The 69,711-nt window shown below is 51.6% G+C and overlaps 3 protein-coding genes across 3 annotated transcripts; 2 read left to right on the top strand and 1 right to left on the bottom strand.

The window, feature by feature from the left end:
- Positions 1-13,657: 13,657 nt before the first annotated feature.
- LOC114213149 (phospholipase A2 group V) lies at positions 13,658-19,037 on the top strand. The gene is made up of 5 exons (XM_028108175.2): positions 13,658-13,679; positions 14,510-14,559; positions 15,772-15,916; positions 18,094-18,200; positions 18,916-19,037. Exons 2-5 carry the CDS (start codon positions 14,520-14,522, stop codon positions 19,035-19,037), a joined length of 414 nt encoding a protein of 137 aa, XP_027963976.1. The 5' UTR covers positions 13,658-13,679; positions 14,510-14,519.
- An 18,509-nt stretch (positions 19,038-37,546) lies between these two features.
- Positions 37,547-42,775, bottom strand: LOC114213395 (group IID secretory phospholipase A2-like). The gene is made up of 4 exons (XM_028108608.2): positions 42,688-42,775; positions 40,303-40,447; positions 39,532-39,638; positions 37,547-37,932 (listed from the first exon to the last, which is right to left on the bottom strand). Exons 1-4 carry the CDS (start codon positions 42,773-42,775, stop codon positions 37,787-37,789), a joined length of 486 nt encoding a protein of 161 aa, XP_027964409.2. The 3' UTR covers positions 37,547-37,786.
- Positions 42,776-52,373: 9,598 nt separating this feature from the next.
- PLA2G2F (phospholipase A2 group IIF) lies at positions 52,374-61,368 on the top strand. The gene is made up of 4 exons (XM_088022584.1): positions 52,374-52,666; positions 55,843-55,987; positions 56,928-57,037; positions 59,123-61,368. The coding sequence occupies exons 1-4, from the start codon at positions 52,630-52,632 to the stop codon at positions 59,332-59,334; spliced, it is 504 nt and encodes a 167-aa protein (XP_087878710.1). The 5' UTR covers positions 52,374-52,629; the 3' UTR covers positions 59,335-61,368.
- The last annotated feature ends 8,343 nt before the right edge of the window (positions 61,369-69,711 follow it).

Below are 69,711 nucleotides of genomic sequence, written 5' to 3'. Positions count from 1 at the left end.
TTCTTACTAGTGAAGACTATTCTTGGGTGAATATGGGGAAGTTTCATTTCACATTTCTCGATCTTTTTTAATGATTTTTTTCCCTCCTCTCTGATCATGAAAAAAAATAAGATTTAATATCTGTATTGTGTCAAGGATTATAGCAGTCAAACTAGGAGTTGCCAGTCTAGACAAACAGAATCCCTCTAAGGTCACGGGAGCCTCTGGTTAGCTGTGTGACCTTGGCCACTTTCCTGGACCCCCTGTCCAAACAGCACGTTTCCCCCTGGAGTTAATGTCTGTATTCAATGGGGTAAATCGTGTGTTGCGCTTAGCATAGTGCCTGGCACACAGTAAGCACTAATACTGCCACTATTATTGCGGTGGTGGCTGTATTATTATTCCCTAGCCCTCAATGGCCAAGGCAAAGGGTCCCTCTCTAGGCTGCTGCTCTGGGCTTATCCATCTCTGCACTTCTGCACTGTTTTGGGTGGCATGCTCATTCTTGTGCTGTCTCTACTTTCAAACTCCAAGCAAGGAGTCTCCTGCTCCCATTCATCTCTGTATCCAGCGGCTGGCACGCAGTAGGTACTCAGGACATTATTTTTGAGTGAGTATTGACACCACCACATTTCTGGCCACTGGTCCCCACTCTCAGAGCTCACTTCTAGTACATTCACTTTCCCAATGGCTCCAGCACCTTCCACCCGACCCTGCTCCTCCCCATGTGTGTTCCTGGGCATCCCATCCCTGGGCTCTCTGCTCATGCTCCTGTCTCAGCTGAGACTGAGGACCCCAGATGCTCCAATAGCCAGGTTGCTTAGCAGATTGTCAGATCCTTAAGAGAGTTCTGAGCTCTGGGCCAAGGCTGGGGGGATTAGCAAAGGCCTTATCAAGCCGGATAAGGCTGTGACCTGGATCATTCTGAACTCAAAGCCACCCCCACTGGAATTCTCTGGGTCCCTGTCTAGGCCCCTCTGGTAATACCCTCAGCCCCAGGCTCTGGGTTTCTGTTGGACATCCTGCATCTGTGAAGGCAGCTGGGGGCTGAGCAGAAGAATGCCTGGCTTGGTGCAGGCAGAAGTTTCTCTCGCCACCTCGAGACCTATCTTCATCACTCGCTCCCATTTGGGCCTTTAAGATTCTGGAGGCCAAGATCTATTGGGATTCGCAGCCTGTGCACCCCAGTGTTGTGGCTGGGGGCAGGGAGTCAGCAGGGCCTGAAGCCCGATGGGGCTGCTCATGAGAGCAGGTCACAGGAGCCCAGGAGCTGAGGCCAGGCCAGAAAGGTCAGTCATGGGCATGAGGCTGCATATACTGGGAGGGGCAGACCAGCTGGAGTGGGAGAGATGGGAGAAGGTGGGGTCTGAAGAGCAAGGAGGGTCCCGGAGAGCAAGGAGTGTCCGTGGGGAGTGTGGGCAAAAGGCATAGGCCCTGCTGGAGGAGTCTCACTAGGGCCCTGGGGTCCCTTTCCCCTAAGGTGGCAAGCCCTGGGACCTGTGTGGTTCCCATGGAGGCCGGGCCCACCTGAAGGGAGCCGGAGATCACCCAGAAGGTTGTCCTTGAGACTGGGGGCAAAGCCAGGCAAGGTTAGGAAGAGGGTGAGAGTTGGAATCTGTGTTTACGTTAATCTGAGGCTTTGCCTGAATTTCTTTTTAACTCAATCCACAAGAAAATATTTGTCTTTGGGAAAAAGAATCGTCAGCAGTTCCTTAACCTTTTCTGAGCATCCACTGTATGCAGACACTTCGGGACACGTGGGCGGGAATACGGAGCTGGAGGATGCCACTCCAGCCCTGATAGGGAGGCTGCGCTGGCTTCTTCCTCCAGCCCCTGGAGCCCTCCTATCCCCGCCCCCATGCCCAGCCCCCTTTCTCTGGAAGGCAGTTTAGTTTTGGGCTGGTTTTATGTGGCCTTGCAGGTCAGACCTGTCAGGTTCAACTCACTGCTTTGCTGCTTACCAGCTGCGTGATACGGGTGAGCCATGTCTCTTCGATCCTTGCTGTCCTAATCTGCAAATAGCAGATGGTGGCAGCGCCCACCTCCTGGGATCCCTCTAAGGGTAAAAGGGGGATAAGCCACATCAAGAGCTTGGCCTGCTATCTGTGCTCGGTGAGCCTTGGCTATTTCTATTAGTCATTCCACAAACTCCACAAACATTTTATTCTCAGGCCCAGTCTGTGCCAAGGAGCTAGAGGCTGCCAAGTGTCGAGATGAAGTGAGACATCCTCACGGATTCATGGCCTAGTTTGTTCATTCATTGATAGATTCACTCAGGCAGTCAAAAAATGTATAGTAAACCTGATGCTGGGCACGAGGACAGTCCCCACCCCCAGGTTTCTCACAGTCTTGTGGGGGAGACACTAAGATAGAACACGATTGTCCTGTGATGAGGGCACTCACAGGATGCTGGGGGACAGAGAAGGGAACCCATCCAGTCTGGGGAGGGGGGCGGTGGGCTCATTAAAAGGCTTTGTTTTGGAGGGGAGCGCAAAGGAAGACCTAATTTCCTTATTGTTTCTCCAACTCACAGCCATGCTTCTACTGCAGGACCTTTGTACATGCTCTCCTCTCTGTGTGCGACGCTCCTCTCCAGGATGTCCCCGTGGCCTCCTCCCTCACCTCCTCCATCGCTTTGCTCCAGTGTCACCTCCGCAGGCAGACTTTTCCTGGCCACCCTATTTAAACTGACAAAGCCCACCATCAAGCTCCCTGTCCCAACATATGCCCACAGCACTCTGGTCTCCTTTCCCTGCTTTATTGTTCTCCGGAGTGTTGATCACCACCTGCCCAACTGTATCTTCTATGTGGTATAATTGGGGATGAGTTGGGGAACATAAAGGGTTCTTCCCAGGAATGCACTGGGGAGCAGGTGGTAGATAAGGCAAGGCTGGAAAGGGTGGTAGTGGGGCCAAATCATGAAGGGTCACATGCCTGTGGGGGGAAACAGGCACCTTTGACCTTGGCAGCAGGTGATATGTGCTGACCTGGAGGTTAAGAAGATTGATCCAGGAACAGAGGAGGAAACCAGGCGGACAGGTATCAGGAAAGGCATCTCAAGGGAGGGCACAGCTCCTGTTAGGCCCAGGGAAGGAGTCCAAATGTTATTCTAGCTTTATGGCATTCTAAAGGCCTGGTCTCATTTTCCCCATCCTAACAGACCGACGCTGGATTCTCAACGCTAGAGTGCGGAGGCTGATGGACTCAGCTTTGCCTTTGTTTCCTGCAGTGTCTAGCTGGAGCAATGCCCACAGGAATTGTTCCAGAAATGATTGCTGGGTTGGACTGGGATGGGAGACGGGTGGAAAGGCCTGGAATTGTGGTGTCAGGATCATGAGCCTAGAATCTCGGGTGCCACGTTGGATCTTGCCAGTCAGAGTCTGTTCTAGGGTTTCTCCAAAAAAAGAAGTGACATTACAGTGTGGAAAAACAAGCAGGCGTTTATAAGGCAAAAAAGACAACAAAGAACATTCTGCGGGTGCAGGGAACAACAGAAACAAAGACAGAAAGGAAGGCTAGCTCAAAGTATGTTTCTTGAGAATGAAGAGTTTTTTTAAATAATTTTTTATTGTTATGTTAATCACCATACATTACATCATTAGTGTTTGATATAGTGTTCCGTGGTTCATTGTTTGTGCATAACACCCAGTGCTCCACGCAGAACGTGCCCTCTTTAATACCCATCACCAGGCTAACCCATCCCCCCACCCCCCTCCCCTCTAGAACCCTCAGTTTGTTTCTCAGAGTCCATCGTCTCTCATGGTTCGTCTCCCCCTCCGACTTACTCCCCTTCATTCTTCCCTTCCTGTTATCTTCTTCTTCTTTTTTTTTTCTTAACACATATTGCATTATTTGTTTCAGAAGTACGGATCCGTAATTCATCAGTCTTGCACAATTCACCGCGCTCACCATAGCACATACCCTCCCCAATGTCTATCACCCAGCCACCCCATCCCTCCCACCCCCCACCACTCCAGCAACCCTCAGTTTGTTTCCTGAGATTAAGAATTCCTCATATCAGTGAGGTCATACGATACACGTCTTTCTCTGATTGACTTATTTCACTCAGCATAACACCCTCCCGTTCCATCCACGTCATTGCAAATGGCAAGATCTCATTCCTTTTGATGGCTGCATAATATTCCATTGTGTATATATACCACATCTTCTTTATCCATTCATCTGTCGATGGACATCTTGGCTCTTTCCACAGTTTGGCTATTGTGGACATTGCTGCTATAAACATTGGGGTGCACGTACCCCTTCGGATCCCTACACTTGTATCTTTGTGGTAAATACCCAGTAGTGCAATTGCTGGATCGTATGGTAGCTCTATTTTCAACTGTTTGAGGAACCTCCATACTGTTTTCCAGAGTGGTTGCACCAGCTTGCAGAGAATGAAGAGTTTAATTGGTGTCTCAAAGATAAAACAAAGCAGGTACTTGCTATCGACTAGGTGTTTGAATTTGCATTTTCAGCAAAGGTTTTGGCGGAAGTCAGACTTCAGTGTGTTATTGAAAAATAACCATTACATATGTAGGAACAGACTGAGACCCAGATAAGATTAGCTGTGTGTATCTTAATTTTATTTTTATTTAAGCAATCTCTACACCCAACTTGGGGCTCAAACTCACGACCCCGAGATCAAGAGTCACACGTTCTTCTGACTGAGCCAGGCAGGTGCCCCTGTGTGTATCTTTAGAGCAGGCTGCCAACTTATAGAATGACTGAAATCCAGTGAGGTTGGCTGCTCCCTCAGGTCTTGGCTCGTCCCCCAATTATTCTTTATTCCACAGATAAATATCAAATACCAATATGTATTAGGCTCTGTGCTAGCTGCTGAAAATATGATGAACAAGACTGATGGGTTTCCTGGCCTCTAGTGGAAGGGGCAGGAGACAGAAGTCCTAAACAAGTCCAGAAAGAGATGCATGAGAGGTAAAGATGATGGTCAGGGCTACGAAGGGGAAAAACAGTGATCTGAGCTTAACTGGAGGTTAACCTTGGGCAGGTGGTCAGGGAAGGCCTCCTGGAAGAGGGGGCATTTATGATGAGACCTGGAGCTCATACCAATGCTAAGTATTAGTATTACAGGCAGGGGGAGCAGCAAGTACCAAAGGCCTCAGTAGAAAAGCTTGGGGTGCTCAAGGTTCATGTGACAACAGGCACTGTCACTAGAAGGTCAGAGCCCGTGCGCGCCCTGGAGCTATTCAGTCTGTACCCCACTCAACTGATGTTGCTTTTTGCAACAGCCCTGAACATGACTGTGGCATGAACCAGTGTCAGGGGTGGGGAGCCCCACGAGGCGGAGAGCCCAGAATATTTGACAGCTCTCTCCATGCAACTGAAGGGATCCTGACTTTTCTGCGTGTGTGTTTTTAATTTCGCTAAATTGTCATTTTTTTTTTTTACACTTCTACAGACTAGAACTGATGCTTCGTAATTGACGTAAGCTAACGTCACGTGCTTTTGACAGGTCTCTCGCGTTCCTAAAACTTAAAGAAAGCTCCTTTTCCAGAGGAGTCAAGTGGGGGCCTGCCTCACCTCCTCAGTCCCCTCCTTTTACGCTATATTTCTTCTTCCTAAACTGCGATAAAGAAAAAGTGCCTCTGGGGACAGGAAGCTTACCACCCTCAAGACTGCTCATTCTATTCCCAGGACATCAGGGCTATTAGAAAACACTTTCTGGGCTTGACCCAAAATCAGCACCCCCGCCTGGTGCTGGCTCTGTGATCTAGAGCCACATGGGACAAACTGTGGTCCTTCTCACCCTCAACAGCCCTTTAGAAATTTGGAGACAGAGGCTGGGTACCCCGAGCCCCCTTCCAAATACCAGTCAGCCTCTGTTCCCTCCATCTGACAGGAATCCTGTGACCCAGACACCCCCCAGTTTTCCAGAAATGCTCTCAGAGCAGGGCTCGGGACCAGGCACATCCTTCCCGATGAGGTCAGTTAGGAGCCCTCACTCTGGGCATCACACTCGGGCCATGACAAGCAAAGACAGTGCTGCCTCTGTGATCTGAATGCTCCCAGGCTGGAGGTCACAGGTCTGATGACTGAGCTGTGTCATCCTGCCCTGTCCTTTCGTGGTTCAGTTTTGGGGTTCTTGGGATAGGATTTGTTCCTCTCGTTGAACTCATATCATCTTGCTCTTGATCGAGGCCATTCTGGGACACCATCAGGAGAAAAGTCCAAACTCCTTAGCCTGACGCCCAAGGTTCTTTGTGGCCTACCCCGCTGCGTCTCTTTAGCCAACCCTTCCACCATTTCTCATTTCCTACTAAACACATAGAGAAAGTTCCCTTTTCTGAGGAATCAAGCATGGGCCTGCCCCACTTTCCTAGTAAAAACAGCAGATGTTTGTTGAGCCCTTATGACGTGGCGACACAATTCTAAACACCTGCCATGCATCAGCTCGGAACACTGGGATGAGGCGGGTACAATGATTATCCCCATTACTGAGCTTAGCAAACCGAGGCACTGAGCAGTTAGGTCACAACAGCTAATGAGCGGTTGTTCCAGAACATGGGTTTTTTATCAGCAGGCAGCGTGCCTCAGCTTCCTGCACATCTTCTCTACTCTGCATCCAGTAACATTCTGTTAAGAGCGTGAGATTGCCCACAGTGTGAGTCCTTACAACACGGCAATGGGCAGATGTTAAAAATCAGGGCTTGTCTTCCCCCTGGAGAGCCAGTTATTAAGTATTCACTCGAATATCACTGCCTAATGCCCTCAGCTACCTCATCCATTTGTGGCTCCCCAAATGAACCATTGTGACGCATGCCTGTGAGTCCCACATAGGCTGCTCCTTCCACTTGGGATGCCCTTCCTTGCATCCTTGCCTGGTGAACTCTGATCCACTCTTTTTTTTCCTAATTTTTTTTTTTTATTGTGGTAAAATACACACAACCTCAAACTTACCATCTCAACCATACTAAATATAGAGTTCAGTGGTATTAAATACATTTATAATGCCGTGCAACCACCATCGCCGTCCATCTCCAGGACTCTTTTCATCTTGTAAAGCTGAGAGTCTGTTCCCATTAAGCGCTAACTTCCTATCCTTACCCCCCTTCCCTGGCACCCCCCCATTCCACTTTCTGTTTCTATGATGTTGACTACTCTAAGTGTCACCTATAAGTGGAATCGTATAGTATTTGTGTTTTTGTGACTGGCTTATTTCACTTCGTGTAATGCTCTAGGTTTAGCCATGTTGTAGCATGCTGCAGAGTTTCCTTCCTTTTTAGGGCTGAGTAACATTCCACTCTATGTATCTACCGCCTTTTGTTCATCCATTCACCTGTTGATAGACCCTTGGGTTATTTCCACATTTAAGCCATCGTGAATAATGCTGCTATCAACATGGGTGTACAGATATCCCTTTGAGACCCTGCTTTTAATTCTTTCGGGCACATACCCGCAGGTGGGGCTGCTGGGTCATATGGTGATTCTACTTTTAATTTTTTAAGGACTCACCATACTGCATTCCATAGCAACTATACCATTTCACATTCCCACCAATGGTGTACAAGGGTTCCAATTTCCCCAAACTACTTTTTTAAAGATTCAGTACAGGTGCCTTTTCTTCTAGAAAAGCCCTCTGTGATCTCCTCATCCTGGGATAGGTGCCTCTAATGTACATTTACTGAGCAACTACTGTGTGCTAGGCTCTGAGCTCAGCACTTGAAACACAAGTTTGCACAGGAGATGACCTCTGCTCTCAAGGCACTCCCTGTCCCATTCCTGGGGTACAGGCGGAGAGGGTAGGACTCAAGCCTGAGTTCTATGACAGGCCACTAGAGGGCCCTCCAGGCAGGGAGCAACCCTGAAGCTGGTGGGGATGAGACAGTAAGGAACGGTGGAGGCCAGGGTAAAGCTAAACACATTTCCAGCAGATGGGTGCATCTCCTTCTCTGCTCTGGCCAGCTGTCGTCATGTAGGAACCGAGCTGGGAATCGCTAGGTCTTTTATTTTATTTTAATTTTTTTAAAGATTTTATTTATTTGAGAGAGAGACAGAGGGAGCATGAGTGGGGAGAGGGTCAGAGGGAGAGGGAGAAGCAAGCCCGCGCCAAGCATGGAGCCCGATGTGGGGCTCGATCCCAGAACCCTGGGATCATGACCTGAGCCGAAGGAGGACGTTTCACTGACTGAGCAACCCAGGCGCCCCTCGCCAGGTCTTTTAAAGAGAAGCTGGCAATCTGGATTTCTGTCTGAGATCTCTTAAAGCTCACACGTTAGCAACTAATTCCAACATTTTGAAAAGCACCGTGTAGGACAAGCTCAGCACCAGCTCAGGGCTGCAGGTTTATAACCAAAGACCCAGTTCCACTCATTAAGCAATTATCAGGAATTATGAGCTCCGACTATGGCTCAGCTTTCACTTCTCCATGTAGAGTATGAGGAAATCACATGACACTTTGGTCAGGGGTCTTGTGAAAATCACGATCATTAGGTCTTTATTGGATGTCAATCCCTTTGTGGAGTGGCAAGAACAGGGACCAGGGTGACAGGCCAGGCTATAGCCTCTGGCTCTGCCTTTTATAAGCTACCTCACATCTGCCCCTCAGTTTGGGGTCTTAATGCCCCACAAGATTTTGTGAAGGTTCAAGATCCCAAATGGTGACCTCACCTTGTGCTGGCCGCACAGGGGATACTCACCGAGTATGGAGTTCCTCTCTCCTTCCTTCCTGATTGATCAGCCTCGAAACTCCCTCCAGATGGAGGTGCTAGAGTAGGCAGTATGCGTGATGAGTTCTACAACATTCCAGAGACAGGCACGCTTCCTGCGGAAGGAGAAATCAGGTAGAACTTCCTGGAGGAGGAGGACTCAATGTGCACCATCTGCCAGTGAGCCCTGGGCAAGCCTGCTTTATGTGCCAGCCTCTGGGGAGAGGGGAGCAGCAGACCCTCTGATCAGGCTGAGGGTACTTCGGCAGCTCTGGTCTCGGGATGAGAGAGTGTCCAAGTATCTCTGGCTGCCCTCCATGGGGCTTCGGCCCTGGGACAAGCCTGCACAAGAGTGACTCAGCAGGTGTCAGAGAACAAGCATGTTTATGAGATGTTTAATTTATTCCACAGATATTTCTTGAGGACCTGCCATGTGTCAGATATTGTTCTAGGTGCTGGGGTCAGAAATGAATCAGAGAAGGATCCTGCCCTCCAGAGTCTTCCACTCAGTGGGGGTGGAAGTAGTTGGGGCGTTTTCATCACTGAGGTGTGAATGACTGACTGGATCCAGTACCAGGAAGAGGGGGGGTGGGAGGGGCTGGGGTGGGGGGAGACAATGAGTTTGGTCCTGGTGTTCCTGCAGGACACTGAGTTACACTCTCAAGCAGGTATTCGGATTGTAATGATTGTATATATTTAATTACTATATTTGACATGTGGGCTGGGGCGATGGGTATGAAGCTAGAGCTGGAGGGGTCATTCATTCTCTCGGCAGACCTAACTTAGCACCTACTGTGTGCCAAGCGCCAGGAGTACAGACATGAAGCAGACACAGTGCCTACCCTCGGCGGGGGGGGTGTGTGTGATGCCGTAACAGCAATAATATTTATAATAGTTACGTTCACTGAGCACCTACGAGGCACCAGGCACTGTGCCGAGCCTCTCTGCAGCGCTTCATTGAATTATCACAATTACAGAATGAAGCTGGTTCCATTATTGTCCTGTTCTACAGGTGCTGATAAGAGCAAGACCTGAGGAGGCCAGGGGACACAGGTAGTTGGAGGGGACATCCAGATTTGAATCCAGTTCCGTCTGACTGGAAGCTCAGACGGTTGGACCTGACATTGTACTTTTTCCTCATTCCCGTACTCATTTCAGGGGGTGTAAAGCTAGTGCCGGACACTGCGTGGCCGGGCTAGCCCCTGGACATTTGCATAAAACTAAGACCTAAGACCCTGACCATGGATGAGCTCACCCCGGGAGAGGCGGACAGAGAGAGGAGCAGACTCTGAGGGCAGATCCTTGAAGACACCTGCAAGTGGGGGGGGGGCGACAGAGATGGGGGTGAGCAGCGGAGAGCGGATGGCGGGGTGTGGCCTCTCAAAGCCAGAGAGAGAGAGAGAGAGTGGGTTGGGTGGGGGGTGAAGCCCAGGCTTGGGAAGCACCAGGCTTTGGGGGGGTGGGTCCCTGGGATCCAGCTCCGGGACACAGCGGAGGCTTCAGGCGGCCCCGCATTCAGAAGGAAGTGTGTGATGAGCAAGTGGAGGCTTCTCCGTCCAGAAATGTGGCTTTTAGAGGGGAAAACAAAAGCTGGAGAGACAGGTCGGCAGAGGTAGGGAGGCTTCCTTTTGCTCGCTCGTTTTGTTTGGTGTCGGATGGCGAGGCCCGTGAGTGTCCGTAGGTGGAGGAAGGGACTGGTGGGGAAAGGGAAAAGTGCGCGTGGAACAGAGAGGAGTCTTTGCCCTCCCCGCTACCCCCCGCCGGACGCCTTGCGTACGTAGTCGGTGTCTTTGCTCTCTGTTCCCTCGACCCGAGGGGAAGCGTGAGGGGCTCCGGCCTCCGTTTCGCTCACAGCGGATCCCCTGCAGCGCCTTGTGTGTGGGAGACACTCAGTAGGTACTTTCTGTATGGCACTGGGGTTCACAGGGTTCGGTGGGGTGCCCAGCAGTCAGGTCTCAGGAAGAGAAGGACCGGTGAGGGCCGCAAGGAGGGGCTTCTCTCTGAGGCTGCCGTGATTGAGCTGAGAGAGGGGAGAAGAGACGCCAAGAGGGAGAAGGAGGAGCTCACACCCACGTCTCAGAAAAGTGTGTGCACACGGGGGGGTCGGGGATGGAGCAGGGCTCAGGATTCATAGAAGTGGAGAGCAGAGCCTAATAACAGTTACCTATGCTCCTCAAGAACATTCTAGAAGGTTACATTTACTTATTTGCACTGTTTGGCCACTGCTCTGTTATAAATGCATTCATTCACTTCACCCTAACAAGGACTCTCTGAGGCAGGCCAAGGGCAGCCAGCCCGGAGGAGATGCAGCTTGTGGTGGGGAAGCCAGGACCAGACTTGAAGCTCCTCTGGAGCCTGTGATGTCAACCCCTGAGCCACACATCTCGCCACCCGGCCTTGTTTTATACAGTATGTTCCTCACCACGAGCCTCTGGGGCGGCAGGGAGTCACTATTCTCCTAGATCACAGGAACAAACAGAGAAGTGTGGTGACTTGCCCGGAGTCACACAGCACAGCTCCTGGGTGGCTGAGTGGGGACTGCGGCTTGCATGGCTCTGACTGCAAGCCTGGTGGGTTCTCCCTCGCAGAGAGAAGGAAGGCAGGAATTGGGTAAGGAGCCCGGGGCCAAAAGGGAGGTGCCAGCCGGGCTCCAGCTACAGTTTACAACATCTCTCCAGAGTGGGGCTGTCACAGGCTCCTGGGTCGCCCCAGCCCCGGGACAAGGCAGAGTCGGGGGTTAGCAGGTCGGGAACGACAGGAAGAGGGGGTGCCGCCTGGCTGCCATGGCTGTCCCTGAGTTGAGCCCCAGGGAGTTGGAATGAAATGCGAGCAGGAGCCGTGGGCTGGAGGACTCCAGAGACACAGGGCGGCGGGAGGAGGGAGGCTGCCCTGGGAGGGGGATCCCAGGTGTGCTGTCCCTGGTGGAGAACCCTGGAAAGTGGGTGGCCCAAGCCAGACTCTCCTCAGTGTCTCTCCCGAACATCGCCCAGGCACTGTGACATGCTCCAGGGAATAGCTGCTTTGGGACCCAGGGAGGCAAAAGGTCCTCAGGGGTCTCGAGAGGGAGAAACAGGGCTTCCCACATGAGCCCTCTGGAGTCCCGGAGCTGGCCCACGCAGGAGCGTGGGAGGAGGGCAGAGAGGCCTTTAAAACCCGAGGGCCCAGCCCCTGCTTCTTCCGCAGGCCTGAGGTGGACAGAAGGTCTCCCTGGTGAGGAATCTCATTCTGGGGGCTGCCTTGCTTGAGGTAGGGTGGTGGGCAGGGTACAGGGAGGGAGAGGGCCTGGGAGAGGAGGCCCCTGATGCCCCAGTGCCTCCCCCTCCCCAGATTGAGGGGAGGTCTCTCACACGCCTGCTGTGCCGTGGGCTTGCTGCTGTCCATCCTTCGTGGCCAGAGACCTAACCTGGGGGTCCTAGGGCAGGGGGGGGGCTGCTACCTCCTGTCCACCCAGGGACCCGGCCACTACCGACCCCCACGTTTTCGGGCTTCCGTTAGGCTGTCTGTCTCCACTCTCTCCACCTCTCATGACCTCAGCCACCACTTTACTCCAAAATTATCTCACGGCTGTGCTCATTTCCCTCTGTGGTCGCTCGATAAAAATAGCAGCCCCACATCCTTCTCCCGGTGACTGGCTCTGAGCTCCACTGATGGGCCACTTTCCCGGCCCCTGGGACAGCTGTGTTCATGCTTCTGTCGCCTCCTCAGTGAGGCCTCTCTGCCTCTTCCCGACCCCTTTCCATGGGGCCTCGTGCTGTTCCCTCACACCAATGGCCCTGGCCCCAGATGCTCTAAAATGTGCCTGGGAATTTGGTTCAGATTCAGGTATGGTGAAGCCAACAGATCAGAAGTCAGGTGGCATTTAGAAGACAGTCTGTTATTCACCGTTTCTGAGAGAAGGGGACCCACCCCACCGGGCAGGGCCACACGGGGAAGCACCAAGTTGAGCAGGAGGCAGAAGAAATGAGAGCAAGCTCGGTCCAGAGCCTTTCTTGTGTTTTCCACGGGAAGGGCAAGGCAGGGCAGGGCAAACAGCTTGGGATTGGCCAGCTCGAAGGATTTCAGCAAACTCTGGGCTGCAGGGGGTGGCGGGTCCCTAGCTGCCTGCTTCCTGGCCCTGGGGTGGTGATTTAGGGCAGGGGAAATATTGGCTGGGAGTGGGAGAGTTAGACAGAGGGGTTGGGGAGGGAGTTGAAGACTGGCTGGTTTGCATGTATGAAAGCCACGCTCCCCGGGGAGTCTTCTGTTACCCTGGGAATTAGCTGTTCCTGGGGGAGGCTGTGTCTTCCCAGCCCAGTAAAGCGACCACAGGACATCCAAGCATCATCAAATATGGAAAAGGAACACCATGAATAGTACACAGGGGCTGCTCAGAGGCAGTGAGCAGAGTAGATTCACAGTCCTGGGCTGAATCATTGGGCAGCTCATGTCCCCTTCTCGAGCCTCAGTTTCCCCATCTGTGAGATCAGTGACTGCTAGCCCCTTGTTCAACAAATGACTGTCGAAGGACAGACACTGTGCCAGCAGGTTTAACAATAAACACCTGCCAGGATTCTCGGCGGGCTTAAAGAGACAGGGGAGAGAACCTGGCACATTGTGGGTGCCCTGTGCGTGGTGGCTGGCACCTTCCTCCTGTTGCAGCTCCGGGAAGCAGCCGAGGAAGACGGGTGTGGAAGAGTAGGGTCTAGAGTCTTTTCCCTTGGCTGGTTAGAGCCCTCGGGGCAGAGGCCATGGGTGGACAGAATCCTCAGGAATGTTCTTGGAACTCAGAGGGGCTGCTGGACAAAGGGCGGCACGGAGAGGCCAGCCTGGTAGCCAGGAGCCCCGGGGAGCTGGAGATTGTACGTTTGGAGCCAGGCCTCCGGAGGTGCCAGGGGCTCGGGGCAGAGCCCTGCACAAGTGACCGCTGGACTCAGGGATCAGAGACAGCCGGGCACCGAAGGGGAAATCCTGTTAGACCATCAGCCAAGCGAGCAGCTATGGATAAACAAGGACTTTGGGATCCACACAGGGAAAGGAGACAGGCAGCCACCGGTAAGGAACCTTCAAGAGGCCAAGTTAGAATCAGGCATTGGCCCACGACACATGGACTCTCCTCTGCCTTCTGGGTGAGAATTTTCGGGACTCAAGGCCAGTGATTCATGTGTTCGCCGAAGGCAGGTGCTGGGGAGGGAAGCTGGGGTCTCCAGGCTCCACGGCCCACAGGGCAACTCAGCCTTCTGTGAAGGGAGGCTGTGTTGTGCAGTGAAAGGTGCTCAGGCCTGGGTTTGAGCCCTTCTTCCACTTCTTACTGGCTGCATGGCTTCTGGCAAGTTCCACGAGCTCTTTGAGCCTCCATTTCTCCACTGGAAAAATGGGAGCAGTGATAGCTGCCCTTCGGAGCCCTCATGAGTACCCAGGGTCGACTTATTCTTTCGGTAGGCACAGTGCCTGGGGCCCATGGAAATGTATGAACTTGAATTCTTTTAGAATCAGGAGGAAAATAGAATATAAGAGTCACGAATACGTCCTACTGCATCCAGCCCGGATTGTGTTGGTTTCCATACCGACACGGTTGTAAAATACTCCTTGAAAGAAATTTTTTTGGAGGAAGGGGCCCATGAAAGCAAAACTGCTCAGGACCCACAAAGCCACAAGAAGGCCCTGAAAGGTGGTCACACTGTCTGCAGAGGGGACCGTTGTGTTGGGACATCTATGGTGGGAAGTCCTCTCCTGCCACGATGGGGGACCATACCCCACAGGCGCTCTACTGCCCCCCAGGGGCCCCTGGGATCAACTCCTTGAGTTGGTGGGGACCTGGGGGTGGGGTCCGAATGCGTCTCCCGAGAGGCATGTCACGGGATGGGATGTGTTTTCTTTTCCAGAACCCCAGAGATGAACGGCCTTCTCATACTGGCTTGGTTCCTGGTTTGCAGTAAGTGCTGGCCCCATGACCTCTGAACTTGTGACCTTCCACCCCTAAGAACCATAGGGTAGATGGAAAGGAGGCTAGTCTTTGAGGTCGGGGAGACTTGAGTTTGAATCTTGGCTCTGTGCTTCCTGTGTAGACATCGACAAGAACCTTCGCCTCTCTGAGTCTCTGTCTCCTCATCTGTGACACAGGATGATACTCAGCCCACTGGTGGGGCTGTCGCACGATTCTAGGTGGTGATGGGTAAAGATTCTGCCTTGGGAACAATATGTGGCTTTCAAATATGCGAGGCGTATTTTTTACTTTGGTGCAAAACAAAACAAAACAAAATAAAGCCCAAACGAGAACAAGACCCTTCTGTAACTATTCCGTTCCTGGGTCATTCTTTGCGGAGGCCGGCCCCACCTGCTGCCACCTTCCAGCTAGAGGTAACCGCCCAGCACAGGGGAGCCCCATAACCATGTACACAGCCCCCCTCCCCGGCAGGCCCCCCCCCGGCAGGCTGTCCTCATCTTCGATGTCTTGCCAGATCCCTGGAGACTCGCGGAGGGCGGAGGGCGGAAGGCGGGAGGCTTAGTGCAGGGAGGGAACACTTGGCTCACTGTGAAACCCTGAACCTTTCCCTCCAAACTACTGTTTCTCAATCTGGAAGATGAGGGAGCTGGCTTCAGTGGTCTGGAAGGATCCCACCCTTCTATGGTCCTGGGCCTTATGTTCTAAGTGGTGTTATTTGCGGGGAGGGGGGTGCGCATCTGTCTGCCTGCTTTCCTATCGCTACTGTATTAATTATACCTCGTGTTTCTTGGTCATTCACTAGGTGTCTGCTTCTGTGCTCAAAATTCACATCCTTTCTCTCATTTTAACCCTCAAGATAACTCCACAACGTAGGCGTTCACTTTAGCCCCCCGCCGCCCCACTGCCCCTAATTTGCCGATGAGGAGGCAGAGGCTCTGAGAGATTAAGTGACTTACTCGACATCATGCTGTGAAAATGAGTGGGCAGAGGCAGGATTTGAACCCACGGTTCCCATTCTCCGAGTCCAGACTTGTAGCTCTACTGCTTGTCCTCTCCTTTCTTGCTCCCGTCCCACTAATGGGGAGAAGAAAGAGGAGACGCCTGGGTCCCCGCGAGCCCCAGGGCAGGAATGGGGGCAGGAGCAGGGGCAGGTGCATGCCGGGCAAGCATGTTCGCCAGGGGCCGGGGGCTGTCTTCCAGGTGTTCCTGCTGTGCCCGGGGGCTTGCTGGACCTCAAGTCCATGATTGAGAAGGTGACTGGGAAGAACGCCTTGACAAACTACGGCTTCTATGGCTGCTACTGTGGCTTGGGCGGTCGGGGGACCCCCAAGGACGGCACGGATTGGTGAGCTGATTATCATGATTATCTTTTATGTTCAGCCTCTGCGCCCGCAAGATCTCATGTAATTCCACGTCAGTTCCGGAAGATGAGTATTAAAGCGCCATTTTATTGGTGAGAAAACTGTGTGTCAGAGAGGTGAACTGACTTGCTCAAGATACATCTAGTAATGTCACGCATCTCAGTGACCACATGTGTCAGTTGGTCCATTGCTACATAACATATCACCCCGAGAGTAGTGACTTCAAGTGACCATGACCATTTACTTTGCTAAGAATCTACCTGTGGGGCAGGGCTTGGCAGGATGGCTTGTCCCTGCTCCACCCAGCTTCAGCTGGGGCAGCTCAAATGAGGCTGGACCATCCAGTTTCCGGAGGGCTCACTCCCATGGCTGACATGCTGTCGCCCCTGGCTGTTGGCTGGGGCCTCAGCGGAGGCTGTGGGCTGGGGGCCTCGGTTCCTCTCACTTAGGCCTCTGCAAGGCTGTTGGAACTTCCCCACAGTACAGTGACCGTTGGGTTCCAAGAGTGAGTGTCCCAACACTGCAAGACAAAAGGGTTTAGCCTCAGAAATTCTATGGTGTCAGTTGGTGGAGGTAGTCACAAAGGCTTTGAGAGGAAGGGGATCGAGATTCCATTTCTTGATTGGGAAATGTCAAAGTTCTAGAACATGCGAGAAGGAGAGACGATTCTTTGGAAAATTCTGAGACCCCTGATGTGGATGATGGGATGGGGCCATTAGGCAAATGGATGGCAGATGGTGGGAGCCAAGTTTCCACTGCTGGAGGGAGAGTTTACGCCCTATGGTGATGGATTAGAGGTGGAGATGTCAGTATGACCTCCTGTTTAGCTTAATATAGATGCCGGTGGTTACATACAGAAATAGGTACAGATGTGTGTACAAACATGGGTTAAAATAGACACATTTTTTTGCTCTGGCAGCAGAGAGGACCTAAAAGAAACAATATCCCATTAGCAATAAGCAACTCCTAATGCCCAGACCTGGTCTCTGACACTATTCTTCGAAAAACAGAACCAAGGCTCCTTGGAGACCTGGCTGATTCTAGGACCAGGGCAGAAAATACACAGGACGAACCTGGAGTCTCATGTAAGGCCAAAAGATAAGGAAGTGTTCAAAAAGAACCACCTGCCACATTGATAGAGATGTCAGGGAGCACAGGAGCTAACTGGAAGGGCTCCCAACGGCCAAAGCTGGAGTAATTAGAGGAGCAAAATAAGCCCATAGCCTCAGTCTTATCATGAGAAAAACATCAGCCAAACCCCATAGAGGGGCATCCTACAAAATACCTACCCAGCACGCCTCAAAACTGTCAAGGTCATCAAAACCAAGGAAAATGTGAGAAATTGTCACACTCAAGAGGAGCCTAGCAAGGCATGACAACTAAATGTAATGAGGTATCCTGGATGGGATCCTCACATAGAAAAAGGATATTAGATAAAAACTAAGGAAATCTAAATAAACTATGGTCTTTTTATAATTAATCAATAATGATATATTATGATTTAGCTGATTAGTTATTTAGTCAATGACATCAATATTGGTTTGTTAATTGTAACAAGTGTATTGTACTAATTAATGATGGGAAAAACTGGATGTGGGGTAAAAGGGAACACTCTGTACTACCCTCTCTATTTTTCTATAAATCAATTTAAAAAAAATGCAATCTGCCACACCTAACATACTGGAAGTTTGTTTTTTGCTCACCTAAACAGTTCCATGTGGATCACATGTTAATTCCAGGACCCAGGTTCCTTCCCTCTTATGGCTCTGCCATCCCCTGTGGTCTCAGAGTCCTCTGCTGGGTCATCACCATCCAGCTGAGAGATGGAGAAAGAGAGAAAGGGGAGGACAGTGTGGGAGGGTTTCATGGGTAGGTCTGAAAGTGGTGAGCATCCCTTCTGCCCATGATGCCCTGGCAGGAACCTAGTCGTGTGGCCACACCCACTTGCAAGGGAGGCTGAGAAATGTAGGCTCACCGTGAGCCCTGGAGGAGAAAGCAGGTCAGCGAGCCACTAGCCAGTGGCAGGCAGCCCCAGTGGAAGAGCAGAGAAGTACTCATCCATATCCCTAGATTTTTTCTTTGTCAGACCGCACCCACCTAGGTGGCCTCTGCTTAAAGTGACGTGCCCCTTACGTAGGATCTACGTCTCTTGCATTGACAGGTGCTGTTTGGTGCATGATCACTGCTATGCGCAGCTGGAGGAGAAAGGCTGCCACATCTGGACACAGTCATACAAATACAGATTTGCACGGGGACTGGTCACCTGTGGTAAGCCTGGGGCTTCCCATTCGGGCCACTGATAGAACCTGGGTCTCTGCTGGTTCTGAGTTCAGCTGCCCCTAGAGGTCAGCCAGCCTATATCTTAGAGGGCAGAGCTGGGGGCAAGAGGGGCAGGGTTATTGCAGCCATATCTGACCTCTGGGGAAGGGCTGAAACATCGCAGCCTGAGCATTCACTAGGTGCCAAATGCTTTGCATACTTCTGTTTACTTGCTCCCCCAAATATCTTTTGGAGTGTATTTAGTCTCCCCATTTTACAAATGAGAAAGCTGGAACTCAGAGCCTTGCCAGTGCGCACAGCTAGAGCTGGGATTCAAGCTCAGGGCCATCTGAGTTCAAAGCTAAGTCTGGGGGTGGTATCTCCTCTATGAGAACTGGAGTTCCTCCGGAGCAGGGGCTGTCTCCGCCATCAAACTGGGAACTCCCAAGGGCAGAGAATGTGTCTCCACCGTCAGACTGGCAACTCCTGGAGGGCAGGGGCTGTGTCTCCCTGGAGGGAAGCCTCCCCCTGGGGCAGCAGCTACGCCTCTTCCATCGGCTCACGCATTTCCCAGTGTGGAAGCTGTGCTTCCCTCATCAGACTGAGAGCTTCCTGGGCAGGAGGCAGGCCGGGGAGTCGGCTCCGACTAGAGGCAAGCCCGAGACGCAGAGTCGGTAGAGCCCCCCTTCGCTTCCTTACTGTGCATTTGGCGTCCTGTCTGCAGAGCTCGGGCCCCCCTGCCAAGCACAGCTCTGCGCCTGTGACCAGAAGCTCGTCTACTGCCTGAAGAGGAACCTAAGGAGCTACAACCCTCACTACCAATACTTTCCCAACTTCTGCTGCTGACCAAGACTTTTGTCCCCTTCTCCTACAACACGGAGCCCACCGATGCTGCTGGGCTCCCGAGAGAGTCTCCCGGTCTCAGACCTTCTTCTCTCTCCATGGTCCACGGGGCTTGGAGGAGCCCCATGGCCACTCTTCACGCTCCACAGAGTCCCAGGAGAGCGACTTGGGTCATAGGACCGGGTAAGGTCAGGGTCTCTGGCCCCCGCTTGTGAGGTCGGCCCCTCTGATGCTGGGAGCTCACCCCTAGCTCCAGGCCAGCTGTCCCCCCTCATCCTGAAGACAGTGCCCCTTCTCCAGCAAGATGCATTTACTGTTCAGTTTCTGCAATCGGATTCTCACTACCACCCTTTAGAGAATTTTTACTCAAGGTAGAAGCCAAGTTGACCCCATAAGTCTGTCATATAGATATTAAATAAAATTTATTCTTGGGGCGCCTGGGTGGCTCAGTCGGTTGAGCAACTGCTTTCGGCTCAGGTCATGATCCTGGAGTCCCGGGATCGAGTCCCACGTCGGGCTCCCTGCTCGGCAGGGAGTCTGCTTCTCCCTCTGACCCTCTTCCCTCTCATGCTCTCATTCTCTCTCTCTCAAATAAATAAATAAAATCTTTAAAAAAAATTTATTCTTAAGACAAATAAAACCACATGGGCATTTTCCTCTGCTCTGGGGTATTGCCCGCACCTCTCCTTCCTCTGCCACTGGGGCGCTGAACCCCGAGTTAACCACGGACTCTCAGGAACAGAAAGTGTGGATTCAAAAGTAGAAGGTTTTCTGGGACCAGATCCAAGCCTCTTTTGGGGTTCATCTCCTTACCCCTTGGGGGGGCCTCTCCGGCCAAGCACTGGGCTGCATTCTTCCTTAAGGAGATGGGGAGAAGGTGCTAGGCAATCATGCTAGCTTGAGCTTCCGGGCCAGAGAGGGTCACGTTCAAATCCTGCACTGGCTTCTCCAGCCATGTGGTCTCAGGCTTGTTACTGAACGTCTCTGACTTCCAGTTTCTTTAAAAAAGGAGCTAGAACGTTTTTTTGAAAAATGTAAAACGGGTAATCCGGAGGCCACCTGGGTGCTGACACGGGAATGCTGAGGTTCTGGAATGTCACAGAGCAGGACATTTAAAAAAAAATAGGGTTCAGCCGAGGGATTTATTTTTACCAAGCAAGGATTCTAAAAAACCACCTCATCTATCAATTCGTAAAAGAAAGGGCGTTCTAATACAGAGATTGCAGGAAGAATGCACACATTCTAAAACAGAGGAGAGTCCTTTCCAAGGAAGGAACTTTGGCTTCCTTACACAGACAAACCCCAGAATAACCACATAATAAATGGGATCTATATTTAAAAAGCTCCAACGCTGAATGTTTTCAAAATAAAATTTAATTTTTTGAGGTGACTCTGAATGTACTAGTGTCTTAGAAAAGTTTGATACAGACTCGCGTCTGTATTTGACAGTGTTACACAGAATGGGGCTCAAATGTCCCATTTGCTAATCAGATTTTTTTTTGATCGAAACCACTTCCCAAGTCCAATGTTAAATAGGAATGTAGCAGAGTCAGAAGCTTCACTCTGATGCCATCTCTCCCCAGTTGTGATATCCTGGCTGATGGAGACCCCAGTCCCGGCTTCTCCCGCCTCCCATCAGGGTCAGGAAGGTTCTGCTGCTAGGTTTGGCAGGAGGGGCTGGGTGCCGGCTGTCACCTCTGGGCATCCCAGTTCAGGGCACCAGCATTCAGACAGGCACAGGCAGGCATTTGTGGACAAAGGAAGCTGTGAGGTTATGAAAGCAACACTACAGGCTGAGCTGGGCTTGAGCTGGAGAGGCCCGTGGGGAACTTTTGTTTATCTATCAGGACACTGAGGTGCAGAGAGGTTAAGAGACTTTCCCAAAGTCACACAGCACATCAACAGCCAAAGGTGGAGTTAGACCTCAGATCCTGGTTCTAAGCCCTGGACTCTGACTGCTAATCCCACTTGTCTTCGGCTCCAGCCCACACAGAGAGAACACAGAACCTGGGGTGGTTCAGAGACTCGTCCATATTAGGGGTTCTTGGGAGGATCCCCTGCATTCCACCTGAGGGCCAGGTTCCTCTCTGCTCTAACTGCCTTGGATAACAGAGGCCGTCCCTGGGTGGTTAGTCTGGTTGGGGCTCTGGCTTCACTGGAGAGGGGGACCCCACTGAGGTCCTCCATGGTGGCTCCTCTGGACCCTCATTTGCTGCCGTGAACAGCCCTTGGGGAAATGATGATATCCAGGAATCGCCAAAACCTGGGAGGAGGCGGTCTCTCCGACTCTGTTATTTGACCAGCTCTTGGGTGACAGGAGAACCATCAGGGAGGTCATCTCTCAAAATTGCACGCCCCCCCAAGGGGCGTACCGTCCTGGATCTGTCAGATGTCCCTTGGCTACGTGGAAACTGCATTTCCCAAAAATTCCATCCTTGCAGAATTCCAGGCTGGTTTCGGTCTCCGGAGATGTTGTGCATGAGACGCTGTCCCGGCTGACACCTGCTGTCCCGTATCTGCGGGCTCACCGTGTCAGTGTCAGGAAGCTGCACCAGGTCCTGCCGGGCCACCTGCCCCAGCGCCTCTTGTTGGAGGTGATGAAATGATGAGGGCGTTCAGGGCTGTTCTCACCATTCCATTCATCCCTGTCCTTCCAGTTTGCCCTGTCACTTGGGCCACATGATTTCAGGTAGCAACACCAGCAGAATAAGAAACAGAATGTTTTTTTTTTTTGCTGGCGCCCACAATCGTGGAAGTAAATCCCGGTAAAAAGTCCCTGATTGTGTATATGGGTATCTCCTCGCCGTTCTGGGGCTCTGATCAAAGCCTGCTTGATAGAGCCGGCTTCCCAGGGCCTAGCGGCGTGCCTGGCAGGGGCTTCTCCAGTGTTTGTTGATTGAATGAGGGACTGGATGAACAGATGAATGAAGGAGACACAGCCCCCGCACTCGAGGTGTTCACAGAGCGGCGCGGAGACAGAACTGAGGAGCTGGGCCGGCAGCACAGTGGCCACGGCGTGCTGACCTCTCTGGTGGCGCAGTCCGGACGAGCGCTGGCTTGCCCTGGTCCCTTTGGCTTCCCGGTCCCTGATGCCTCCCTGATCCAGGCTTGTGCTGAGTGAGGGGAAGGGCCCTTCATCAGACGGCCACGCCGGGGCCGTCCCCTCGGGGGCCGGGGGAGATAACCCAGTGCCCTGAAGTCTAGCAGGGGGTGTGGTCTTCCTGCATATGGCTTGCCCCCGAGATGAGGTCCCAGACTGCTCTGTGTGTCCAGAACCGACTTCTGGTCACACTCGCACATCTGTTTCTGGCACTTGCTCCCGGGACCTGCGCTAGCGCGGAAGGCAACTGGGGTGCTCCCCTCTGCTGCCGCCAGAGAGACCCATCCTACCCCACTCAGGTGGCGAGAGCCTCCCTGGGGATCCTCAGAAGTCCTGCCACCTCCTGGAGGCCTCAGGATGGTGCCCATGCCCTTCCCTGCTGAATTCAGAAAGCCCACGGCGATGGCGTAAGTCAAGCCCTGGGGGAACGCCAAGCCCTGGGGGAGGTTTGCTGTTACTCGTCAAGGGTCCTCGATCCATCTTTTCTTTCACATACTACTCCAGTCGCGCCACTTCCTTCCTCTAAGGCCTTCAGTGGCTCCCTGTTGCCACGTTCTTCAGCCTGAAGTTCAAGGTCTTTCTGCGGCTGGCAGCCCTGCCTTTCTGCTTGATCTCCCAACCATTCCCCACTTCCCCAGACCTCCACTCCTCACCAGCTTGCCCTGTGTGTTCCACTCTGCCTCTGCTCTCGCCGTTTCTCCCCTTCTGGGATGTTGTCCCTCTCCTTTATCTGTGAGGTTTTTTTTTTTTTTTTTTTCTTATCGGTAATAATAATCATGAAAGCTACCACTTACAGACTGCCTGCTATGTGCCAGGGACTTTCTTATAGGTTAGGTCCCTTCATCCTCCCAACAACCCAACAGGCAGATGTCATAATCCCACTTAAGGGACGAGTCGATTGAGGCCGAGCATGGAACTTTGGCCACACAACCCGAGAGAGGCAGAGTGGGGATTTGAACCTGGGACCGTGCTGATCCAGAGCCTGAACTCCCCGGGGACGGGACCTGTGCCTCACTGCTGCTGGCTCGCCTTTCCTAGCTTGGCACAGGGTCTGGCACAGGGCGGGGGGAGGGCCCAGTGAGTGTGCTCTGGGTCAGACCCCCTGCACGCTGCTGCCTCTGTCAGCGCTGCCTTGGATCAGAGACACCTCGGCTGCGAGCAGGGCTCAGGTCTGCATCTTCTTGGGAACCACAGCCAAGATTAGGCCAATATAGAAAACCTGGTTTTGGGGGAGCCTGGCCGCCGACTCCCACTGGCTCAGTGAGAATCGACGGCCACAGGTGGGGCCCAGAGGCCCTGCAGTGCCTCCCGAGCACTCGGAGAAGCATGGAGTTAGACCCTGGCTAGCTGTAGGGTCTAACTGACTTTGCGCCCCAGACCATCCAAACACCTCCTCCACACTCAACTGGGTTAGCATTCTATTAATCGGAATTTAATTTGGGGTAACGAGAAGTATTGGGAACTAGATACCAGGTTCTAGTCCTGACTCTGCATGTGTCTTTGTGTCTTGGGTGACCCTGGGCAGCCCCTCTCCTGACCTCAGCTTTCCCATTTTAGGGGACCAATTTGACAGATAATTTTAACACTAGCCCTGGTCCGTGAGTGGGTCATGAAATCAGTTTGGAGGCTTGCATCTGGTGTGGCACGTGCGTGCGTGTGCATGTGCGTGTGTGTTAATGTATCACAAGCAGTAAAGTGCTGCTTCAGCAAATTGTGTCTCTGTGGTGGGCGTGTGTGTGTGTTGGGGGCTGACTGGATCCAGGTGTGAAATTTCTTACATTCTGTGGGTTGCCATCAAAAGGATTTGAGAAACCCTTGCTCACATGACCTCTCAGGGCCTGCCTGGGTCTGAAGCTGCTAGCATCTGAGTGGCTTCCCTGTCTGAGCCTTAATTGGTCTGGTGCCCCTGGGCCCCCTCATCCTTCTCCTCAAGCATTAGATCAGAACGGGGCTTCTGGCCATGGATCTCCAAGCCTGTGATGGAGTCAGTCCCTGAACGTTCTGGAACCACCCAACAGAGGCACTGGACATAAGCACAGGTGTTTGGCTCCTGGCTGGGACACAGAGAGCCAAGCCACGAGTTTAAGCCCTGGAGAGCCAGTTTTTAAGGGCTTTGGACCAGATGGGGGCTCATGTGGTAGCTCTGTGTATTTCCTCGCCATGTGACCCCAGGCCTGTGATTCCAATTCTCCAAGCCTCAGTTTCTCGGCTGTCAAACGGGATAATAATACCTTCCTCACTAGGCTGTTGGGAATATTTGATGATATGATGCACGTAAATTACCTGTTGCAGTGTCTGACAAAGAGGAGGCACTCAATGATGGCCCCTATTGTCAGAGAGGACCACCAAACCCAAGCCCAGGATGTGAGACTGGATGTGACTCCAACCAGTTAGCTCTAAACACAAGCCGTAGGGGCCGAGGTTGGTGTCCAGGGTGGAAGGTGGCCCCCCGCTGCCCTGTGAAGCGCTTATCACATTGGATGTGGGTGGCGGTGATGCTGTGGTTATGGCGACCCCATGGGGAGCACGGTGAGCTCTCTGGCGGGCGTAGCAACACTCACAGGTGAGGCAGCACCTGTGGGGAGCCCCAGGCTGGGCCTGGGGCAGCGGGCCCTGCATCTGGGCAGAGGCCGCGCGTTCCCGCATCTCCAGCCTCTATCTGCGGGCTACCCCATGCCACCTGTCCACTTACTCCACCGGCTACATCCCTCCCACCTGCTCAGGCCAGCTGTGCACTCCCTCTGGGTGACATCTGTCCCAGCGTCCCCAGTAGAGGCCGCCATTCCTCTCCAGGGCCCCCATGGAGTACCAGTCATTTGTCCACTTGAGCCCCCGGCCCCCATCCGGCCTTCACGGCCCGTCTGGGCGAGGTATGGGGACACAGAGAGAGCAATCACAACACAATACAAATCCCTCCCTCAAGAAGCTCAGTCCGGGAAAGGAGATGGGTACTCCCCGCCATGGCAAGAATGAGATGCTCGATGAGGGAGTTTTGAGTTGAACCAAGAGGCTACTCTCTAAGCAGGAAGGTGGTGCGTGATGCTGCCGTCAGCCTCCCTCCCCACAAATCCTCTTGGTCCGGCATGGACGGCTGTGCACCATCTCCACCAAAGCCAGCAAAGAGCAGTGTGCCCCGCACACGAAGGCCCCCGTTCACACACGCTCAGGCCTCGGTGAGGTCACTAGGCCACACCACCACTACAGGGGGACCTTGTGACTCTGGCTCTATCTCCTAGCGTCGTGCATCTTCTCTGCTGGGACAGAAAGGGTTAGGAGTTTAGTCCTAGTGGAGCTGGGAACCCCCTGGGGCACCCGATGTGTTCTGGGGCTGCCCTCTGGCCTGGCAGGTAGGAGGGCTGCTTCTGAACTCCCTGATGTTGCAAATACAAATCCCCGGGGCTGGATCCCAACTCCCGGTCGGTCGGGGACCAGAAATCTGTATTTGTAAACAAGCTCCCGGATGCACCCGGATGCACAAAGCAGTCAGGTGTGGGGGCACCGGGAGGCTGCGCAGGTCACAAAAGATGAGCAAAGCCCACTTGGTACACTCACATATACCTGTGGGGACAGCCTCTTGACATCCACAGAGACTCAGATGACCTGTGGTCCTGGCCCTAATCTTATACATTTCTAAATTCGAGACAGTACCTCCAGGGGTAAAGGTGTAGGAGGTGTGCCCTCCTAATAAATCCTGAATTATATATGACCATCCTACCTTTTGGGGGGCACCTGGGTGGCTCAGTCTGTTAAGTGTCCAAATCTTGATTTCTGCTCAGATCATGATCTCAGGGTTGTGAGATCAGACTCTGTGCTCAGCGGGAGTCTGCCCCAGATTCTTTCCCCCTCTCTCTCTGCCCCTCCCACCAATCTCTCTCTCTCTCTCCCAAATAATTGAATAAATCTTTAAAACATTTTTCATTTTTTATGATCGAATATTTTCTTAAGATGTGTCACTCCCCTCTCTACTGTTTAAACCAAGAACACTCCTGTAAGTTTGTTACTGACAAAGGCTCTCCTTCCCTAACCTTTTACCCAGGCTCCTCTAAGCCCTTGTTTGACTGGGCCTTGTCCCCGAGTCTCGTCCTGAAGGGCAAGAAGCTTAAGTCCCTTTAACCAGGATCATTAGAACAGAGCTGGGTCTTGTAAGTTGTCTATGCTCATAACAGTTTAGTAGATGATACTTTTGTAAACAGAAATGAAATATTTATCTGTTCTCCTTCCCTGCTCCCTCCAACATTCAGAAGCTCTTAGTGAGTATTCTTATTTCCATGGCCATATAATTATTTGCCTGAGTTCACTAAGAATCAGTTCTCCTTGCAACAGATCATCAATGGAAACACTGGTTATATAAACCAAGGCTCTGATAGGAATGTCCTATTTTAGAATGATGCACACAGGATCAGATATGACCAGATAGTTTTAAGGAATTAAGGTTGACTTTATGGAGCCAATACTCACAAAGCCCTCTTGAAGAAAAGTGTTCTGGGACCTGGCTTTACAGGGTTCCTAGCCTTGTAGGCGAGTAAGGAAGGTCACTTCCTAGCAGACCCAGGGAACTTAGGATATCTTGGGGACCTTGAGAGGAGAGGAAGTCACCCAAATCTATGGGTACTGAAGGCCAAGTCTGGTGAGGAGTTCCTGGCTTGGCTTCCTAACCTCTAGAGGTTTCTTAAGTGTCTAATCTGAGATTCCCTGTGAAAGGCTCTAGGGCAGCAAACTCAAAAAGGCCTATGTGGTCAATCTCTGTTTTTGCTGCCCTTATGTAAATAATCATGCCCAATCGAATGAGACCAGAATAATTTTGTAAACAAGAACAGCTGGGCTTTGATTCTCTTTGGTCAGAAAGGGGGGTGACTGCAGAGAGAAAATTTTGTGTTTTAATGGAAAACTATTGCCCACCCTTGGGGTTCTCTAGTATCTGACTATAATCCCCCAGATTAAAGTTTCCAATTATTCTCCCACTTTCCTGACTCGCATCACTGAGAACTGAAACTGCCCTTTTCGCGATGCCCTGGAAACAGAAGCTGGATGACTTGACAGGAACTCCAGAGAAGTCACAATAGATGGTGTCTGCTGTCACGTGAGCCACTCAGAAAGTTTACCGGAATGCCCGATGCCATCGCCAAAGACATTCGAACTGCAAGCCAGCAAGTCTGTTGGATCGCCATTGCGGTCCTCACTCCCCCCTGCAGATACCTCCAGCCCAACATCTAGAATTCTTCTGACTGGCTGCCTTCTGGTCTCAGAAAGTGGGCTCCCAACGACTAATCTTCATCTTTCTATTATTTTCATGGAATTACCTCATTCGATGCCCAACTGCTCACACCATCCAGCAGGCAGCCTCTAGGACCAAGTCCCAAGCAGTGGGTTAGCTGATCCTTCATGAACAAAAGGCAACGAAGCCGTAAACAGACTCCTGCTACTCAGAGGAAAGAATGTCTCTTCTTTCCTTGAACAAGAAGAGGGACTGATGAAGACTCTCCTTGACCAAATTTAGTCAGGCTCCTCTAAGACCTTTTTTGACTCAGCCTTATCCTTAAGAGCAAGAATCCTGTCAAGTAGGTTTAGCCAAACCCTCACCCTCGATATCTGATCACCTTGATATCTGATCAGGTTCCTCGCCCCTCATCGTCCTCCAGGTGATGTCTGATCACCCAGGCCTGCCTTTGGCAAGAGTCCTGTTGGGTCGGCTTGGCCAGAATCCCCCCCTTACCTCGGATGTATATCCCCTCAGCAATTTTCCACCCCTGCCTGCTCCGTGGCTGTAAATCCCCATGTGCCCATGTTGTATTCTGAACTGAGCCCGGTTGTATACGAGGGATCTTGTCTCCCATTGCAATCGTTCCTGCTTAGAATCTGCTTTTTCCCCTTTGACTACTGCCCAGCTTTGGTTTTCCTTTGATTTTATCCTTTCCTGGAAGATCCCTGGTCATTGTGTGAATTCCTCTGCACTGACGTTCCCACTCTACTTCAGCTGCCCCATCCTTTCTCCAGCAAGGAGCTGGAGAGAAAGGGAGATGGATCTTCTAGAAAGAAAAGGCACATCTCAAACTCATCAACCCATCAAGACCAAAATGATAGATTCTGGGAATTGGCAAACAACTCATTTATCAGGTTTGAGAACCCCTGAGGCAGAGAATCTGAAAATTGTTTGGTTGCCATGCCTAAAAACTCTGAGTCATCAGTTCTAAACAGCTGATTTAATAAATCTGGAATGTTGCACAATTGGTTTCCTATAAATCTAAGTGAGCCAGCTGCCGGACGCTGAGATTACTCAGGTTACAAATAAACTTGTTGATTGTAAACCTTGAACCTCTTATTATCTTCTGTAAGGATCTCTGTACCTAGAGACAGTTGTGCTATTATATGGAGCATCCAATCCAAGTTCTAATGTGTTTCAGCTTGCAGACTTCCTTTCTATGTAGAACACTCTAGACCTCTTAATATTTTATGCTTTGCAAAGTGTTGTCAAATCCATGATCCAATATAACCTCAGAACATCCCATTTTACAGTGTGGGAAACTGAGAGACAGAGAGAAAAATGTCCTGCTTGAGATCTCACCCAAGTTAGTGGTGCCAGGACTTGAACCAGCTTCTCAGAAGCTGAAGTTTGGGGGAGTCTCTCCCTCATGGGAATGGGAACCTCTTGGGGGCTGGGACTGGCACTTCTTTGAGCCCCCACTGCCTTGCCTGGTGCCTGACACAGTGGAGTAGATCCCCGTGTGGACAGTATCCTAAGTGTGCTTCACCACGATTCCACTGAATCCTCATATTAACCTGCAAAGGAAGTACTATGAACACCCCATCCTGTGTGTGAAGATACTGAGGCACAGAGAGGTCAAGGAGCTTGCCCCAGAAACCACAGCTGGTAAGCAGTGCAGAAGGGGATGAACCCCAGAGCCGGCCCTCTTCACCCAGGAAAGTTGTGCTGAATCAATATGGCTGCCCCCGTTCAAGACAATGCCCAGACAAGGTTTCAGTTCAGACCTTGCCCAGCATATCTGCTGCCCCAGGAGGGGAGAGTTACCAGTTGCTGGCATCCACAGGCTGCCCTGGTCCCCCCAAGCCACAGTGTCAGCCACTGGTGAGGTGGCTAAGGAGGGGTTGCTTCTCCTTGGCCTGCTTGCGAATGCCATAGAGCTCCAACAAGCAGGCCCGGCTGAGCATGAGCCCTGGGGAGAAGGAAAGAAACATCAATAAAATAAAGATGGGGTTGCCACCACCACCACGATGACGCACGACCACTGTTGCCAATAGTTCTTCAACAATGAGCTTGACAGCAACTGCCATGTGTTCCACAGGCTGGTCTCTACATGCCAGACAGGGTGCCAAGTGCCTTCCTGGGGTCTGTCATTCACCCCTCACAACACCTTGTGAAGACAGTATGATAATTCCCATTTTATAGGTAAAGAAACTGAGGCTCAAACTGTGGAAAGAGCCAAGATGTCCATCGACAGATGAATGGATAAAGAAGATGTGGTATACACACACACACACACACACACACACACACACACACACACACACACACACACAATGGAATATTATGCAGCCATCAAAAGGAATGAGATCTTGCCATTTGCAACGACGTGGATGGAACTGGAGGGTGTTATGCTGAGTGAAATAAGTCAATCAGAGAAAGACATGTATCATATGACCTCACTGATATGAGGAATTCTTAATCTCAGGAAACAAACTGAGGGTTGCTGGAGTGGTGGGGGGTGGGAGGGAGGGGGTGGCTGGGTGAGAGACATTGGGGAGGGTATGTGCTATGGTGAGCGCTGTGAATTGTGCAAGACTGTTGAATCACAGATCTGTACTTCTGAAACAAATAATGCAACATATGTTAAGAAAAAAGAAAAAGAAGAAGAAGATAGCAGGAGGGGAAGAATGAAGGGGAGTAAGTCGGAGGGGGAGACGAACCATGAGAGACGACTGACTCTTAAAAACAAACTGAGGGTTCTAGAGGGGAGGGGGGTGGGGGCATGGGTTAGCCTGGTGATGGGTATTAAAGAGGGCACATTCTGCGTGGAGCACTGGGTGTTATGCACAAACAATGAATCATGGAACACTACATCAAAAACTAATGATGTAATGTATGGTGATTAACATAACAATAAAAAATTAAAAAAAAAAGAAACTGAGGCTCAAAGAGGTTCAGTGACTTGTGCCCAAGATCCTACATCCAGGAGTCAGGAGACCCTAAGGGCTGGCAGACCTTGTATGCGGGACCCTGAGCCCACACTCTTGACTACTACATTAGAGCATTTTTCCTGCCAACTTCTCATGTAGTACATTTTCCCCATAGAGTCAAGATGGATGTACTGTTGTACATCTTGTTTTATTCACCTTTCCATTTAACATGAGCTTTTTCACCCTGACCATTTTGGTGTCAATGGGGAACTGCAGGCCAGTGTTGGTGAAGAAAACTTTTCCTCTACCCTCTAAGGTGCAATGCACAGGAGCCTGCAAATAAAACCAACAAAAGACAGATTAACAGGAGAAAAGCCACATGATATTTATCAATATTGACATGCACAGGCATTCACAGAAAAGAAGTGAAACTATGAGTGATGAGACTCAGGGGATTCCTTTTTAGCAAAGGAGAGAGAGTTTGGACTTCAAGGAACATAACCTGTGGGGAAATGACTAAGAGCTATATGGGGGAACTAATGGAAGAAAGGCTATTTTAGAAAAGTCTTTGTTTATGCAAACCGATCTGGATGTTGACTCCCCAGCTTTGAAGATGAGCTGCTCTCCTCTCCAAGTACAAGGGTTGGGGGCACCTTCCTCAAAGGGAAATTTGTGTGCTGCTTTGAGGCAGATAAGGGATGGGCAGAGAACTCTTCCTGCCATCTGTGGATTCTTAATTGCCTTCAGCTCAAAATAATTTGTATGCAATGTGGCATATTCTGGGATGGCATATTCTGATCCCTTTTGAGGTCTTGTTGCAAGAGAGTCACAGAAGCTGGCTTAGCGTGGGGGTCTCCTGGCTCCCAGTCCGGCACTCCGTGAGCCCCTTCTTCCCCTGCTGTGCTTGTGCTCCCCAAGAGAAGACTGTGCGTTCCTCCTTCCTTGTCTCCAGGACCTTCTACAGCATCACCCAGCTGGTGTCCCCCCACACCCCCCACCTGGCTTGGGACTCGCCAGAGAAGAGGACAAACGGTGCTGCTCACAGAGCGCCTGACCTGCTCCCTCTCTGGTTCCTTCCCAACCAGAATACATCCAGCCGAAGGTGGTCTCTGCACGGAGCCTGGGGGTCCTCAGCACCTCTCCCATGCTCGCTAGTTGACCCAACTATTGATCGTGCACTTCTCTCTCCAATAAGAGTTTCATTTCCATTGCATTTACTTTTATGGTCACCTTCTGGGGATGACAAGTGATACTGGTTTTCACTATATCAGAGTGGAATTAATTTCCTTCTTAAATAAATTTGTTTAGGTTAAGAAACATTTAAAAAAAAAAAGAAGGAAATTAAAATATTAAACCAAACACCTGGACAATGATGTGTGAAAGGCTGGATTTTGGGAAGCAGAATCCTCCCCCCTCCTACCTGGCAGAGGAAGCAGTGGGGGCTGATAGAATGGGGCTTGCGTGGAGTCTGATCTAGAAGGTGGGTCTCCAATCTTCCAGCTCACTGAGCTGTGCTGGCACAGGATGAACAAACCTTGGTACTAACGGGCTGGTCAGCCCCATGACTGGCCATGGGGACAGACTCTGCCTGCTCTGGATGCTGGCCATAAGGGAAGGGGGCAACGGGGACCCGGTGATAGAGGGGAGCCAACCTGCACCCTTTTGGAAGTGTAGTCCTGAGCCAGATGCAGCCAAATCTCCAGCAGCGCATCCTAAACGTACAGAATCAGACCTTCTGGGTATGGGTTCTGGCCCAAGAACCTACTTTTTAAACACTCTCTGCCAGGGGATTCTTGTCCACTGTGAAGTTTCAGAACTGCCCTCAACGGGAGCTCACCATCTGGGCTGGAGAGGGTGGAACCCGGAGGCAGATCTTGGCGTGGTCTGACCTCCCGTGCCCAGCCTCTGCCGCTTCTTGCTGAGTTACCTCGGGCGAGATATTTTACTTATCAGAGCCTGTTTCCTCCCCTGGAAAAGAAAGTCAAAATACCCATCCAATGGGGGCAGGTGTAATGTGATCATGTGTAGAAGATTCTGGGCACCAGAGAACCCTGAAAAATGGCATTTTCCCATCTCCTTCTTAAGAAGCCAGAAGCCACCTGGCTGAATTATTTCCTCTATTTCCTCTTCCTTCTGCTCTGTGGTTCCCAGACTTGGGGTTTGGGGACTAGGTGGGACGCGTACTGCAGCCATCCGGAGAGCCAGGCCCTGTGGCAGCCTCATCTTGGGGCTGGATCCTTGATGGGAGAGGAGAGCCTCACCCCAGGCCAGCCCGGGCCCTGGGGGACGGGGCTCCAGAATAGACAGTCCCCCTCGAGAATGGTCTCTGACCGCAGGGTCTCCTGGGAGGAGGGGCGTGTTCTTGGCAGAGGGTGGGGGCTGATTTCTGATAGTTCTGCGGGAGGGGCTGGGAGGTGATAACGCACACCCGCTTTTCAATCTAAGATAAACAAATGGTTGAATGAGTGATTAAGAAAACCAACAGAAAAGGTAAGCAGAGAATTGAAATAAGGCAGGGAGACTGAGTCAGGGTGGGAGGTGGTTGCTTCAGGTGGGAGGGCAGGGACCTTTCTCAGGGAGTGACTGGCAGCTGAGCTCTGGATGACCGAAGGGGCCGATCTTGCAAAGAGCCCAGGGAAGTCCATCCGGGAGAGGCCCCTAAGCCAGCCAGGCTTGGCCAGGAACCTAAAGCAGAGAGAGAAAGGAAGGAAACTCTCCGCCTTGCCTTTTCTGACCTGCGTTGAGTTTTCACAAACTACTTTAAAACTTCTTTAAGTGAAAAAAAGAAAAGAGGACCCCCAAGCTCTAGAGCCAGCCAGGCCCTCACTCCCTGTTGTCCAGGCTGCCCCGGTGAGGTCGGCTCCGGGGGTGACCTCAGTGGTGAGCAAGGATGCCTTGCACCCCAAGGGAACACCCCAACCCCCCTCCAGGGGGCACTGACACAAGGGAGACGGGGGGATAGGAGCCCCAGCCCCAGCGCACGTCGCAGCAACAGAGACAATGTGTGAAAGGAGTGTGGGTATTTGGGAGAGGCTCCTGCTGGGAAAACAGGCAAAGTCGTGGAGAAGGCAGCTGCCCATCGTGCCCCTGGGCTGGCACCTCCCCCTGCCGCCGGCCCCTGGAGGTGGCACCCTGGGTCCACGAGGCCTGGGGATTGGATTCACCCATGGGATTAAGGGCTCCCAATGGGAGGGCTCTATCTGAGCAGTACGGTTACTGTCAGTACAATATTACCCCCCACCCCTCTCCCCGACTGCTTCCTGCCTTGCCACATCCCCCCTGGGTGTGCCTCTTGCCCACTGAGGGGCACCCAAGGCTGATTCACCAACTGTCCCAGGAAAGAGTGTGGGAGGTAGGGTGAGACATGGCCCTGGAGCCAGAGAGAACTGGGTTCAAGTCCCAGCCCTGCCACTTATCAGCAAGTGACTCACCCTCGGGTTTCAGTCTCTGCAGCTGGAAGACACAGGTGTCAATACCATGCCCCTGGGAGGTGAGGGGAGCAGGTGAGTAGGCACCCCAGGTGTTCAGTGTCGGCTGCTCCGTGCTGGCTCCACCCCCCCGCCCGCTCCGCCCCCCCCCCCCCCGTGGTTGTCCCTTTGTGAGTCTGACCCCAGAAGCAACAGGAAGCACAGTGACTGCGTCCTTCTGTCTGCCTCCTACCTCCAGGATACTTGAGAGACGGGCGTGGAGAACAGAAGCTGCCAGTGAGTCTCTCCTTCCTTCGTGCCTTTTACCCAGTTCCAGGAATTGGAAATTGGCCCAGAATGAGAACTCACAGGGTGGGGGGTCCTATCTTACTCTGTGGACTCAGTCCTGGCTGCTCTGAGACCCCATCTGCCCATCCCACCTCTTGGTCCAAAGTCCCATGTCTTTACCAACCTGGGATTCATTCATTCATTAATCATTCATTCATTCATTCATAACAAAGAAGTATTGATCACCTACTCTGTGACCACCAGGCCCTGCACCAGGTGCTTAGCTCACAGAGGGGAGCCGCCACAGAAACGGTCCTGCTCCTGACCCAGCCCTGGACTTGCCCACCCAAGGCCATCCTATCAACAACTCCAACAGCTCTGGTTGGAGCCGCTACCTGCCACTCGGGGACATTAACCCTGTCTCCTCTCAAGGGTAAATGAAACCAGAGGAATCGAAACTGACCAGAGTAATCCCATCACCTTGAAGCACTAGGGTTTAGGGTGATCAGTCCTGCGGGGAAGGTCTGCCGGGTGGTGGCAGTAGGGCTCATTAAAAACAGACACAAAAGGGACAACATGTTCTCTGCTGGATGTTATCATGTCCAGGTTTGGGGTCTGGAGCACAGCTGCGGTTTGGAAGCTGGGATGAGCCGCCCAGGGGCCCAGCGCAGCACAGCGAGGGTGACCAAGAGTAGGAGAGACACCGGTGCTGATGACATCACCACGCCACTGAAAAGCCACCATACCCCTCACATGACACTTCTTGTCATGTGAGGTCATAAATGCCCTCATTGTTGAAGTCCATCAAGTCACAGGAAGCTTCCTGACCAGTGCAAATGGGACGGGGTGCCAGGGAACAGAGTGGGGAGAGTCTGGGGTGGAATCCTGGCTCTGCTTTTGCTGGTCGTGGGACCTTGGAAGTTGCTGTCCCCATTCTGAGCCTCAAGGTGTAAAATAGGGACAATAATGCCCCTTACCTACCAACACCGATCTTGTCACCATCACAGGGCCTGGCACACAGGAGCTCTAAAGGACAAGTGGGGGTCACCAGCTCTTGAATAAATGAACATGGTGCATCAGAATCTAACTGACATGGCTTGTACAGTCATGTGGAAGGGAGAGAGGAAATGGGTGGAAAGAAGGGGGACATTGATTAACTATTTTCTTCTGATGTATCTTGATTTCAGCTGTGGTCATTACATAACAACAAGACCAAGAGTACTACAGGTAACATTTAAAGAGGCATTACCGGGGCGCCTGGCGGCTCAGTCGGTGAAGCAACGGACTCTTGGTTTCCGCTGTCATGATCTCAGGGTCATGAGATCGAACCCCACGACGGGCTCCATGCTCAGCACAGAGTCTGCTTGGGACTCTCTCTCTCTCTCTCCCTCTGCCCCTCCCCCCTGCTCTCTTTCTAAAACAAATACATCTTTTTTAAAAAATAAAGAGGCATTACCATGTGCCGGGCACTGTTCTAACAGCTTCATACACCTAAATCTTGTTTAATCTGCTGACCTTGTCTTATTTTCTTCTAACTTTCATCTATACTTCGCATGCGAGGAAACCCAAGATTCCTTAGGTGAGGTCACATGGCTAGTCAGTGGTATGACTGGAATTTGAACCCAGTGCCATGGTTCTTAATTCCAATTACCCTGTCTCACATGAACCCCTGAGCTTCATGTAGAAGTAGGAAAGTTCTCTGTCAGCTGTTTCATTTACATATGTGACAGGCTGGAGGGGGTGAGTGGCTCCTGGTGCTCTAGCCCTGTTGCTGGAGACACAGCTAATCACATACAGATGACAGATCCTTATATGATGACGCCACCCACCCACCCATCCATCCACCCATCCATCCATCCATCTACCCACCCATCCATCCATCCACCCATCCATCCACCCATCCATCCACCCACCCATCCATCCACCCACCCATCCATCCACCCACCCATCCATCCACCCACCCACCCATCCATGCATCCTTCCATCCATCCTTCCATCCATCCATCCATCCATCCATCCATCCATCCATCCATCCATCCACCTACCCGTCCACCCATCCGTCCACCCACCCGTCCATCCATCCATCCACCCACCCATCCACCCATCCATTCATCCACCCACCCATCCATCCATCCTTCCACCCACCCATCCATCCAACCACCCATGCATCCATCCATCCATCCATCCATTCATCCATCCATCCATCCATCCATCCTTCCATCCATCCATCCATCCTTCCATCCATCCATCCATCCACCCACCCATGCATCCATCCTTCCATCCATCCATCCATCCAGCCAGCCAGCCAGCCATCCACCCACCCATCCATCCATCCTAAGTCAGTTTCCTCAGAAGCTGAGTCCAAGACAGGATTCTTGTGCAAGTGGGGTGATTTACTGAGGGCATGCTCTCAGGAGAAACCTGTAAGGTAGCAAGGGAAACAGGCCAGACCAAGGTATGAAGCTAAGCAAAGAGGTGTTCTAGACATCTGCCTAAGCCTGATCCCATGTGGAGCTCTGGGGCATGCAACGTGCTGCCTGGGTGGTCCTGCATGGAGGCTGGAGTTGGGGAATTACATCCTTCTGGTATTACACTCTCTAGTCACTCGTCAGAGGTGGGCTTCCAGCAGACAAAGAGGAGAAGGAGACAGATGTGAGCATGTAGCAGCCAACCATCTGGCTTAGCTGGGGGTTGGGAGATGGGGCCAGGAGGGGATCTGGGTGGGGTACCAGCATCTGCCACAACCTCCATCCATCCATTATGGACTCATTTGTCCATAAACACTAATCGAGCACCTGTTAGTTCAGGGAGCAGAGGAAACAAAGACGAGAGACAAAGCCCCCATCCTCCAGGAGCTCCAGTCCAGTTGGAGGGGTTTGGAAAAGGCCAGGTATTATATCCCACTCAAGATCAAACCTGGTAGATTACAGACCCATAAAGTGCTATGCGGGTTTGGAGGAGGGCGCAAGCCCTTGGAGCCGAGGAGGAGTCAGCCAGGGGAGGCTTCTGTTGCTAGTGGCCCTTGGACCCCAAGGGGCCTAGGTGGGGCTCGGCCACCTGGGACGGCAAGCAGAGCACTCTGCAGAGGTCCCAGCCTGAAAAGCATCTAGAAGCAGGAGAGGACACACTGCATTTGCGTGTGGACCTGGGCCTGGAGCTCTTGCTCCAGGCGGCTTCATCTGGTCCTTAGCTCAAGAGACATTCATGGGGTCCCTTCTTGGTCCTGGGTACTGCTTTGGATGCAGAGATGCAACTGAGTCCAAGACGGTCATGGGCCCTGCCCGAGAGGACTGCCCAGCCTGGTTTGGGAGAGTGACATAGCGCTGGACAGTGCAGGCCCCAAACTCCGTGAGAGGTCCTACCAGGGGTGGGGGCGGTGGGGGGCTTTGGGTTTTAAGAAGTAGAGCCACGTGGACAGAAAGATCAACACTGCCCTTCAAGAGAGGCCACCCTGGCTGCAGCTTGGACAGTGTGTCAGACAGGGTGAGACTTGGCCAGGGGGCCTGGCGACTGGCAGTGGCAAGGGGGACCCGCCCCACCACGGACCCCAAATCCCCACCCCCAACACCTGTGGCTTCGGCCCAAACACCATCCCTAGGGGCTTCCTGGCTTTGGCTTCTCCGCAGATCTCAAACCACGCTCAGAAGAGAGCGGTGGCCTTGGTCAGGAAGATTTGGAAGGTCCAAGAGCAAGAAGGAGGGTGGGGCGTGGTTGAGACCCTCCCGAGCCAGTTCAGGGGGTCAGACGCTGGGGCAGGGGCGGAGCGCCAGAGCCGGAGATGCTGAGGAACAGGAGGGAGCATGGGGCGGTGGGGCAGGCCCCTGCTAGCACATAGGGGTCTGGCCTTTGCAGCGGGGCCTCCAGTAGTAACGCAGGTGCTTTTGGTAGGTGTCCAGGTTCTGTTTCAGGCAGAGGACCACCTTCTTGTCACAGGTGCACAGCTGCTGCTCACACCAGCTCCCCTTGTCGGCTGCGGGTGGAGGAGAAGGGGGCTCAGTGTCCGTCCCCTGCCAACGCAGAGCCCAGGGCGGCCTTAGGGTCCCAGAGGGAGTTTCTGAAGGCAGCCCCGTCCTTGCTCAACTTTCGAATACCCTTCCCAGCTGCTTGGACTCTAGCTGCATGACCCTGGGCATGAATCGTGACCTCCCTGTTTGTCTTTGCTCCTTTATTTATTCATCCATTTAATAAACAACCGAGCACCCATCCTGTGTCAGGCCCTGGGGGGACAGGACTGACCCGAATGGATGCATGCGGTTCACACTCCCGTGGGGGCAGCAGATATTCGAGAACCACAGAAATGGGGATCACAACCTGTTCCTTGTGGAAGGAAGGGATGATGCAGGGGCTACAAGACGATAAAATAGGGGGACAGTGCTCAGCGTCAAGAGCTATTTGAGCTGAGGTGGGAAGGTTCTGCTCCCCCCGTTGGAAAGCTGGGGTGGCAGAGGGGGACTGTTCCGGGCAGATGGAACAGCATGTGCAGAGACTGAGGCCGAAGGGACCTTGGTGCATCAGTTTCATTTCCTGTACTTGGGGTGAGGGTAGATGCTGCCTTGGGGCTGTCAAGACTACTGAAGAAGCAATGCACTCAGCACACAGTAGGTGCTCAATAAATGTTGGCTATTATTGTTGCCTTATTATTATTTAAAGATTTTATTTATTTATTAGAGAGAGAGAGAGAGAGAGCGAGCATGAGCGGGAGGAGGGGCAGAGGGGGAGGGGGAAGCAGACTCCCTGCTGAGCAGGGAGCCCAATGCGGGGGCTCGATCCCGGATCTCGAGATCATGACCCGAGCCGCAGGCAGACGCTTAACCGACTGAGCCACCGAGGTGCCCCTGTTGCTATTATTAAGCCTTTAATGAACAGGGACTGACGTGATAAACCCACTTGATTCCCAGCCCCGGGAGTTGCCCGCTGTCTCCAAGCATGGACCCAGGGCCAGAGGGGACCTGAGATCTAGCCCAGGCTCTGTCACCTGCAGCTGGGTGACCCTGGGCAAACATCTCTTCACTCTGGTCTCACTTTCCTTGTCTATAAAATGGAGATCGTCAGGGTGGTGCTGCTCCTGGCTAGGCCGCTCTGAGGACCGGAGCGGAAGTAAGCTGTAACAATGTTAGGTAGTCCAAGCGTTTATCGAGCACGCACTTGGCAGCAGGTAAGTGCGAGGCTCATTCTGTCTGCTCTCATTTTAGGCGAGGCTCATTCTGTCTGCTCTCATTTTAGTTCTTGAATTAACTTTAGGGGGTAGAATACTGTTATCATCCTGAGTTTACAGATGAGAATACTGATGTTCAGAGGGTGATCAAGGTCACACAGCTGGTTGATGGTGGCTCTGGGATCCAAGCTGAGGTCTGCCAGCCTTCCAAATCCTAGAGGGGTCAAAAGCCCCATTGGACCTCTCCATACTCTCAGCCCCAAATTCCTCCACAGCCCCGCTACTGTCACCGGACACACGAGAAAAACAGGGAGGTTGAGCGGCTTGTGCCTTGTCACATAGCGCATGAGGTCAGTAAGGGCCAGAACTCCCTTCCTTCACCTCTAACTCCAAACCCGAGGCCCGGGCACTCACAGCACTGGATGTCCCCGTGGGAAAATGTGTAGTCATAATGGTCCATGTAGGCACGGCATCGGTGCTGCCTCAGGTGATCATAGCAGCAGTCATGGTTCCGACAGCACCTGGAGGGAGAGAACAGGAGGAGGGACGGGCAGGGAGCACAGCTGCCCAAGGGTGGAAACCGAGTGCCGGCCTTGGAGGAGTCAAGGCCGGCAGGGTTATGGTCCCGCTAGCTAACGCCTCTTGAGTGCTTTCTATGAACCAGGCATGTGTTTTGTCTGTGAATATTCTCTCAATCTGCACTACCATCCTATGATGGGGGCACTAGGATAATTCCCATTTCACAGATGAAGAAACAGACTCAGGGAGGTCAAGCCACATGCCCAAGGTCACACAGCCTGTAAGTGGTGGGTGAGGGGAGTGCCCTCCCTCCTGGCGGATTCCTGGGGGGTGTGGTAAAGATTGAATGAGACAGTGGCAAAAAGAGGTAGGAGTTAAAAAACAAACAAACAAACAGCGTGAAATGGCAGCAGGGAGTGTGTGTGGGTGTTCTAACTAGATCAGGGGTTGGAAGTGCAAAGGGGGGGGCCTTCAGAGACTCTGCAGAACCAGCTAGAAGGCAAGCTCCAGGAGGGCCGGGACGGTACCGGGCCTCAGCAGAGTTCCCTAGCACACAGCACAAAATGAATTCACAGAATGAATACATGGGGGAACAGGAAATGGGAGAGTCCTGGGGTGGGGGCAGGACAGGACTGCCACCCGTGGCCCTGCCTGCGAAAGGATTACCAGTCTGTGGCATCTTTGGGTTGGCCTTTGCCCCCAGGTCCACAGTGACAGCCGTAGGGCCAATAGGAGATGATGGGTATCTTCCCGGTCACTTGTTTGATCATCTTGTTCAGGTTTAAGATCCCGCCCTGGGTTGGAATCACACCTGCCAGAGAGTCCAGCAACACGGAGAGGACATGAATACCAGAAGTCACAGGCCTGGCACTTGTGCCTGGTTGGACCAAACCCATGACCTTGGATAATAAAATGACTACAACCACCAAGGCTATTAAAAATATAGCGATAGTAAGTGCTTATTATGGGCCTTTTTTTTTTTTTTTAAGAGAGAGAGAGAGCACAAGCAGGGGGGAGGGGCAGAGGGAGAGGGAGAAGCAGGCTCCCCGCTGGGCAGGGACCCCGACATGGGGCTTGATCCAGGACCCCGGGATCATGACCTGAGCCGAAGGCAGACACTTAACCGACTGAGCCACCCAGGTGCCCCTATGGGTCTTTTCATGTAGTAATTTATTGACTCCATTCAACCCACGAGATAAATACTCGTTTTTTTTCCCCCAATAAATATACTTTTTATCTTGGTACATTCTAGATGTACAGAAAAGTTGCAAGGAGTTACAGAGAATTCTTATACACCCCTCACCTACTTTCCTCTGATGTTATGATCAGCTTACATAACTACCGTATACTTATGGGAACTAAGAAACTGACACTGGTACAAAAAGCACTATGTTTGATGCCCCCTTCATAGATGAGCAGCTTGAGCCTCGTACCGGGTCGCAGTGGCTGGTACACGGAGGAGCTTGGATTGAAACCCGAAGCAGTTTGATGCCATTCCCTGCCTCTGCATTGAGTTCCCATTCTGTAACAGGAAGACTCACTCTTTTCCCTGCACTCCGCGCTGCCCCTCACCTCCCTGAGAGAGAGCACTGCGTGGCTCGCCTACCTGGGAGGCAATGTGATTTAGAAATCAATGATTTTTATGGATATTTTTCATTGTAGTCATAATTGCTACTGGTTAGAATTGGTCATAAGGGCATTTTATTTTATTGGGGGAGAGGAATGCTTAACGTTGAGATAGGAGAAATAAAATATATGAAGTCGATGAATTCAGGGGAGAGCCTGGGAGGAACAGACAAGATAAGGGGACAGAACTGTGCCAGTGTACAACTTCGGGAGGCGGTTCGAGGACACAGATGGAGCTGAGTCTCAGGGAGACGTGGCCAGGTGGGGCCCTTCGAGTGACCTCATTATGGACCTCCCCTCCCATTCCCAGGTAAATGGTGTTATAATGAAAGCTCTGTGTGCAAATGAAGTAAATAGCAAAGTGGGAGTGAGCCCCAAATGGGGGGAGGGGTGGGTGGGAAGAGGGGGTTTGGGAGGGGCTCGAGCGATGGGCAGCAGCTAAAAGTGACGAGGGGTGTCTGGTACTTGCAGGTCTGTTCTGTCCCCAGTGTGTCCCTTCAATGTGCAGGAACCCACGTTGTCACTCCTGTTTGACACGGTGGCTCCAGCTGTACGGATGTTTAAGAGAACCCTTGCTAAGCCTTGAGGGGACTAATGACCCATCCCAGGCCCACTGGAAGCCCGGATTCCGTGATGAGGAAGCCGGAGGCAAGCCATGGCAAAGAGAGTTACCACCCACCTGTGCGCCAGCCAGGGACCTGAATTCAGACTCTTGCCTTTCTGGTCTACCTCATCCCTCTTTCTGCCCTAAAACTGGCCCTTTCCATGTCAGCTTCACAGTACACAAATAAACTCACACTTGAATGATGCAGTTTTCCTTTGCCAGGCAAGCAACCACATTTTAAAGTACAAATCCTTTCTAACATTACATACTTGGATGGACTGAGAAACAAAAACACCGATTTGCTAGCAACCACATTTTTACATTTGATCTGTGGAAGACTGAATGGAAACTGCCCCATCTCCCGCCCCTGTCAACAGGACCCTCTTCCCAGGTTCAAGGGAGACAATGAACATGAACGAAGGGGTTCTAAAAGTACACAGTGCTGTGTGTAAATGAAAGATTGTTATTATTTGGTCAAGGTGACAGAGGGGAGCAGGGTGAGGTGGGGAGATCCCTTTCTGTAACTTGCGTCCAAAGTACCGTAGGCATCTGCTCAGCCAGCCCCAGTGTCTGAGCCTCTAGCTGCTCATCCTCACTGCAGACCAGAGTCATGCTGCACAGCAGGGCAGCCCAGAGCTCCGTGGCTGAAGCCAGGGTTCTAGGGGCCAGCCACTGCTGCTGGCTCCTTGCAGGGGCAGAAGGGTTGAGGACTGGGGTCCAGAGCTGTTGGGGATCAGAGCAGAGGCTCAGTCTGGGAAGGACATACAGTGTCTACTCACATCCTGCCTTCCCCTCCCAGCTGTGGGTCCTGTCCCACTCACCAGCAAACACCAGCAGTGTGCACAGCAGGGGAAGCTCCATGGTCCCAGCCCAGAGCAGTGGACGTAGCTGCTGGAAATCCCCTTCCATGCAGGCGGCCTCTTATATCAGAGTAGCCCCACCAGGCCGAGCCCACCCCTGTCATTCCCAGCTCCGGCACCAGGGCACGCTCTTTCTACTTCCTGTTTCTAGCAACAGGGGAATTTTACTGTTTGTATTTTTAATACCTATTTTTTTTACTTTTTGATTGCGAAAGGAACACATTCAGTGGAGGAGATTTGAAAAATCACAGACAATAAAACAATTTAAAATTGCTTGTGAATCCAGTACACACCATTCATTTTTCTGATTGAAATATATTTGACATACAACATTGTGTAAATTTCAGGGGTACAACGTGTTGAGTGGATACATGTATATATTATACCATGACTGCCAGTATAGCAATAATTAGTGCCTCTGTCATGTCAAATAATTATAATTTCTTTTTAGTGGTTGGAATAAAGATCTAATCTCTTAGCAAGTTTGATGATTACAATGCAATATTGTTGTCTGTATTCGCCACACTGTGTATTAGATCTCTAGGACTTATTCACTACTTGTTGCAAGCTTTTGCCTTTAACAATATCTGCCCTATTTTCGCTCCTCCCTGTCTCCTGGTAACCACCATTTTACTCTCTGTTTTTATGAGTTTGGCTTTTTTTTTTTTTTTTTAATAGGCTCCATGCCTCACGTGGGCTTGAACTCCCAGCCCTGAGACTGAGAGTTGCATGCTTTACCGACTGAGCCAGTCAGGCGCCCCAAGCTTTTGGTTTTTTAGACTCCACAGATAAGTGAGATCAAAGAGTATTTGTCTTTCTCTGACTTATCTCACTTAGCATAATGTCCTCAAGGTCCATCCATGTTGTCACAAATGGCGGGATGGCCTTCTTTTCATGGCTAAATAATATTCCATCTTGATGTCTCTACCACATCTTCTTTATCCATCCATTGAGAGGCACTTGAGTTTTTTCCACCATTAACCTTTTGGTGTATGTTCTTCTGGTTCTATTGCTGTATGGACCTTTCCACACTTTTCCCTGACCAAATTAGAAAAATGTTACAAGTAGTACTTTGTAGTCTGTCTTTTCACTTACCCTTATAACTTGAACATACTTCTGTGTCATTAAGGATTCTTCTGTGGTAACAGTTTGCAAGGCACCCCCATATTCCTTTACCCATCTATGCTGTTCATCTAATGAATCCCCTATTGACAGACATATGGGTTGTTTCCAAACTTTTTTTTTTTTTTTTTTTTTTTTACTATTCTAGTCCATACAGTGGTACAGTGAGAGAAATCCTTGAGGCTAAATCTCAGAAAGTGTGTCCAGAATTATTTCGTAGGATCTATTCCTAACGTGAACTTGAACGTCACAGCACACAGGCACGATTTGAAGGCAATTGATGTGTGTTGACATCTTACTCTGCAGGTCTGCCTCAGTTTGCATAGGAGAATCCTAACGAGGCAGATGGTGTGGACTCACTCAGAGGGTGGAGGTGCTCGTGGCAGGACACACAGGCATTCTAGAGATGCGCTCCCACAGACGCTCCACTGGTAACCTTTCGGGGTTTCATGGAGGGTCCATTAGTAGTAGAGATTGGTTTTCTCCCACACTCGTTGGATGGCTCGCAAGGACATAGCCCACAGACTGGCCTCCTTGCTGCCTGCTCACCCAAAAAGTATGCCAGCAAGAGTCCCTGCGACTCGAGAGAGAGTTCTTTCTCTCGAATCTAATTTTTCCTTTGTTCCTTGACTCAGTCACCAACTGACCACCTCATCTGTGAGAAAATAACCCGCATGCAAAATAAGTAAGCAGCGAGCACAGTGTATGGCCCTGGCATAGTCTCCGACATGCGTCCCTCGTGTGTACTCTGTGGTCATTCCCTTACGCTCCTCTCGGTGAGGGACTTCAGCATACCATCTCCCAGATCTGGGCTCCTGATGGGGCACGTGGGTACCTCCCAGAGTCCCAGCTGCTCCTGATCTGGTTATCATTTGGGTAGGAGCAAAAGTAGCCAGGACCACAAGTCCTTTGTTGATTCCAGAAGGCTTTTCCCTAATGGCAAACTCATGCTACAGAGAGGCCTCAGAACTGGCTGTCCCCGACACCTCCTGAGACCCCAGGGCACATCTGAAAGGCTAGGTTTGGGGCCAGAGAGACCTGCTTCAAATTCTGGCTCCTTCTCTTACCAACGGTGGGACTCTGAGCCAATCGCTCCTCCTCCATGATCCTTGGCTTCCTCATTTGCTGGTGGGGACAATATGGGGACAATAGTCCCTCCCTCCTCCGACTGCTGTGTGGTTTAGAGGTCCCATGCATGCAGCACACTGTACCAAGTCCCACCCATGGAAAGAAAGTCGCCACAGTGACCACAGCTTGGCCTGTGTAGCATTCCGTGGAGGTGAAGAGGGTGGGAGGAGATGTTCAAACCCAGACCACCTGGGTTAAGGCTAACCTCCCTGGTGCTCCACCTGCCTCACCTGGAGCTTTGTCATGTGTAAACTGGGGACAATGACTGTACCTACTTCAAAGGCCTGTCACAGGAATTAAACAGCATGGTAGGTGAACAGGGCTTGGTCCATAGCTAGAGATCAACAGACGTTAGCTATGGATGGTTCCCATCATTATTGTCATCTTTAACGTCACCCTCACTGCTTACGATGAACAGAAAACAACTAGCCTTTTCTTCTTTGTGTTGTCAAATCTGCCTTAGACCTGTCCACTGTTCCTTTCCTCTGAAGTATATTTGTTTTACTCTAGAAATTTGATCTGGGTTTAAGAAAAAAATCTGATTCTACTTACCCCGCTCAATCTTTCCTCTATCTTAAGCATAAGGAATATATTTATCATAAGTGTTCTAATAGCTTTATCTACTAATTCTATCATTTGGGTCATTTCTGGGTCTGTTTTTCTTGATTTTTTTTTCCTTATTATGACTTTCAGGTCACCCCCACTCATTATTATAGTTAACGCTGGGATGATAAAGCTTTGTCTACGTTTAAAGGGTAGTTGCTTTAAAATAGATTTTCAGAAGTGAAATTGCTGGGTTGGAACAGAGAAAAATTTTAAGCCTCTTCCATTCTCTGAAGTCTGTAGGAATTTAGAAAGTCCCTTGCTTTTGCCTCCATCAACACACATGAGTTTCCACTGGGCCTGGTGGTTCCTCGGGACTTGTCATTGTCAGCAAGTCTGTGTGCTTTTACTTCTCTGGAAATGGTAGGAAAAACACTTGATGGTATCATTAGGCTGCAACCCGTCAAGATCTCCAGGTGGTGGGTGGAAAAGAGCAAAAGGGGCTTAGATGCTGGCATGCAAATTCCATGAGGAATATTTACCATCAGCTGAGCTTCTACTGTGTGTCAGGCACCGGGCTGTTGTCTTACTTCATTTTCACAACTGCACCATGAGGAAGATACCGATATCCCCATTTTACAGGTGAGGAAAGTGGGGCTCAGGGAGGTTAGAAAGTTGCCTAGGGTCACACAGCAGGTACACGGCAGAATCTGGGTTTGAACACAGATCTGCCAGAGCCACCCTTACTATGAGCTGGGCACCGCTCTAAGTGGTTCACACATCGTAACATAAGGTAGGTACTGCCCTAATCCCCATATTACAGATGAGTCATTGCACGCAGGGTCTCCGCCATACTTTCTTGTCCTCCCCACACTGATGGAGGTGCAAGTGAGGAGAGCTGGCAGAATCTGGAAAACTGCTGCCCCAACCTCACTGCAGAAGAGAAAGTGGACCCCCATCTCCTAAGAGGTACCCCCACAGGGGAGAGCATGTCCTTTTAGCCAGTGATAGGATCCTGCCCTCAACCCATCCCTCCCTGCAAAGCTCCACTCACTGCAACGGTCCCATGGCCTGGGTTCCATCCACGGGAACCTGCAGAGGGTGTCAGAGAGGAAGCTGGGAGTTACCAAAGGTTTGTAGGAGAGGGTGCCTCCCCGAGGGCTCTGAGCTTCGTCTCTGATCCCCTGCACTGGCTGGATGTTGGGCACCTTGGTGTGCTCCCATTGTGAAACTTTCTTCAACAGCTTTGCTATCAGACTGATGTGGCTTCGAATTCCAGCTTAACAACGGCATTACCTTGATTCCACTACTTCATCTCTCTGAGCCTCAGGTTTTCCATCTGAGAAATGGGGCCAGCAACGCACCCCCTGCCAGCTTGCTGTCATGAGTTCAGGTGGAATGATGGGGACTATAGGCACACAGGTGGTGATCAGTAAATGTATGGCACCTGCTGACTCCTCCTCCCAGAAGGAAAGAATCTAAAACTCTGACCAAAGCAAGGGGCTGGACAAAGTGACTTCCCCACGTGCCTCACACCCAGAGTCTCTTGTTTCTAAATGACACAGAGTTGGTCACACACAGCGGGGGGATTTCCACTTTGACCTCTCAGTTCATTCAGAGTGAGCTAAACTCAGACTCGTGGCCATGGAATGTACTTTCAGAGTCAGAAATCTCCACAGCCAGCAGCTTTGCGGTGGTCATTGCCAGAAGGTTCTTCCGTTCCCGGCCCTGGCCTGGCCCCTGCTGCCTTCCTCAAGCGCACCTCAACCTGGCAGGCGGCAGAGCCTGGGCATTCAGAAGGAAGTGGGGCCAGACCGGCCTGACTTGGATTCTCACTGCTCATCTGTTTCCTCATCTGTTAAATGGGGTGGAGGGAAATGAGAATGTCCCCCACCGGGGTTTTGGTAAGGATCCCAAGGGGCATATAGGGTGCTTGGCTTGTACACTGTAAGCACTCCATAAACGGCAGTTGGTGTTGTTATTAATATTAGCGTATGGGGGGCAAAGACCACACTTGCAAGAAATCCCACAGGAAGCCAGCAAATGACTCCATTCAACAGGCATTTCCTGAGCACCTACTATTCGCTGTCAGCAGGCCCAGCACAGTGCTTCGGGTGCAGAGAGGAAAGGGTAAGGCAGATCCCCACTAGGAACTAATGATATCCTCAGAGCAACCAGACACTTTGGAGCTGGTTGGAACCTGGGCTGTGGCGACCCCTGGCGCTCCATCTCTGGGTGGGGGGTGGGGGCCTCACACCAATTTGCATGAGATGATTTGCATGGAGGTGGGTTGATCTGCCTGAGGAGTCAGAATGGGGGGATGGCTGTGGACACCAAGATATTCATTTGGCGGATTTGGCTGGAGCCCAGTGGAGAGGGCCGTATAGAAGCTTCGGGCATAGGCTACGGTCACCGGGCGGGGCCCAGGGGACAGACATGGCACAGTGTGGGGCTAGAGGCATGCCGCCTCCTCTGCAGAGCACAGTGTGGCTCTGACGCTGGAAGGTGGGGTGGCCCCACCGGGCGTCTGAGAGCCTGCAGCTTTGGGGTGCTGAGGCCTCCATGAACAGCTGTGGAGGTCACACGGGGGAGCAGAGGAGAAGACTAGGAGAACCCTGGGGCTCCCGAGGCTCCCACAGAGACTCCTAGAAATAACAGCAAGACTTTATTTGGGAAGTAGGGGCTCAAGGGCGTTCTGACTCGCCTGGGTGGGATAATAAACCAGAAGCATTTCTTGCTGTTGCTATGACCCCCCAGGAGCCCCCGACCCCTGTGAGACCTGGTGAAAGGGTTAGCCTAGGGGGATACACCATGAACTCCGTGGGAAAGAACGATGCTCTGCCTTGCACAAAGCCTTTGCTCACTCCCTCCTCAAAGCACAGTTTAGAAGCTGGTATTATTTGCCCCACTTCCAGAAGGGTTAGTGGGACTTTAAAGGGTCAAACCACCCAAACAGGGGGCTGACCAGACCTAGTGTCACTCCCAAGCATGGTTTCCCAGTGGGCTGTAGCTGTGGGCTTGTGGACAGCGGCTGAGTGGTGCCGGCCCTCAATTTCTATGTTGAAGTCCTAGTCTCCGGTACCTCAGAATGTGGCCATATTTGGAGAAAGTCTTTAAAGATATAAGTAAGTTAAAATCAAGTCATTAGGGTAGGTCCTAATTCAATATGACTCCTTGTAAGAAGGGGAGCTTGGGACAGGCACAGGTAGGGAGGAACGACCATGTGAGGACCCAGGGAGAAGATGACTGTCCACAAACCACGGACAGAGGCCTCAGAAGGAACCAAGCCAGCTGACACCTTGACCTGCAACTTGCAGCCACCGGAAGTGTAAGAGAGTGAATGTCGGTTGTTGAAGCCACCCAGCCTGTGGTACTTGGTGATGGCAGCTAGAGCAGACTAAGGCAGGTGTTAAGGGAGCCCAGAGAGAAGAAGAGATGCCCTGGCAGGCTCCCTGGAGGAGGTGAGCAGCTGTTAGTCATAATCCCCTTTCTTCTGCTTGCACCCCCACACCTCCCCCCAGCGTACACACACACACACCAGGCCTGCAGTTCAGGAGTTTGATCTGTGGGACTGGCCTGATCCTCCAGACGCTGCCTATAGACGGGCCTTCCCTGACTCATAAGGCCGAGACACATGGCCCTCCAGTTTACTGCCTCAGGTGTCTGCCTCCATGAAATGGGAACGACGTCCTTTGATGCCTCATTCCTCTACAGTCAACGGCTTAATGATTAGGGATGATTTGGCAAAGCAATCACTATAGATATGGATATACAGAGCATTTTTGTTATAAATGTAGAAGCCGTGGGTGGCTCAGTCGTTAAGCGTCTGCCTTCAGCTCAGGTCATGGTCCCCGGGTCCTGGGATCGAGCCCCGCATCGGGCTCCCCGCTCGGCGGGAAGCCGGCTTCTCCCTCTCCCACTCCCCCTGCTTGTATTCCCTCTCTCGCTGTGTCTCTCTCTGTCAAATAAATAAATAAAATCTTTAAAAAAAAATAAACGTAGAAGCCGTCTGTTTTTCTTCGAAGCGTTGTTTCTTTTAAAATCAACCTTACTGAGGTATGATTTACAAAGAATGAAATTTACCAATAAAATGTGTCAAGTTCAGTGAATTTTGACAGATGTGCACACCTGTAGAGCCACACCCCAGCCACCACAGGAAACGCTTCCATTCCCCAAAAGAGTTCCCTCGGGGCCCCCTCCAGGTTGTGTTGTCCCATGGAACGGGTTCCCCTCCTTTCAACTGGGGAGCTGGTATTCCATCGTATGAATGTATCACAGTCTGTCCTTTTTCCAAGTGGTGAACATGTGGATCGTTTATAATTTGTAGCTATTGTGAATGTTTGCGTATATGTCTTCGTATGAACACATACTTCCTTTACTCTTGGGTAAAAAGCAAGGGGTGAAATGACTAGGTCGTATGGTAGGTGTATGTTTAATTTGATAAGAAATTGCCCAGCTATTTTCCAGAAATTTATTTTCTCATAGTTCTTGAGTCTGAAAGTCCAAGATTAAGGCCCTGGCAAGGTTGGTTTCTTTCTGCGGGCCCCTCTCTGACTTACAGATGGCCATCTGCTTTCTGTACCCTCACGTGGTCTTTCCTCTGTACAGGTACATCCCTCTTGTCTCTTTGCGTGCCCAAATACCCTCTTCTTATAAAGATACCAGTCTAGGGGTGCCTAGGTGGCTCAGTCAGTTAAGTGTCTGACTCTTGATTTCGGCTCAGGTCATGATCTCAGGGCTGTGAGATCCAGCCCTGATTTGGGCTCTGGGCTCAGCAGGGAGTCTGCTTGAGATTCTCTCCCTCACCCTCTGCCCCTCCCCCATTGTCTCTCTCAAATAAATAAAGAAATCTTTTAAAAAATAAAGATACCAGTCCAGTTGGATTAGGGACCACCTTATGACTTTATTTTAACTTAATCACCCCTTTAAAACCATATATCCAAATACAGTCACATTCTGAGATATTGGGGGTTAGCATCAACATATGAATGGGGGGAGGCAAAATTCAGCTCATAACACCAATTATAAACAAATTCTCCCAGGAAATTTAAGTGGAGGAAATGCTTCCACTTAACTCCTTCTGGTAACCACAATTATTCTGACACCAAAACCAGATAACGACATTACAAGAAGAGAAAAACCACAGATTAATATCTCTCATAAACACAGACGCAAAAATTCTTTGAGGCTTGGAACCCCACGTTGGGGCTTGAACTCACGACCCTGAGATCAAAACCTGAGCTGAGATCAAGAGTTGAACTTTTAACCAACTGAGCCACCCAGGGGCTCCTAGATGCAAAAAATTTGTAACAAAATATAAGCAAAGAGTCTAACAATATAAAAAAGGAAAATAGACCATGAGCAAATGGGGTTTAGCCCAGAAATGAAAGGTTGGTCTTACATTAAAAATCAATCAATGTAATTAACCATAATAGCAGACTAAGGAAGAAAAACTATATGATCTTTTTAATAAACACAAAGAAACAGCCCATTTGACAAAATCTGACCGTCCTGATTTAAAAACAAAAAAAATGTCAGCAAACTGAAATAGAAGGGAAATTCATTAGCTTGAAAGAGAGCATTACAACTCAACCAGAAATGTCTGTGCCCCCAAGGGTACCTCTAGAAATGTTTGGAGACAATTTTGGTTGTTACAACTTGGCAAGTTTCAGGGAGAGGAGCATGGGGCGGGGGGCGGGGGCCCCTCCTGGGTCTCATGCTGGAGGTCAGGGATGCTGCTCAGCACTCTGGATGCCCAGGACGACCCCCACCACAGAGAGGTGTCGGGCTCACGTGCCACAGTGGTACTGTGGCAGAGAAGACTGCTCCCGGAGGAGCAGATGGGCTTGCTCTTGCAGACGCCAGCTGGGGGCTTCCTCCAGTCTCTGTCCTCCATTGCAAAACCCCACTGTAGTGGCCCCACCTCTCTCCAGTGCCCCGTGTCAAGCCCGCTGCACTGTGCTTTAACAAATGGAACTGAATGATTTTTTCTTTCACATCTGTTTCAGGTGGGAACAGGGAGACCTCTGGGTGAATTTCCTTCCAGATGTGCAGGGAGGGGCCAGCTCCTGGGCAGATGTGCAAACCTCCACCTGCAGGCCGAGTGCCCTGGGGTGGGGACCGTACCAGGCAGCTGTGGGCAGGGCAGTGGCTGTGGGAGGGAGGAGGTGGAGTCTCCTTTTTCTAGGGCAGTGTCACCTGCCTCCCGCCCAGGGGCACTGCCCCTGCATTACCCTGCCAGTGCGTGTGGCCGTGCGAAGCTGGGGCCTGTTCCCTGGAGCCTTCAGAGTGATCGTGGACCTTACAAGCCCTATGTTGCTGGACCCCCAGAACGCAGAACATGGCAGATGGGGCGCAAGCCAACCCCAAAGTGTTCAGGAAGAAGGTGCTGGTTAGGCACCCCTCTGGGTGGATGGGCCCAAGTCTCAGGGCCTCTTCTCCCTGGAGAACCTCCAGGTACGTGCCTGCTACCCGGGGATGGAATCCTCCATGGAGAGCAGCAGGGATGGGGTTGGGGAACTGGCTCTTAGAGCCCATTTCTCCAGAGAGAAGAGCTCTAAGTCTCTGAGTGATGGTGAGATATGTCACTGCATTTTCAGCACCATGAGGGCCTTAAGGATCCTCTAGTCAATCCTCAGGCCCAGAGAGGCTAAAGGATCTACCCGAGATCACACAGCATTTTGGAAGAAGAGCTGGGACTAGAATCTAAGGACCCAGGTTTCTTGGCTCCAAGTGCAAGACCCAGCCAGCAGGTTGGGTCATGTGACTTCCTGGAGTGTGTATGGAAAGGGGGTTGGTTCTGATCTGTGACAGTGGCCCGACCCCATGAGACAGTGAGCTTCCTGTCTTGGAAGCTTGGGCAGGAAGGGCATTCCTGCTCAGGATAAGAAGGAAGGAGGCTCTGCCAGCCTGGGGACTGTTCTTTCAGCAGGTGCAGGGCCGGTGGGAGGTTCTCCTCACAGAGCCCGGGGAAGCAGGAACAGAGGCCTGAAGGGGCAGCATTGATGGGGTGATGAGGCCCGGGAGGGAGCTGCAGGCCCAGAGCTGCAGGAGAGCGGAAGGAATGGACTCAGGACTTGGATTTTCTCCTCTCTCAGATCTAGCTTGGGTATGAAGTTCTTCACCATGGTCATCCTGGCCGGCAGCGGTGAGTAAAGGCTCTGGGGGGACTCCTCTGTCTCTCCCGCTCCCACACTTTCTCCTGTGACCTTGGGCACCTAGGTTCTCGAGCCACTGGCTGGGGGACTGTGCTGCCTCTCTGGGGCGCAACTTCCTCGCTCAGGCCCTGGCGGCCTTCATTGCCTTGGGACTGTTTGCTCGCCGGGCCAGCCGTAAACACTCCGGGGGCCCTCAGCTTGGCATTTATGAGCCTCCCAGAGCTGAGGAAGCATCGTAAAACAGTAGTGTTTGCTTAGGGCGTCTGGCCGCCCTGGGAAAACCTGGGTGTTTGTGTAGATAGGAGTGTGTGTTTGTGTACATGTGTACATTAGATAAGAGCTAATGGGTTTGTGTGTGGCTATATGCACGTATATCTCTGTGTGTGGAGGGGTGTCTCAGCACACGTCAGCAAAACGTGTAGGTGTATGTTAATTGGGGCACCTGGATGTGCGTGAGGTGTGTGTGTAGCAGGTGTCTGGGAGCTCATAAGCCATCGGCGGGGGAGGGGTCCGGGGGCTCCTTTCCTGGGACTGGTGCTCCCGGGCACAGCGCTGGGGACAGCTGAGGCTCCTGAGGCAAATCTGACCCCACACACAGCCAGGTGTCTCGGGGAGGTGGGAGGTGACCCGAACCCCTCGCTGACTTCTCATCCAGCCTGTTACATATCGCCCGACGCAGCCTGGTTTGCGGGAAAGAAAGAGATCCCAGAAACAAAATAAGGTTAACCCTGTGGCCAGATGTGAATAAGAGGGGGTTGAATTGGCTGCTAAGGTTGTTTAGAAACCAACCATTTGCCTTCCGCCCCAACATTGGCCGGGGACAGCTCCAGCCTGACCGAGCGCAGACTCCCTTTCTTCTGCTGGGAGCACGAGTGTGGATCGTGTGTGCTGCACATGTGAGTGTGTACCGGCGTGCGGCTGAGTGTGTGAAGTGTATGTGTGAGTGTGCTTGTGGGTGTGAGGCGTGTGAGTGGGTGAGGTGTTCGCGGGTGAGTGTGTGCACGACTGTGTATATGATAGTGTGCGTCTGTGTGGGAGGTGCCTGTGAGTGTATCACGGGTGTGTGCTTGTGAACACATGCGGTGTGTAGAGGAAAGTGTGAGTGTGTATCTTGCATGAGTGTGTGAGGTGGGTGAATGTGTGTGCGCGAAGTGTGGTTCTACGTACGGTATGCATGGGTGTGTGACTTGTGTGTGTGTGAGCTTGCTGAGCAGGACCACGTGACTGTGTGTATGAGGTATGTGTGGGTGAATGTGTGTTTGTGGGTGAGTGTGCACCAGAGTGTGTGCGCGGAGGGGAGTCTGAGGTGTGGGTGCCTGTGTGAGTGTGACGGGGTGTGTCTCCCTGTGTGTGAGGTGTGGAGTGCTCGTGTGATAATGTCCACCTTGTATGGAGCTGCTGGTCAGGGTGCCCTGGGGATGGAAGTTTCTCCCCTCCCCTCCAGGGTAACACCTGCACAGCCAGATGGTGGGCAGTGGGAGGCCGGAGCTTCAGGCCAGGGAGCCAGGAGGCCAGGACCCACAGAGGGTGCTCCCTCCTCACAGCCCGGGCACCTGGTGCCCTGCAGGAGAGCCGCTTTATCCCTAGATTTGGCAGTTGATGTCAAAGCGCTTGTGCAACCTGCTCACGGTGCCACAGTGCTCCCGGAGAAACCTGTTTGCAAACCCGGGGATGTCTGGGTTTGACTCCCAAGGTCCAATTCCAGATCGGGCCCCCAAGCTGCTTGGCATGCACATCCTCCTCCAGCAGTGGGACGCCAACACAGCAGGAGGAAGGGCTGGGGGAGAGAGCTAGCGTCCCCTTTCTCCCTCCCCCCCTCCCCCCGCAACCCTCACATCCCTCCTGCAGCTCAGGGATGGGCTCAGGCCCACGGGATGTGGGGTCCTGCCTCTCCCTGCCCCAGACCCTGCTGAGACATGTACCTCACTTGGCACCAACCTCTTAAAGTCACTTGTCCCAGCTCCTCGCCCGTTTCCTTTCTTGTTTGCTCCTTATTTTCTGTAATAACAAAAATCACCAAGCCAATAGACAGGAAGACTCAGGTAGAGCAGGATTCCCCAAACCCATTAAATGGGGCTGCAGTAGCTCTCCTGCCTTGTGCGGGGTGGCCTCACCAAGTAAGGACTTAAGCACCAGGCTCTGGGTTGACTCAGCAGTGAGCGAGGAGGAGATGCTGAGTCAGCACAGGCCCCGGGGGGCCCAGGAGGCGGGGAGCAGGGGAGAGGAGAACCTGTCGCTGGGGTGGGCTGGCCTGGCAGGTGCTGCCACTGAGTTTGCTGGTGTGGGAAGGGATCATGGCGCTATTGCTTCTGGTGAGACACGGACAAAGGGAAAAGGTGTGTGTGTGTGTGTGTGTGTGTGTGTGTGTGTGTGTGTGTGTGTCCGTCTGTCTTTGGGGAACGACCAGAGCACCGAATTGTCTCTGGATTCATTGTAATTTGCACCAGCCCCAGGACTGTGGTAGGGACCCTGAGTCCCTCCTGGGGGCAGAGGAGCCAGACAAAGCCCAGGGCCCAGAATCAAATGTTCAGAAGAGCATGTGGCATTTGTGAAGTCCCTTACAGTGGACCGGACACTTGGGATCTCACTGCCTGGGTCCAAATTCTATCCCTACCACTTTTTGATAATGTTCTCGGGCAAGTTACTCAGTGCCCTGGGCCTCAGTCTCCTCATCTATAAAGTGGGGATAATAACAGCACTCAGCGAGCTAATGCATGGGAGGGGCTTAGGACAGTGCCTGGCACAGAGCCCTCAACAAGTAGTAACAATAATTACTTTCTAAGTGCCCTAGTGCCTCACGGTTGTTTTATTTTTTTTTTTAAGGTTTCATTTATTTATTTGAGAGAGAGACGGAGAGAATGAGCAGAGCGGGGCGAGGGGCAGAGGGAAAGGGAGAAGCAGACTCCCTGCTGAGCAGGGAGCCCAGTGCGACGTGGGGCTCTACCCCAGGACTCTGGGATTGGGACCTGAGCAGAAGGCAGACGCTTAATGGCCGGAGCCCACCCAGGCGCCCCTTCTCACAGCTTTTTATACATTGCTTCCATCCTCCCCCTCTGCTCACCCTCCCCCCTCCCTCCCCCTTTCCCTGGCCCCGGGGTATGGGGAGGACAGTCGAAGGGCCATCCACCAGGCAGGACGCTCACGGCACCCCTTGGTTCTCTTGCAGTCCTGCCCGAGGCCCGCAGCAGCCTGCTTAACCTGAAGTCCATGGTGGAAGGCATCACGGGGAGGAACGCCATCCTCTCCTTCGTGGGCTACGGCTGCTACTGTGGGCTGGGAGGGCACGGGCTGCCCATGGACGAGGTGGACTGGTAGGTCCCCGAGCGCCTGCGCTACTGTCGTGTTGGGACTGGGAAGGGGGGGCAGTGAGGGTCAGACTGGTCTCCGTCTCTGATGGGTGGGACAGGACCCTTTCCCCAAAGGATGAGGCTGGTTCAGTGAGTTAGTGACCTTGACCCCTATCCTCCTCAACTGTCTTGGATGCTTTCTACGGTTGGGCTTGGAGGCATTTGGGAACTCGCATTCTCGCCAGGAAGGAAACATTGACCTGCCCCCAAAACACATGAGAGCAACGGACACGCAGCTCACGCTGAGCAAAAGCAAGGGCTGTTGACCCCTCTCACCCCCATCCCCCTGGAGGCTCTGATGGAGGGCTGAGCTTACTTTCTGCTCCTATCTCCCCGGAAGCAGCCAGCGCCAAGTCTGGTATCATGGGGGCTGGGGAGGGGGGAGGCTTGATAAATCCATGTTGACTAATTGCTTTCCTCCACCTGAGGGGCTGGGGGTGGCCACACTACATTTGCTTCCTGTCCTTCACCCCGCCCCCCCCCACCGATCCCACTCGCCCCTGCGGACCTTTGTCTCTCCCTGGCCATCCCACATAGCCAGGCATGGCCTCTTCATATAGTCAGGCAGGCTCCTTTCACAGTGACTGAGCCCTGACTCTCCTTCCCATCCCGACCACATTGCCGGACAGTCTGACGCTTCCTGCCTCCTGCAGCTGCATCAGGGCTCTCAGGGGGAAAGCCAGGAGCCCTGCGCATAGAACAGGGAGGCAGGATCATGGGCAACAAACTGGGCCACTGGCTGGGCTCTGCCTGGCTGTCGACCTCAGGAAGGTAACTGTCCCTCTCTGGGCCTCAGTCTGAAGGTCTGATCTGTAAGGAACTGGTACAGATGGTTGGGGTCTCTGCCAGTGGGAGACTAGCCAAGCCTACCTACATGGGCCTGCTATCCTCTACCTGCCCCTAGGTGCTGCCACGCCCATGACTGCTGCTACCAGAAGCTCTTTGACCTGGGCTGTCACCCCTATGTGGACCACTATGAACACACCATAGAGAATAACACTTCGGTCATCTGCAGTGAGTTCTCCCCCTGCCATTTCCCACTCTCCCACCTAGGAGAAGGGCTTAGATTGCCAGTCCCCCTGCCTGCCCTGTCCTGGGGCTGTGCACACGGTTGCCAGGTGACATACAGGATGCCCAGCTAAATCTGAGTTTCAGATAAACAACGAAAAATATTTTCACCTAAGTATACCCTAAATATTGCATGGGACAGCCTCATACTAAAAATTAAATGTTAGCGTAAAATCAGTTACTAGTAGTATAAAATTAAGAGTTAGTGTAAGTATATCCCATGTAATATCTGGGACATACTTAGACTAAAATATTTACTGTTTGTCTGAAATTCAAATTAGCCAGGCTTCTTGTTTTTGTTTGTTAAATCTGGGAACCCTAGCTGTGGTCTTCATCCTGGTATGCTCTGACCCTCCAAGCCTGAATTAGCAGCCTGATTCCCTGGTCCTTGATTCTTAGGCTTCGCAGGGTTTAGGGAGGGTTCTGATTCAGTGGGTCTGGGTGAGGGCCCAGGAATCTGTTTTTAACGAGATCCTCTGGTGATGTTGAGACTTTGTGACATGCCGAACTGGGTTCAAACCTGGATTCACAGCATCTCCTGCTGTGTAACCTTAAGCAGGGTGCTTCCCTACCTGCCCTCAGTCTCTCCATGGGCCCATGGAAGGGTTTAGATCAGAGCAGACCTGTTCCCTTCCGGTTCTGTCTTTGGGACTGGGCCAGAAGGTGGCCCCATCCCAGGACTCTCACTGTTCCCAAGATTCAAGCTATGGGAACCAGGCCCTGTGGGGTTCCCTCCCTTGCCCTGAACTCTCCAGGCCATTCCTCAACTGAGGGATGTGGCATCCAAGTTAATGGCCCAAGTGTCCCTGCCTTGCCTCCCCTTGGGTAGCAGGTGCCTCCTGGCCCGGTCCCATGGGCAGCCCCGGGTTCCCTTTGTCTCCTTGCCTTAACCAGGTTCTTGCTCACTATCCCTCACTAAAAGCTCACAAGCAAGCCCAGCTTTGCAAAGAAACCCTAAGTCTCCTCTTCTCTGGGGAAAAGCCTGGTGGGGAACTGGGCACATCTGGGGCCCCTTGGGAGCCCAGGGCACTGAGGTTCTCGTATGCTGTTGTTCAAACATGGAGTGAGGGGGCTGGCTTGAGAGAGGGGATGTCCCCTCATTAAAGCATTTCAAGGATCCCCAAAGGGCGGTGGACTAACCCAAGCAGTGGTTTTCACATTGGGTTCTGGAGATTCCTGTGGTCATGGGGTCCCTGAGTGGTCCAGCTGGCCCTGTTAACCCATTTGATAGCTTAAGGGCTTCTCTTTTGGCCATTTGATAAGTTAGCCTCCTGCAAAGAGTCTCATTTAAGAGCAAGGGTTCTGCTGATGGAAAGTTTGAGAAGTGTGCAAACCACTGAGCCAGTGAGGGGTTCTCAAAGGGTGTTCCCCAAACCAGCAACATCACCATCACCTAGGAACTTACTAGAAATGCAGATTATCAGGCCCCACCCAGACCTACTGAATCTGAAGCTGTGGGGCTGGGGCCTAGCAGTCTCTGTCTCAACAAGCCCCCGGTGGACCCTAGCACACACCTAAGGTTGAGAAAGGTCAGGGTGGACGATTTCTGGAGGCTCAGAATAGTAGCAGCAGTAACAGTGGCAACAGTGACTAGGACTTAAGCATTTGCTCGTGGGATGCCCTGAGCCAAGCTCTTTAGGAGCCCTTCCTCAGCGGCTCCTTACCACCAGCTCCCTCCGGTCGGGGGTGGGGAGGGGGTTCTGTGATTCTGTGATGGAAGAGAGGAGGCCCCGGGATGGGGAGTTCCTGACACCTGGGTGTCTGTCCCATCTCTGCCTTGGGTTGGCTGGGTGACTTAGGTAAACCCCTTTCTGAACCTCAGTTTCCCCAACTATAAAGTGGCATGTTGTACTTCAGGGCTTCTTTGATTTAAGTGCACCCAGAGCCACCAGGAGGGCGATGGACACAGATGACTGGGCCCGCCCCAGAGCTTCTGAGCCGTGGGCCTGGGGTGACCCGTCAGTGACGCTCTGCTGTCACCCTCCCACGGGACCACCTTCCGAGGCCCACTGGAACCTCTGCCCCGCACAGGTGAGCTCAACGAGACGGAGTGTGACAAGCAGACATGCGAATGTGACAAGAGCGTGGTTCTGTGTCTCCGGAACCAGACGTACAACGAGAAGCATCGCAACTATCTGAACATCTACTGTCAGGGTCCCACGCCCAACTGCAGCATCTATGAGCCCCCTCCGGGGGAGGTGGCCTGCAGACACTTCTCCCCTGCTCCCCCCGCACCTCCCTAGTGCCCTCTGGGGACCAGACAGATGCAGGGGGAGGTGGGGATGAGACCGGGAGCCTGGGGGACTGCCTGGCTGCTTCTTCCCTGGAGCCTCCCCACCCCCCAGGAGATCAGCCCCAGAGGACTCGGGAAGGCCTGTGGCCCCCAGGCTCATCCGGCCCAACCCTGAGCGTGGCCGTGGCCCGCTGCGTGAGTCCTTGACTTGGCAGGGACGTCTCCTGTGTATGGAAGGCAAGGCCTGAGAGAGAAGAGGTGGGGGTCCTCTGAGGGGGGCCCCTGTCCCTGGCCCCAGGCTGACTTCCTCAGCCTGGCCCTCAAGATGGGACCCTGAGGCCTTAGACACCAAGATCCTGAGCTGCGGGCACAGCCCCAGAGCTTGGGAGCTTGGTGTGTCCTCAGACAGTTTCCCAGACCAACAGCGTGCTGGTCCCAAGGCCTGGGCTCTGGAGGCCTCTTGGCTGCTCCTAGGCAATAACTCAGGGTGATCCTTGCTTTTTCTCTAGAGCCCCAGGGTGGGTGGGTGACCCAGAGTCCAGGCCCAGACTTCACAGGATGGCCACAGTGCTTAGCCTTTCAGCCCCCAACTCTGGCCTCAGGGCAGTCTCCAGGGCACTGACAGAACCCGCATCCTCAGCGGCACGCCCCTCGGTGCAGGGTGACCAAGACGGAGGCACAAATATGTCCCCCAACACTCACAGGTCTTCCCCCGCCTCCCTGCTGAGCCGGCCCTGCAACACTGCATGGCTCTGAGGAGCACCCAAACCCAGGCTCCTGGGACCCTAACCGATGTGAGGGGACAGGGCCGTTCCCCCTCCTGGCTCCCCCCACCCCGCAGCAGCTAGGCCAGTGGGTGGAAAGACCCCAGACCCCTCTCTCCCTGGCAGGGAGAGGCGAGGCTGCACCCTGGGGTCAGAAGCCCTCTCAATGGGGAGGAAGCCGAGGGCTGGGACCCACCTCCATGAAGGGGGAAACAAAGGCAGGAGGGACCAGGTCCAGGTAGGAGGCTGTGGGGAAGATTCAGGAAGGCAGTGGGGAGGGAGCCACATGCTGAGGGAAGGGAGGGGAGAAGGCGGGACAAGGTGAGGCGTCCAGACCAGAGTGGTCTGGGCAGGAGAAGCGGGCTAAAGGAACCTGGGGCGCAGGGCCCCCCTTGGGCCCAGGTTCCCATTTGGCCGGGGGCTTGTGGGCAGAGGTGGAGGAGGGTCAGCCTCTGCGGGGCCAGCTTTCTTGACCCTGCGCCAGCTCTGCTGTTTCTCCAGGTGCGCCCTCCCCTGTCCCGCCTGCCTCACCTCTTGACCTCAAGCTCAGCGGCCTCCAAGAAGCCAGCATGCCCTGCGTCACCCTGAGGACCCACTGGCATAGCGCTGTGACCCACCTGGACACCAAGAACAGCCACCAGGAGCTTGGCCCGCCCTGCCAGGACCCTGTAGACCACTGTCCCCAGGGATGGTCAAGAAAGCCAGAGGCGAGAGGGTCATGGGGGTGGGAAGAGAATGTCTACCCCCCAAATAGCAGGACTGGGCAGAAGCCTTGCCCAGCTGCAGCTTCTAGAACACCGGGCTTGGGGACTGAGGATGAAGCTGTTGGTTGGCGTTGGCTGTCACTATGCGTGGGAGGAGACCCTTCCACCACTCACCTCCCGCTGACTGGCGTGGCCTGGTGGCTGTGGTCCCCTGTGAGCCTCATCACTGACATCTTCCAGCTAATGAACTACCCTCTCCTGGCCATCTTGGGCGGGCCCATTCTCTCTGAACCAGAGCCCCCACCAAGCCAGGGGTGGAGTCACGATGGGGCACCCAGAGTCCCCGCTGGAGGTGGGGTCTGCAGAAGCCTCCGCCCCTCACCCGTGGGAGCCCAGCTTTCTGGCTGCGCCCCTCTAGCTTGCACAAACCTGCACTCCGGAGAGTTTGGGCCCATGTGTTGGGACGAGATTCTGCTGCCAAGTCTTGCCTGCCCCACCCCCCGCCTTGCTCCGGCCTGTCCAGGATGCTGCACCCCAGAGACACTCCATAGGACTCAGCAACCCCTCCTCAATCTAATAAAGGTCTCCTGCCTTGGCTCCCCACTGCTGGTCCTCCTTGGCATGGTACTCACTGGCTGGGCATCAGGGGAGGGCACAGAGCCTCCCTCCAGGATCTGCGGCTCTGGGGAAAGCAGGTTCTCTGACCCCTAGCAGCTGGCCTGGCCTGTCCCCTTCCTGCCCCGGGGCCTGGATGAAGTGGCCCACTCCAGCAGATGGGCGAGTGTCAGGAAGGCTGGTGTGTGCCAAAGGCTGGACAACAAGAACTGTTGGGCTGGGGGCTTTCTGGCGTCAATCTCCACCCTGTTCTTTGCTGTTGAACATGTGAGGCCCAGAGAGGGAAAGTAACTTGTCCAGAGTCACACAGGTTGTCAGTGATGGGCTGGGTCTGACGCCTCGGGATCTGACTTTTTTCTTAAGATTTATTTTATTTATGTATTTATTTATTTATTAGAGAGAGAGAGAGAGAGAGAGAGAGGTGGGTGAGGAGCAGGGGGAGAGAGATAAGCAGACTCTGAGCCGAGTGCAGAGCCCGACTCGGGGCTCCATCTCACGACCCTGAGATCATGACCTGAGTTGAAACCAAGAGTTGGAAACTTAACTGACTGAGCACCTTCTTAATGATGACTGGGCAGCTGGGGACAGTGGGGTCAGCGACTGAAAATCCAGCAGGGCACCAAGTCCTGGTCCTCGCCCTGGCCCCTTCTCTGATTTAAGTCCCTTCCCTTCCCTGTTGTGATCAGTTTCCCCATGTGCAGAGGGACCAGAGAAGCTGTTTCAGGCGTTCCCCAAAGCCCTGTGTTTTCCTGGGCACATCTGGAATGATCTCTGGGGCTCCGCTCTCCCCACCTCAATCTTCAATTGAGCAGCTCTGCTTTTCCTATATTATATACTGAGCATTCACACGAACTACTATAAGAAGAAAAGGACATTCTTCAGTAACTTTTTTCAAAGCTTGAAAGCCCCTGGATGAGATCATCCATTAGTTCATTCATTCCAATGGACCTATACCGATGGTCATCTATGGACCGGGCGTGATACCTTTGATCAGACACAGACCCTACCTGAGGAAGCCCATATACTGGTGTGGGGGGGAGACATGTGATAACCTTGCCATATGGTGCCAAGCAGTATCACGGGGAGCAGGGAGAGCATGGAGATTGAAGCCCCAAGTATGTCCTTGGCCGTCCCAGAAGGGCCCCCGAGGGGCTAAGGGGTGGAGCTGAGACGGCATGTTTGAGGTCCTTGGAGGTGGAGGGGAGAGGTGAGGGGGTCACAAGTCTTGAGGAAGAGGCCCCTTGCATCTGTAGTCTGGGCGGGGGGAGGTGGTCTCTCCTTCCTCAGGACTCTTTCCAAATTAGGTCATTTAGGCTAAGGCTTGAGGAAGGGACCACACTTGCCTTGGGCTGGTCATCAACAAAGACTTTGTCCTTGACCCCACTTTAGTTAGGCTTCTTCTTTTTTTTTTTTTAAAGATTTTATTTATTTATTTGAGAGAGAGAGAATGAGAGATAGAGAGCACGAGAGGGAAGAGGGTCAGAGGGAGAAGCAGACTCCCGGGACTCCAGGATCGTGCCCTGAGCCGAAGGCAGTCGCTTCACCGACTGAGCCCCCCAGGCGCCCTAGTTAGGCTTCTTTGAGACCTTTCTCAACCAGGCCTTGACCTCAGGGTTTCTGTCTCCATCTGCCCCGTTTTAGCAAGAATCCCATCTCACCCTCAATATCTGATCGAAGTCTTTAGCCTCCACCGTTTGCCAGGTGGTTCCTGATCACCCAGGCCTGCCTTCCCCAGGCATCCTGTTAGGTCAGCGTAGCAAGAATCACCCAACCCTCTTAGCGATCTTCCATCCACCAGCCTCTCTCCCTGGTCCTTGGCTATACACCCCCACCTAAGAAAGGGAGGATTTCTCATTGTGGTACTCAAAATGGAGAGCCCAGTTCCATACGGGCCCTTGTTGTGATGGTTCTTGAATAAAATTCGCTTTTACCATTGAAATGACTGTACATCTCCGGTTTTCTAACAGCTCTGGTGTCATGACTCGTGTGAGATCAGATTCATGGTCATCGGACCCCTGGCCGTGTCACCTAGGACCCCGAGTGGGCAGCCTGAGACCTTTGTCTTCAGTCCTGACTGACTGATCGGGGACCCATTGTGAGCCCGACTCCTGAGCCAGGGCTCCGGGTAAATGCCCACTGAAGCACAGCAAGGATAGGTTTTGGTTCTTAAGGTTCTGAGTACACTCGGTGAAGCTGGATGAGAGTTACAGGCTGCTTTGTTGGACAGATACCTGCTGGGCTGGGAGTCTTTCTTCCTGGCCCTTTCTTTTGAGTAGGGATTCTCTCCCTGACTCCCGAGGCTGGAATATTTTTCCTGGCTCTTTGGGAAACCTCTCTATTCTATTTGATCCTGCTTCTTCCAAGGAAACTTCTTAGTTGACTGAAGCCGCCCATCCCTTCCCGACCCTCTGCAGAACTTGGAACTTCACTGCTTCCTCTAAGACTTCTCCCTTCCCATGTCCCCACCTACCTTCTTTGATCTGCCCTTCAGTTCCCTTGTATGCCCTGATATGACCCCTTCAAACCCCTGCCTCCTCCCTCCCTCTGCCTGCCCATGCCAGCCCTTTGGGCCCTTGAATATCTAGCTCCCTGTCTCCATCAGGTTTTCTCAAGGGACTCAGGGACCCCTGGAAGCAACCACCTAAAGCTAAGAAGGAAATTGTTCTTTAGAAACAGACTAGATATTTTATTCACTTAGATGGGCTTTGGAGACATCCAGGCAGCTTCTTGATGTCCCCTCAATCTCTCCCCTAAAATGTATCCCACGGCCTCCTTAAAATTACATATTGGGGTGGGGGCGCCTGGGTGGTGCAGTCAGTTGAGCCTCTGACTCTTGATTTTGGCTCAGGTCATGATCTCAGGGTTGTGGGATCAAGCCCCGTGTCAGGCTGTGCACTCAATGAGGAGTCTGCTTCTCTCTCTCCCTCTGCCCCTCCCCTGCTTGTGCACGCTCTCTCTCTGAAATAAATATGCAAAATCTTTTTAAAAAATTACATATTGGGGCAACTGAAAAGCTTAAAAGTCTCCTCCACAAACACTGGTAAAAAGCTTTAACTCTCATACTGAATAAACAACCTTAACTTGTCCCATTTGCCAGAAATACAATTCAGATAAAAAATACAAAATGGAACAAAGATGAGATCCAACTATTTTATACAAACCAGGGATCTTGCGTCACTAGGCTTTGCTGATTCATGGCTAAAATTTTAGACTGAAACCTGTAAGATCTCTGTCTGCATCTGTTAGTTTGTGTGTGTAATGTATGTGTGATATCGTCCTAATCAAGATGACGTTACCAAATTAATTCATGAAATCACTTCACGGAGCTCTATTCAAAATAGCTTAGATATAAATCAGCACTCCTATTAATTAATATTCCTAAAACACCCAGAAATATAGAAACTAACCCAGATATTTTCCAAGCCTATATGATTTGAGCAGTTCTTGGTTTAATAGCATTGGTTGAACAAAAACAGCCATGTTTTCTGAGTTATCAACAATAAAGGATAATACGAACATATGTTTTATTCTACTGGGGTTTAGTAGTTAAATAAAGTAATGTCATCTCTACCAGATGTCTAAGATTATAAAAAATTATAAATTGAACCGAAGAACAAATGTCTAAGTCAGGGTGCAGTAAAAATGAATTGCTTGATATCCATTACTTTGTGTAGATCAAGCACTGCAGAAAACCTGTGTATTTAGCTTTTTTAGGCTTTTGCTTTCATGATGCTTGCCTAACATGCACGGGCTGTAAAAAGAGTTTACGGAAATAGCTTGAGATGCTGTATAATTTTGCCCAATGTTCAAATATGCTTGCCTAAGAACAGTTTCCAAAATTTTTTTAGTGGCTTGCCATCTTAACGGTTATGTTAAATTAAATTAAGTAATAGATAGTCATTAAATATCTAAATCATTTCTAAGTCAGATAAACCACTAAGACATTAATTACTAAGCACAAGTGTAAGCTTATATACTTTTGGCTTTTTATTCTTATATGGTATAGAGAAATATCTTTGGGTCTATTAATAAGCATGAAAAGTTGTACTAGAAGAAGCATATATTTCTAGAAATTGTGAGATGGTATATTCATAAAATTTACTAATATACTATAGAATGTTGATATATAGCAGACTGTTAACAACTGTCTACTTCCTTGTTTTCACTTGAAATTAAGATTACAATGGGTTGAAAATTCTAATCATACATAAATGAATTGCTAGAAATTTCTAGGAATAATAAGAGTGAAGAAAAAAAACTACATGCAAATTATGCAAGAATATGTGCTATATTTCTGTTAAGGAAAAAGGAGAGTAATATTGTCTGCAATGTACAAATTGCTTAGAGGTTGTTTAAAAGTTACTCCAGAATGAGAAAGAGGAAAATATAGGGGAAAAAAAGCACATTTGTGTGGATATAGAAAGTTGTAGAGGGTTTGTGGAAAAAGAATTTCATGTGTGGTCAAGCTGCCTTAGATTGAATTGATTTATTTATAAGGTTTTAAAAATGAGCCCGATAGTGTACAGATGCAAAACTAGCATTTGGTTTTCTTTCTGTGGAAACAACAAACTTTTCTTGGATTATTGGTCTGCTCTTTCTATGAGATTGTAGAAAGCTTTTCTTTACCTTTCAAGTAAAACTGCCTAGGAGACAAAGATTTTGTTTTATCCGAATAATTTCCTGTGTTTACATTAACCTTATCATGTCATTGATTATTTAAGAGAACACAGACTTCTCACCTAAAAAAAAAAGTATTTATTTGAGAAAGAGGGAGAGAAGGTGTGTGCATGACCACGAGGGGCAGAGGGAGAGGGAGATGCAGATTCCCTGCTGAGCTGGGGGTCTAGAAGCAGGGCTCCATCCCAGGACCCTGAGATCCTGACCTGAGCCCAAGTCAGATGCATAACTGACTGAACCACCCAGGTGCCCCCCCGGACTTTTCACTTTTTAAAAGAGCTAGGGTTTTTTCATTTTGTTTTGTTTTTACATCTTTGACGATTTTGCCTTCCCAAAAATCAACTCCTAAGTGAAATCCTGATCTTACACTGACCTTGAACTGGGTCCCTGGAAAATCTCCAAGGATTTGTTCTTTCACCTTGTGAAAAGAGATGTTAAAAATAATCTGGTTTATTTGACATGCTGGATTGCGTGGCAGGCACTGTCAAATCAGAAAGGCTTTAACTTTTCTTCTTATGTTTGTATGGGTAAATATTTTAAATTAATATAAATATTTTAGAAAGTGTATGAGGTTCGTAGAAATTTGTCAGTGCTTTGCTGCTTATGTAATGTCCTGGCATAATGTTACCAGTCATAATTCTAGTTATTATTTTAATGTGTTGTATGTCGCAGAGGCAATTACATTCCTTTGTCAGTTAATTGTTTTATAATGAGCTCTCATCAGATCTTTAACCAAGACCATTTTAAGCCTTTTGTCATTTACAGATAGTAAGGTTTCCTCTGATGCTCTCCTGACAGGTCATGCCAATCAGCTGGCAGCCAAAATGCTCCATCTTCATTAGCAAGGACAATTTCAGAGACCCCTGGTAAGGACTAGGGCAGGTATTCAGGGAAACAGGCTTCTGATGACATTGAATAAGCTTTAGATCACATCGCTGACCTGAGCAAGGATTTCCAGTGCTAGTAGAGAAGCTGATGGGTTCATCAAATTGCTAACCCAAGATCAAGCAGAACGAGAATTAATTACATAGGACTGAATTAACCAGTGAAGGATTATTCTCGTTTTTGCTTTGAACGTTGCTGTTTTTTTAATGTTCTATTTTCAGGGTTTAAAGAACTCCTTTCCCTTTTATCTCAAGCTGTCTATAACTCATGACAATTTAGTAGACGGTAATTTTGCAAGCAGAAACATAACAGGTATCTTTTCTCCCTGCTTGATCCCTCCAGAATTTGGAAACTCATACTGAGTATTCTTATTTTAATGGCAATATAATTATTTGCATAAGTTCAAGAAGAATCTGTTTTCTTATGACAGAACATCATTGGAAACTGGTTATGTTCCCAAGGCCTTGGCTGGAATGTCATATTTGAGAATGATGTGCATAGAACACAATGAAAGGAGCTAAGGTTGATTCACGGAGCCAATGCTTACAAAGCCCTTCTGGAAAAACCAGCCTGGTACCTGGCTATACAGGGCTCCCAGCCTTGCAGGAAGGAAGGTCTCTTCCTGGCAGACCCAGGAACCTTAGGATATATTGGGGACTTTGAGAGGAGAGGAAGTCACCCACACCCAAATCTATAGGTAGTGCCAGAAAAATCAGGCTGTGAATTCTTGGCTTTGCTTCCTAGCCTTGAGAGGCTCTTCAAAGTCTACCCTGAGATTCCTTATGAAAAATTCCAGCAAAGCAAAGTTTAAAAGGCCTAGTGGTCAATTACCATTTTCGCTGCCCTTGTGTGAAAAATCATGCCAAATCTAATGAAACCAGACATATTGTATAAACAGGAGTCAACAAGAGAGCTGTCTGTAGAGATAGATTTTCAGTGTTTCAATGGGAAGGTACAGTGCACACTCCTGGGTTTTTACATGATTGTCTTATTCATTGTCTTTGAGCTATTTTTGGCCCCTGGGTGAAACTCCGTTGTCCTGTCTACTTTGTTGCCCATCTGTAAGCTGGACTGGATCCTGCTACCTGCACATGGTATCGGATCTTCTGGTTTCCTTGGAGGTCCAGCTACAACTCTCCAAACTGACGTTTCCAATTTTCCTGCTGACCTGAAGTCACTGAGAACTAAACCCCACTGTCCAGATCCTTACAGGGAGCATCTAAAGAGGCCCTGGGAGCTGAGGTTGGACACTTCCTTGCTCTTCTCGGAGAAATAGACATGACCAGGACCCTGATGTCTGGGCCATCAACCAAGGACATTCAAGCCACAAACCAGGAGGTCCTTTGGATTTCCTCTGTTGTTCTCACTTCACCATCTGAGGATGCTCCAGGCTCAACTTCTAGAAATCTCAGCTGGCTGCCTTCTGGGCTCGGAAACTGGGTTTTGTCCGGCTCCAGCCATTCATCTTTGGTTTTCATTTATTTGCATGGAAATCTCCCTCGTTTTAAATGCCCGGTACTTGCAGGATCCAGCAAACATCCTCTACTATCAGGACTCACAGATGGTTCCGTGGGTCACTTCTGAACAAAGTGACCGGTGAGAAATGGACTCGTGTTGTTCAGAAAGGAGAATGCCTTTTCTTTCCTTGAACAAGAATGGGGACTGACGAAGACTCTCGCCTTGGCCAAAATCTCAATCAGCCTCCCCTGAGACCTCTCTTCAACCACGCCTGACCTTTGGGCTTCCATGCCAATCTTTGCATCTCCAGCATGTGGCAAGAAATCTGCCATGTCAGTTTGGCAAGAGCACCCACCCACCCTCAAGATCTGGTCAAATTCGTCACACTCACCCCCTTCCCCCTGCAATGTGAGGTCTGGTCACCAGGCCTGCCTTCAGCAAGAACGCTGTTACATCAGTTTAGCAAGATCCCCCTCCCCACCTGTCTTAGGGATTCTCCACCCACAGAGGCCTCCCCCTGTCCTGCTTCTTGGCTGTAAATCCCCACTTTTCTGCTTCAGTTGAGCGCAGTTATTATACTGAGGTCTTTTTTCCCCTCATTGCCATAGTTCTTGAATAAAATCTGTTTTTACTCAAACTTCTGTCCAGCTCTGGTTTTCCACATCAGCATCTCTGCCCAGATCTAGGTCAGAATTCTGCATGCTCAGGAAGCAGTGCTCCCCCACCCCATTCTTCAGGCCCCCCCCCCCCCCCCCCCCCCCGCCAGGGGCTGCCAACTCTTTTCCAGCACTCGAGTGACACCTAGTGGTCATTCTGGGTCACCGCCCATGCTGTGCTCCACACGCCCTGCCCCTCTGCTTCTGGACCCTGTTGCAGACTTGGCAGTGCTCAGGAGAGCACACGGACACGATCAGCATCACCTCTGTCATCCGTTATTGCCGTCAACACTGTCTCCCGCCAAGAGCAGACGGGACCACATGGCCTTGAGCACATCTCCCCCGCCATGCCCACGCCTCCTCCATTTCTCCACCCTGCACAATGTGGATCCCAATAAAGAGCACATTGTGGGATTGGAGGATGAAATGAGGCCATGGATGGGAATGCGCTAGCACAGGGCCTGGCACGGAGAGTGGAAACTGTCTGCACTGGTGACTGGTGCCCTTGGCTGGCATTTCAGACCAAAGGTCCTCAGGGCCGGATTGGCAAAAAGCAGTAGGTAGAAGGAAGAAGGAGCTAATGGAACATTCATGTGGACATTCTCCCCAAAATGGAAACCTGGCAAGT

This window comes from Eumetopias jubatus, unplaced genomic scaffold (genome assembly GCF_037043125.1).
Source record: "Eumetopias jubatus isolate StellerSeaLion01/CBP00866 unplaced genomic scaffold, mEumJub1_p1.0 scaffold_4, whole genome shotgun sequence".
NCBI classification, from domain to species: Eukaryota; Metazoa; Chordata; class Mammalia; order Carnivora; family Otariidae; genus Eumetopias; species Eumetopias jubatus.
Note: the sequence above shows the minus strand (reverse complement) of the source record. Positions and strands in the feature narration are given on the sequence as shown.

Bases quoted from the DNA above. Each gene is read 5' to 3' on its own strand.
- LOC114213149 (XM_028108175.2), top strand. From the start codon at position 14,520: ATGAACGGCCTTCTCATACTGGCTTGGTTCCTGGTTTGCA. The intron at 14,560-15,771 runs GTAAGTGCTGGC...GCTGTCTTCCAG, and splicing joins GGCTTGGTTCCTGGTTTGCA to GTGTTCCTGCTGTGCCCGGG. The intron at 18,201-18,915 runs GTAAGCCTGGGG...TCCTGTCTGCAG, and splicing joins ACGGGGACTGGTCACCTGTG to AGCTCGGGCCCCCCTGCCAA.
- PLA2G2F (XM_088022584.1), top strand. From the start codon at position 52,630: ATGAAGTTCTTCACCATGGTCATCCTGGCCGGCAGCG. The intron at 55,988-56,927 runs GTAGGTCCCCGA...ACCTGCCCCTAG, and splicing joins CCCATGGACGAGGTGGACTG to GTGCTGCCACGCCCATGACT. The intron at 57,038-59,122 runs GTGAGTTCTCCC...TGCCCCGCACAG, and splicing joins TAACACTTCGGTCATCTGCA to GTGAGCTCAACGAGACGGAG.
- LOC114213395 (XM_028108608.2), bottom strand. From the start codon at position 42,775: ATGGAAGGGGATTTCCAGCAGCTACGTCCACTGCTCTGGGCTGGGACC. The intron at 40,448-42,687 runs GTGAGTGGGACA...ACTCTCTGGCAG, and splicing joins CACACTGCTGGTGTTTGCTG to GTGTGATTCCAACCCAGGGC. The intron at 39,639-40,302 runs GTAATCCTTTCG...CTCTCCCTCCAG, and splicing joins CCCAAAGATGCCACAGACTG to GTGCTGTCGGAACCATGACT.